The 72,089-nt window shown below is 41.9% G+C and overlaps 1 protein-coding gene across 1 annotated transcript; it reads left to right on the plus strand.

Moving 5' to 3' along the window:
• Nucleotides 1-12,570: 12,570 nt before the first annotated feature.
• Nucleotides 12,571-55,489, plus strand: LOC109894792 (FH2 domain-containing protein 1-like). Its single transcript, XM_031828515.1, has 11 exons — nt 12,571-13,484; nt 23,190-23,251; nt 28,270-28,372; nt 29,259-29,344; nt 30,147-30,247; nt 33,208-33,278; nt 33,534-33,641; nt 44,741-44,811; nt 48,135-48,252; nt 48,608-48,772; nt 49,065-55,489. The coding sequence occupies exons 1-11, from the start codon at nt 12,966-12,968 to the stop codon at nt 51,354-51,356; spliced, it is 3,696 nt and encodes a 1,231-aa protein (XP_031684375.1). The 5' UTR covers nt 12,571-12,965; the 3' UTR covers nt 51,357-55,489.
• Nucleotides 55,490-72,089: the final 16,600 nt, after the last annotated feature.

The following is a 72,089-nucleotide window of genomic DNA, read 5'->3' on the forward strand; positions in this document are numbered from 1 at the left end:
GGCGTCATTTCATATAATTTTCATTAAAAGAGATTATTTGGCTGAGAGTCTCTTTTGTCTGGGTTTCTGGGTAACTGTGTGTGTTTGTGTGCGTCTGTGTACGTAAATGCCTGCGTGTTTTTAATCTCACACAGTTGACATATCCACCTGCTCGTCCCATCGTTTACTCTGCAGAGATCTCTCCTCTCGCTCACACTCCCCCTCCCCTTACTGTCTGTGTGTATGCGTGCATGTGTGTCACTCACCTGCCCATCTGATGTGTAAACAGACTGAGTCAGGGAAGGGGTATGCCAGGAAGCCGGTATGCTGTACTAAGCTGAATAAACCCCGAACTGCCTTATTTTTCTAGCAAGTTTGGTTTGAAAGATAATATAAATAAACAGTGTAGACATGACTAGACAACCCAGGTAGAGGACTGTTTCTATGATATAATGTGCTGATTTTGCTATGGTATCTTGAAAAAGAGACTCAACAGAAAACACCGATCCTGGTATGAGGTATTCATACCATTCATTTTCATATATTCATTTTCATTTTTTTTTCCAAGATGGCGTAGCAGTCAGACGTCCTTTGTCCTCGTCTTGTCCCATGTATATATATTTTATATCTTTTTATCTTTTTCTTCGCATATCTTTTTATATATATTTTTTCTTCTAAAAACTCAACTTCAAAACACTCTCCTAAACCCGCCTTACCAAATGTGGTGCGGATCTGTGTTTTTTTTCAAAAGTATCATTCACCTCGTATCCGAAATCCACAACAGAAGTTAGCCAGCTCACTAGCTAACGTTAGTATTCAGCTAACCTGGTCTAGCGGTCATCAGCTATCCTTTAGTTCGGAAAGCTATCGCCAGTTTTGTACAACGCGACAAATATCCCCGGATTTCTACCTCAAGCTCTGGACATTCACACTTGGATCTTGCAGCTAACTAGCTGTTATCCGAGTGACTATTGGCAAACACCAATTATCCCGGAGCTAGCCAGCTGAAGCTAGCCAGCTGAAGAGCCAGCTGAAGAGTTCCATCATCCACTCCTGGGCTACAATCACTTATCCGGACCCGTTTTACTGCCGATGTGGAGCCCCACTGTGCCTTCACGACTGGAATACCGCTGTTATCGTTATCTGCCCGAAGGAGTTATTCAACCGGCCCCTCCATCGAGAAGTAACCTCCTTGGTATAAAACCTTGGTTTCATGCATGTTAACATTAGAAGCTTCCTCCCTAAGTTTGTTTTATTCATTGCTTCTGCAACCCGGATGTCTTAGCCGTGTCTGAATCCTGGCTTAGGAGACCACCAATAACTCTGAAATCTCCATCCCTAACTACAACATTTTCAGACAAGATAGAATGGCCAAAGGGGGTGGTGTTGCAATCTACTGCAGAGATAGCCTGCAGAGTTCTGTCCTACTATCCAGGTCTCTACTCAAACAATTTGAACTTCTACTTTTAAAAATCCACCTCTCTAATAACAAGTATCTCACAGTTTCCGCCTGCTATAGACCACCCTCTGCCCCCAGCTGTGCTCTGGATACCAATTGTGATTGCCCCCCACCTATCTTCAGAGCTCGTGCTGCTAGGTGACCTAAACTGTGACATGCTTAGCACCCCAGTCATCCTACAATGTAAGCTTGAAGCCCTCAATCTCACACAAATGATCAATGAACCTACCAGGTACAATCCCAAAGCCGTAAACACGCGCGCCCTCATAGATATCATCGTAACCAACTTCCCCTCTAAATTCAACTCTGCTGTTTTCAACCAAGATCTCAGCGATCACTGCCTCATTGCCTGCATCCGTAATGGGTCAGCGGTCAAATGACCCCCACTCATCACTGTCAAACGCTCCCTGAAACACTTCAGCGAGTAGGCCTTTCTAATCGACCTGGCCAGGGTATCCTGGAAGGATATTGACCTCATCCCATCAGTAGAAGATGCCTGGTTATTCTTTAAAAATGCCTTCCTCACCATCTTAAATAAGCATGCCCCATTCAAGAAATTTAGAACCAGGAACAGATACAGCCCTTGGTTCTCTCCAGACCTGACTGCCCTTAACCAACACAAAAACATCCTGTGGTGTTCTACATTAGGATCGAACAGCCCCTGTGAAATGCAATTTTTCAGTTAGAAACCAATATACACAGGCAGTTAGAAAAGCCAAGGATAGCTTTTTCAAGCAGAAATTTGCTTCCTGCAACAGAGGTTCTGGGACATTGTGAAGTCCATGGAGAATAAGAACACCTCCTCCCAGGAAACTCTGTCACCACCGATTAAACCCACTATAATTGAGAATTTCAATAAGCATTTTTCTACAGCTGGCCATGCTTTCCACCTGTCTAGCCCTACCCCGGTCAACAGCACTGCACCCCCCACAGCATCTCGCCTTTCCCCATTTCTCCTTCTCCCGAATCCAGTTAGCTGATGTTCTGAAAGAGCTACAAAATATGGACCCCCACAAATCAGCCGGGCAAGACAACCTGGACCCAAACTGACCCAAACTGTTACAGACCTATATCTATCCTACCCTGCCTTTCTAAGGTGTTCGAAAGCCAAGTTAACAAACAGATCACCGACCATTTTGAATCCCCCCGTACCTTCTTCGCTATGTTTCAGAGCTGGTCTTGGGTGCACCTCAGCCACGCTCAAGGTCCTAAACGATATCTTAACCGCCATCGATAAGAAACAATACTGTGCAGCCGTATTCATTGACTTGGCCAAGGCTTTCGACTCTGTCAATCACCACATCCTCATCGGGCAGATTCAACAGCCTTGGTTTCTCAAATGATTACCTCGCCTGGTTCACCAACTACTTCTCCGACAGAGTTCAGTGTGTCAAATCTGAGGGCCTGTTGTCTTGGCCTCTGGCAGTCTCTATGGGACTCCACAGGGTTCAATTCTTGTATACACCAATGAGGTCGCTCTTGCTGCTGGTGAGTCTCTGATCCACCTCTACGCAGACGACACCATTCTGTATACTTCTGGCCCTTCTTTGGACACTGCGTTAATTAACAACCCTCCAGATGAGCTTCAATGCCACACAACTCTCCTTCCGTGGCCTCCAACTGCTCTTAAATACAAGTAAAACTAAATGCATGCTCTTCAACCAATCACTGCCTGCACCTGCCCGCCCGTCCAGCATCACTACTCTGGACGGTTCTGACTTAGAATATGTGGACAACTACAAATACCTAGGTGTCTGGTTAGACTGTAAAATCTCCTCCCAGACTCACATAAAACATCTCCAATCCAAAAGTTAAATCTAGAATTGGCTTCCTATTTCGCAACAAAGCATCCTCCACCCATGCTGCCAAACATACCCTCTTAAAACGGACCATCTTACCGATCCTCGACTTCGGCTATGTCATTTACAAAATAGCCTCCAACACCCTACTCAACAAATTGGATGCATTCTATCACAGTGCCATTCATGTTGTCACCAAAGCCCCATATACTACCCACCACTGCGTCCTGTAGGCTCTCGTTGGCTTTCCCTCGCTTCATACTCGTCGCCAAACCTACTGGCTCCAGGTCATCTACAAGACCCTGCTAGGTAAAGTCCCGCCTTAAGTCCCGCTCGCTGGTCACCATAGCAGCACCCACCCGTAGCACGCATTCCAGCAGGTATATCTCACTTGTCACCCCCAAAGCCAATTCCTCTTTTGGCCGCCTCTCCTTCCAGTTCTCTGCTGCCATTGACTTGAACGAACTACAAAAATCTCTGAAACTGGACGGCATGATTTTAAAATTATTTTTAATTACAGGGGCACACTCCAACACTCAGACATAATTTACAAACACAGTATTTGTGTTTAGTGAGTCTACCAGATCAGAGGCAGTGTCACGACTCCGACCGAAGGTGGCTTCCCTTCCCGTTCGGGTGGCGCTCGGCGGTCGTCGTCGCCGGCCTACTAGCTGCCACTGATTATTTTCTCCCCCTCCTTATGTGTTTATTGATTACACCTGTTTTGAGTTTGTTGTAATTAGTTGGGCTTTATTAGTCAGCCGGCCCAACCGTTTCTTAATTATTGTATCCTTTGTGTTTGGTGTAGACGAACGTGTTGGTTTATGTTCGTGGAGTTTGCTGGACTGTTTTCGTCCCCCGTGTCTGCGGCATTTGTCTTGAGCACCCAGTGTTTCGTGGGGTGGCCGTTGTTCACCGTGTGTGCATTAAAAGAGCAGTATATTGAACTCTCTGTTTTCCTGCGCCTGACTTCACACTCCTGACACCCAGAACGTTACAGGCAGTAGGGATGACAAAGCATTATATTGAGAGGTGCCATAGTTCTGTCCTGTTTGAGCATTCTAAATGTAACAAGTACTTTGGGTGTCAGGGAAAATGTGACGGTTAAAATGTAAATATTTTTCTTTAGGAATGTAGTGGAGTAAAAGTAAAAGTAGTCAAAAATATAAATAGTAAAGTAAAGGAGAAATACCCCCAAAAACGACTTTAAAGTATTTTTACTTAAGTACTTTATACCACTGCCCTCAGGGCATTTTACAGAGTTACACATAGTTTAATGTCTCTTTCGAAAGGGAGCAGACTCTTTTGTCTCTAGATGCCCCAAACTACACTGCTGTTTTAAACTTTTGTTGACAGTTAACGTTATTTGAACATCTGTGGGAATGCTCTGACTTTAAAATTGTCAGAGGTATCTGTCATATACAGTAAGAACACCTTCCTAATATTGAATTCATGTCCTTAGCTGGATGCTTAGAGTTATGCATTGACATGGACTGTTTGGTTTTGTCAATTGGCTTACAATATACAGTACATGTCCTGTTGGAAGGTGAACTGTCGAGGCACATATCTGGCGAAGGGTACCAAAAAATGTCCCCAAGAACACAGTAGCCTCCATCATTCTTAAATGGAAGAAGTTTGGAACCACCAAGACGGTTCCTAGAGCTGGCCTCCCGGCCAAACTGAGCAATCGGGGGAGTAGGCCTTGGTCAGGGAGGTGACCAAAAACCACAGAGTTCCCCAGAGTTCCCCTGTGGAGATGGGATAACCTTCCAGAAGAACAACCATCTCTGCAGCACTCTACCAATCAGGCCTTTATTGTAGAGTGTCCAGACGGAAGCCACTCCTCAGTATACATTTATATGCAGATGATACAGTCTTGTACTCAGCTGGCCCCTTCACGGATTTTTTGTTAAATGTTCTACAACAAATCTTTCTTAGTGTCCAACAAGCTTTCTCTGACCTTAATCATGTTCTGAACACTTCCAACACAAAGGTCATGTGGTTTGGTAAGAAGAATGCCCCTCTCCCCACAGGTGTGATTACTACCACTGAGGGTTTAGAGTTTGAGGTAGTTACCTCATACAATTACTTGGGAGTATGGCTAGCCTGTACACTGTCCTTCTCTCAGTACATATCAAAACTGCAGGCTAAAGTTAAATCTAGACCTGGTTTCCTCTATCGTAATTGCCCCTCTTTCACCACAGCTGCCAAACTAACCCTGATTCAGAGGACCATCCTATAAATGACGGAGAATTTATAGATCGACAGGTAAGCGTGCTCACGAGCAGCTAGATGTACTTTACCCAGTGGTGTAAAGTACTTAAGTAAAGATACTTTTGAGTACTACTATACTGTTTATATTTTTGACCATTTTTACTTTTACTCCCACTACATTACTAAATGAATGCTCAAGCAGGACAGAAGTATAGCACCTATCAATATAACGCATTGTCATCCCTACTGCTTCTGATCTGGCAGACTCAGGAAACACAAATACTGTGTTTGTAAATTATGTCTGAGTGTTGGAGTGTGCCCCTGTAATTAAAAATTATTCTAAAATCGTTCATCCTTAATGTAAGGAATTTGATGTATAGCATTTACTTTGTACTTTTGCTGTGTATGACAATTGAGTACTTTCTACCACTGTACTTCAGTACAATTAAAACCAGATACTTTCAGACTTTTACTCAAGTAGTAACGTTCACTTTTACTTGAGTCAGTTTCTGTTAAGGTGTCTTTACTTTTACTCAAGTATGACAATTGAGTCCTTTATCCACCACTGTCTTTACCATTCAGCCATCAGATTTTCCACCAATGCTCCTTATATGACACATCACTGCACTCTATACTCCTCAGTAAACTGGTAATCTCTGTATACCTGTCGCAAGACCCACTTGTTGATGCTTATTTATAAAACCCTCTTAGTCCTCACTCCCCACTATCTGATATATCTACTGCAGCCCTCATCTTCCACATATAACATCCGTTCTGCCAGACACATTCTGTTAAAGGTCCCCAAAGCACACACATCCCTGGGTCGCTCCTCTTTTCAGTTCGCTGCAGCTAGTTACTGGAACGAGCTGCAACAAAAACTCAAACTGGATAGTTTTATCTCAATCTCTTCATTCAAAGACTCAAACATGGACACTCTTACTGAAAGTTTTTTTTTTTTTTTTTTTTTTTTTTTTTTAACCTTTATTTAACCAGGCAAGTCAGTTAAGAACACATTCTTATTTTCAATGACGGCCTGGGAACAGTGGGTTAACTGCCTGTTCAGGGGCAGAACGACAGATTTGTACCTTGTCAGCTCGGGGGTTTGAACTCACAACCTTCCGGTTACTAGTCCAACGCTCTAACCACTAGGCTACCCTGCCGCCCCAGGGCGGCAAGTTGTGGCTGCTTTGCGTGATGTATTGTTGTCTCTACCTTCTTGCCCTTAGTGCTGTTGTCTGTGCCCAATAATGTTTGTACCATGTTTTGTGCTGCTACCATGTTGTGCTGCTGCTATGTTATGTTGCTACCATGCTGTGTTGTCAGGTGTTGCTGTCTTGCTATGTTGTTGTCTTAGGTCTCTCTTTATGTAGTGTTGTCTGTCTTGTCGTGATGTGTGTTTTGTCCTATATATATTTGTATTTTATTTGATTTAATCCCAGCCCCCATCCCAGCAGCAGGCCTTTTGCCTTTTGGTAGGCCATCATTGTAAATAATAATTTGTTCTTAACTGACTTGCCTAGTTAAATAAAGGTTAAATAAATAAATAAAAACATTTAAACGGCACATGACAGCCTTCTTGTAGTTTGCCAAAAGGCATCTAAAGGACTCTCAGACCATGGGAAACAAGATGATCTTGTCTAATGAAACCAAGATTGAACTCTTTGGCTGAAATGCCAAGTCATGATCGAGGGAAAGATGAATGGAACAAAGTATAGAGAGATCTTGCTCCAGAGTGCTCAGGACCCTAAGCACACAGCCAAGACAATGCAGGAGTGGATTCTGGACAAGTCTCATTGACACCCCTCCCTTTGTTTTTACACTGATGCTACTCGCTGTTTATTGTCTATGCATAGTCACTTTAACCCTACCTACATGTACAAATTACTTTGACTAACCTGCACCCCGCACATTGACTCGGTAGTGGTACCCCCTGTATAATAGCCTTGTTATTTTATTATTTATTTTTTCTTTACTTTAATTTCTTTAGTAAATATTTTCTTAACTCTATTTCATAAACTGCTTTGTTGATTAAGGGCTTATAAGTAAGCATTTCACGTAATGTTGTATTCGGCACATGTGGCAAATAACATTTGATTTTGATTTGATTTTCAATATTCAAATTGTGGTGGCAGGGTAGCCTAGTGGTTAGAGTGTTGGGCTAGTAACCGGAAGGTTGCAAGTTCAAATCCCCAAGCTGACAAGGTACAAATCTGTCAATCTGCCCCTGAACAGAACGACAGGGTATGGATAAAGTGACTAGGCAACAGGATAGATAATACACAGTAACAGCAGCATCTGTGATGAGTCAAAAGAGAGTGCAAAAAGAGCAGCAGCATCTGTGATGAGTCAAAAGAGAGTGCAAAAAGGGTCAATGCAGATTGTCCAGGTAGCTATTTAGCAGTGTTATGGCTTGGGGGTAGAAGCTATTCAGTGTCCTCTTGGTTCCAGATTTGGTTCATCAGTACCACTTGGATGGCTGGTGTCTGACCATTTTCCTCTGACACCGCCTGGTATAGAGGTCCTGGGTGGCAGGGAGCTCAGCCCCAGTGAAACAAAGTCCAGGGAGATGTGAGACCAGGGACGGTGAGGGACAGGCAGAGGTTGGAGGAGACCAGCCAGAGCTTGCCAAGGAGTCTTGTTCTGTGCACAGACTGTGTAAGCGTTGACGAATGCGGAGATGTCAGAAACCATGGTAGGCCACCAAAAGCGTTGTTGCACAAAGGCCAGGGTCCGACGGGAGCCTGTGTGGCAGGCAAGCCTGGAGGAGTGGGTCAACTCCAGGACCGAGGAGCAAGCCACATCAGGAACCAACATCTGTTTATTTGCCCCCCCCCAGGTATGACCCAGTTGCAGACAGTGTAGAAGTAACAAAAGTTTATTTCTAGTACAGGGGCAGGCAAACGACAGGTCAAGGGCAGGCAGAGGTCAGTAATCCAGAAAGGGTGCAACACGTTCAGAACGGCAGGCAGTCTGCAGGGCAGGCAGGGGTCAATAATTCAGAGAGGTGTGGCAAAGTACAGAACGGCAGGCAATCTCAGGGTCAGGGCAGGCAGAAAGGTCAAAACCAGGAAAGACTAGAAAACAAGAATAAGAACAGACAGGAGCAAGGGGAAGAACGCTGATAGGTTTCATGAAACAAAACGAACTAGCAACAGAGAACACAGGTATAAATGCCCTGGGGATTATGGGGAAAATGGGCAACTCCTGGATGGGGGTGGAGACAAGCACAAAGACAGGTAAAACATGGTGTGGCACTTGGTGGACACCAAGGAACTTGAAGCTCTCAACCTGCTCCACTACAACTCCGTCGATGTAGCTATTTAGCAGTGTTATGGCTTGGGGGTAGAAGCTATTCAGTGTCCTCTTGGTTCCAGATTTGGTTCAAATGCTCGAACCTCCGTTTCCTGTAGTCCACGATCAGCTCCTTTGTCTTGCTGATGTTGAGGGAGAGGTTGTTGTCCTGTCACCACACTACCAGGTCTCTGACCTCCTCCCTTTATTACAGACTGGGAGAAGTTGAAAATGTCAGTGAAGACACTTGCCAGCTGGTCAGTGCTTGCTCTGAGTATGCATCCTAGTAATCCTTCTGGCCCTGCGGCCTTGTGAATGTTAACCTGTTTAAAGACCTTTGCACATCGGCTACGGAGATCGTGATCACACGGTTGTCCAAAACTATAGTGTTCATCCCGTTTATTCTCCAGTGATTGCGTGTTTGCCATTAGAACAAAGGGTATAGGCGATTTGTCCACCTTCCTTCATAGTCTTGTCCGGTATCCCACACACTGGCCTCTACAGAGCCGTCCCCTCCTTCTTCCAGTATTGGAGATTTGGGCCTGGTCTGACATAATCAATATACACTACCGTTCAAAAGTTTGGGGTCACTTAGAAATGTCCTTGTTTTTTAAAGAAAAGCAATTTTTTTGGCTATTAACAACGGCAGGGTAGCCTAGTGGTTAGAGTGTTGGACTAGTAACCGAAAGGTTGCAATTTCGAATCCCCGAGCTGACAAGGTACAAATCTGTCGTTCTGCCCCTGAACAGGCAGTTAACCCACTGTTCCTAGGCCGTCATTGAAAATAAGAATTTGTTCTTAACTGACTTGCCTAGTAAAATAGAGGTAAAATAAAATAAAAAAAACATCAAATTGATCAGAAATAGAGTGTAGAAATGGTTTAATGTTGTAAATGACTATTAAATTTCTGAGAACAAGAATAGACTGATGAGTGTCAGTGGCCATTTTGAGCCTGTAATCCAACCCACAAATGCTGATGCTCCAGATAATCAACTAGCCTAAAGAAGGCCAGTTTTATTGCTTATTTAATCAGAACAACAGTTTTCAGCTGTGCTAACATAATTGCAAAAGGTTTTCTAATGATCAATTAGCCTTTTAAAATGATCAGCTTGGATTAGCTACCACAAAGTGCCATTGGAACACAGGAGTGATGGTTGCTGATAATGGGCCTCTTTACGCCTATGTAGATATTCCCTAAAAAATCTGCCGTTTCCAGCTACAATAGTCATTTACAACGTTAACAATTAAATGGACCAAAAAAATGCATTTCTTTCAAAAACAAGGACATTTCTAAGTGACCCCAAACATTTGAACGCTAGTGTATATTTCACTTCCGACTCATTGAAGTACAAGTCCTCATCCAAATCGAGGTTAGTGATAGCTGTTCTGATGTCCAGAAGCTATTGTCTGTCATAGGAAACGATAGTGGAAACATTATGTACAAAAACAGATCATCGCAAAAAAATACACAAAATAGCACAATTGGTCAGGAACCGGTCAAACCGCCACTATTCCCTCCAGTGTGTGTGTGTGTGCGTGCATGTGTCTGCGTGTGTGACATTGCAGGAAATACGGTATGACAACCACCGGATAGGCGAGTTTGCCAGAGAAGGCGGCTGTAGCAGCTTTCACCTCCCACTCCTAGCATAACCTAGCCTACCTAATCACCACATATCCTTTTAGAAGATGACTCACCATGGGGTCAAGTGCTCCTCACAGACCCCATGAATAAGACATGAGTGACGCGGTGGCCCAGCCAGGGACAGAGGACAGGACAGTTGACGTTGCACTGTGAGCAGGCAACACGAGGCCGGCCGTGACGTCAGCCATATGAATTAGTAAAGGACCCGTGGGATCCGGTGGACAGGGCGCTAACGGATGCAGCGACGTTGCCATGACATGGCAAGATCCAGGAAACAGCAGGCCTTTGGTTAAAATAGACTTTAGGGTTTGTCACGTTCTGACTTTAGTTCCTTTGTTTTGTCTTTGTTTCATTATGGTCAGGGCGTGAGTTGGATGGGCAGTCTATGTTTGTTTTTCTATGTTTTTTTTTGTGTTCGGCCTAGTATGGTTCTCAATCAGAGCCAGGTGTCGTTAGTTGTCTCTGATTGAGAATCATACTTAGGTAGTCTGGGTTTCACTTTTGGTTTGTGGGTGTTTGTTTCCGTGTGAGTGTTTGGGCCACACGGTACTGTTTCGGTTTTCGTTTTGTTCACATTGTTTATTGTTTCGTATTTCAGTGTTCAGTTCGTTTCAATTAAAAATCATCATGAACACTTACCACGCTGCGCTTTGGTCCGATCCTTCTTCCACCTCTGAATGTCGTTACAGGGTTAGCATAAACTCCTTAAATCCCTGACCCAGGGTCAGTTTGAGTTTGTTTCAGCTCAAATGGTTAATATTAGGGTTGGAGTAGGAACATCTGTTCTTAAATCAATGCTTAGGGGCAGACTGGAGCACCTCTTCCCTTTTACCAATGTTTCCACTGTACCATTATTATGCCTCATATCCAGTTCCTTGTTTTGTCAGGTCAGCTATCCATTTACTTGTTTGGACATGAGTGGCTATCACATGACCAAGGCCATGTCAGCTTAGGTTGTGAGTGATGTGTTCTGAAAGAGAGTTAGTCACCATCACAGAACTATGGACAAAACCTGAAAGTACTGTACAACAGAAGGAATTGTTAAAGCGGAACTTAAAGAGATGGCTCACCCAAATTACAAAATTATATATTGATTTTCTTACCCTGCAATCAGAAAAGAGAGCAATCAATGCTTTGGTTTAGTTAACCTTGCCACTTTCTCCAAACTATTTAGCATGTTTCTCCAAAAACCAATGTAAGTCAATATCCCCGATATTAACATGCTTTCCATTTAATGTACCATTTTCTCCATACTATTTAGCATGTTTCTCCAAGAACCAATGCATCCTGAATTGAAATTGACTGTGTAGCTCAATAAAGTAACTTTAAGATGATTTAGGTATGAAACACAAAACAACATTTAAGCAATCAAGCATTGCATTGAATATGATCATGGTGCCAGGACTGGTTCAATTACTTCCTTTCAGGAATAATGCATCATATTCAGGTTTGGTAGAAACTAAGGCCCTATAAGGGGATTTGTTCAGGTTTGAGGTAACTTTCTCTCAAAGTTGCCCTTTATGTTTTATGCTGCTCTTCTGGCAACAGCTGTCTTTGTGATATCAGGTGCTTTGTATTTAGAAATGTGGGTTAATATGCGAACGTCGATGGAATATTACTCATTTCATACAAAGGTGTAAGATGATGTCACTTATGAAGTAGATTCGTAGTCCACTCCCACTCAAAGGTAGGTCAGTAGAACTACCTATCATCCAATCTATGATATTTAATTCCTACATGAGAAAACTTCCACAGATAAATGGACTGGAAACTTTTGTACAAATGAAAATAAATCAAATTCAATGGTTTTATACTATACTATAACTATATTCAAATCCACAAAGGGAAAATGTAAAGAAATGGCATATTCGCTAAACTGTGGAAAACGAAATACACTCCTGGCAAATCCATGTTGTCTGCACTTGTGCTTTGGAAAATCTTCCAGTAACCACTGGCGTAAGCATGTGTAGACTAGTGTCACTGGACATTTTGACTTCAAGGACTTCAAAAGAACAATGGAGTCTGTCATAGCCCTATTGTGGTTTCCCCTCGACCCCCTTCTCTCTTTTGATGTGTCGCACCCCTCAATTTCCCCAAATTTAGATTGTCCTGGGGACAACACGCATGACTGCCCCCAAATAATCCTCTCTTGTGTTGTTTTTGTACCTCCCTATAGCTCCATGGCGGTTCCCCCAACTACGACCTCCACAGAATGCTCCAGAACCCTATCAAGGCCCAGTTTGGAGTGATGGTATACGGGCAGCAAGATGGAGACAGACGGAATCAGAGAGCATGCTAACATCGCCGTGACTAGACAGACAGAAGGACACCTCATCTCATTCGCCTCAGGAAAAAACTATTGTGCTCTTGCTATTTTGCCATCTAATCCTTGACTTGTGATTTTATCAGTGTATCATTTCTTCAACATACCTGAATAACTTGAGTAACTTGAGTTGAAGTGCATGAAAGGTTGTTAGTTGATTGGGCTACTTCAAACTCTTGAGAGCGAAATTGAGGGCATAGAGAATTTGACGCAGTGGCCTCTCAGGACTAGGCCCCACCCCAGCCCCACGCTAGTCTGATGCATGTTATGAGCAGCCCGTCGCTGACCAATGAGACAGAGAACTGCAGCAGCGAGTGCAGCAGCAGCGCCGCCAGCACCACCTCCGACCTCTCCCCAATGTTGGGCCACATCCCCTCCGCTTCTACTCTCCCCTCTCCCTTCCCCAATGAACACCCCCTGCACCCTACCACACTACCCCACCACTACACCCCACCGCTACCACCACCCCTGCCCCCGAACACACCTCCTCCTCCTCCCCCACCACCAACCTCCCTCTCCAGCCACGGTGTGTGGAAGAAGCGGCAGGTGCGGAGCTTTTTCTGGAAGCCCATCCCAGAGGAGAAGGTGCGGGGGCAGCCCAATATCTGGACCATGGCGGTGCGCTGCCAGCAGCAGTACCAGATCGATGTGCGCTCCGTGGAGGAGCTGTTCGGCCAGCCAGAGGAAGTGCAGGGCCGGGGGTGTGTGCCCGCCACCAGTGGATCCTCCTCAGCCCGCATCACCCGGTCCAGGTCCTTCAAGGAGAACAAGGACAAGGTGAGTCTGACTGGGTGGATTGTGAATGGTGGATTAGAATACGCCCTGACCTGTTTTTGTTTTACTGGTGGAAATACAGGACAGAAGAGTGCTGGTAGGTCCCCTTCACTAGAAAAAGATGTTAGCAGTATACTGTGCTTAACAAAGAGTTTTTGGTTTGCGCTAACATGACTAAGATTGACTGGTTGGTATGGCAGTTTACTCTGTAGTAAAAACAATAAAACGAAACAGAAATTGACAACAACAAGAACAGTATTGACAGACAGTATATACTGTACCTGAACCTGAACTCAAAGGTTATTCTTGGAAGTCACTGTAATCACAGAACACAAGCTAACACAACCACTTCACAGCACAGCACAATCAGCCTCGTCTCGAGGGATGGAAATAACACTACCAAAAGTACTACCAATACAAAAGTATGGCATGCGTATCTGGAAACAGGAAACACGTCGATGGTGAGCGTATGGTAAATTATTGTAAAACCCTTGAAAAAGGCTTCGGACAAACTGTAAATCTATGCCCACATGAGGCTTAGTGAAGCTTATGTTACAGTTTGACAGTCTGAGCAACCTGGAGGGAATACTGGCTGTTATTTCACAACCCCTATTCCTCAAGGGACTCCAAATTTGTCCAAATTTGGACTCCAAACGCACTACTCCTGAGAGCCCTGTGATTGTACGTAGGATATACAGTGCCTTCAGAAAGTAATCACACCCCTTGACTTTTTCCACATTTTGTTGTTACAGCCTGAATGTATTAAATTGAGGTTGTCACTGGCCTACACACAATACCCCATAATGTCCAAGTGGAATTACATTTTTAGAAATGTTTAAAAATTAATAAAAAATGACAAGCTGAAATATCTTGAGTCAATAAGTATTCAACCCCTTTGTTATGGCAAGCCTAAATAAATTCAGGAGTAGAAATGTGCTTAACAAGTCACGTAATAAGTTGTATGGACTGTATGCAATATTAGTGTTTCACATGATTTTTGAATGACTACCTCATCTCTGTACCCCATACATGTAATTATCTGTAAGGTCCCTTAGTCAAGTATTGCATTTCAAACGCAGATTCAACCACAAAGATCATGGAGGGTTTCCAAATGCCTCGCAAAAAAATACACCTATTGGTAGATGGATAAAAATGGTGTATCAATACACCCAGTCACTACAAAGATACAGACGTCCTTCCTGACTCAGTTGCCAGAGAGGAAGCAAACCGCTCTGGGATTTCACCACGAGGCCATTGGTGACTTTAAAACAGCTAAAGAGTTTAATGGCTGAGATAGAAGAAAACTGAGGATGGATCATCAACATTGTAGTTACTCCACAATTGTCAGCGATTGGGTGCAGAGATGTAGCGGAGTCAGGCGCAGAACACAGGTTTGAGCAACACAACGGAGTTTACTCAAAAAAGTAAAGCAAAAATTCCAAATAGGAACATACATACACACTAGCACATACAACAACCACTTAGACACCAACAATTACGGACAGAACAGAAATGTATGCCAGAGGGTTAAATAAGGAACATGATATGGGAATTGAAACCAGGTGTGTGTAATACAGACAAAACACAACGAAACTGAAACATGGATCAGTGGTGACTAGAAAGCCGGTGACGTCGACCGCCGAGCACCATCCGAACAAGGAGAAGGGGTGACTTCGGCGGAAGTCGTGACAACAATACTACATCAAATCATGCTTTATTTATACAGCACATTTCAGACGTGGAATGCAACGCAATGTGCTTTACAGGAAAAAAACTAATAACAAACAATGAAATTAAATGCTGAAATATTTACTACACAATATCATAAAAAACTAAAGAATTACAGAAGCCGAACAACTAAAAAGCACCCTAAGGAAAAGCAAAGCTAAAAAGATGTGTTTTAAGATCTGTGTTTTAAATATGTGTACAGTTTCGGCCCCCTTAAGGTGCTCTGGCAGGCTATTCCAGAGGATGGGGGCATAATAACTAAAGGCTGCCTCTACATACTTGTTGGTCCTAGGCTTCGGATAGTTATAATACCAATACCAAAGTACATGAGGAACCTAATTGACAGAGTGAAAGGAAGGAAACCTGTACATAATAACAAATATTCAAATATTCTAAAACATGTTGTTTGCAACAAGGCACTAAAGTAATGCTGCAAAAAATCTGGAAAAGCAATTAACTTTCTGATTTCCATCAGACACTGGGAGACGAATTCCCCTTTCAGCAGGATAATAACCTAAAACAAAAGACCAAATCTACACTGGAGTTGCTTACCAAGAAGACAGTGCATGTTCCTGAGTTTTGACTAAAATCTACTTGAAAATCTATGGCAAGACCTGAAAAAGGTTGTCTAGCAATGATCAACAACCAATTTGACAGAGCTTGAAGAATTTTGAAAAGAATAATGGACAAATGTTGCAAAATCCAGGTGTGGAAAGCTCTTAGAGACCAACCTAGAAAGATTCACTACAAAGATTCACAGCTGTAATCGCTGCCAAAGGTGCTTCTACAAAGTATTGATGCAGAGGGTGTGAATAAATTAGATATTTATGTATTTAATTTCCAATCCATTTGCAAAAATATTTTAAAACATGTTTTCACTTTTTTTATGGGGTATTGTGTGTAGATGGCTGAGAGATTATTATAATTGTTTTTATTTTTTATAAATGTTGAATTCAGGCTGTAACACAATTTTCTGGGGATTAAGTCAAGGGGTATGAATGCGTTCTGAAGGCACTGTGGATACAGAAACAATAGCATCACAAATGCCAGCATTTGTACCTGGGCAGGTGTACAATAAAAAACATTCATCGGGAATTCTTCTGGCTGGCATCTATGTCACCATCTGTGGCACCAGTTACTAACCAAACCTCAATGTTGCACAACCGTCCGTGATTGGGAGTCCCATAGGACGGTGCACAATTGGCCCAGCGCCATCTGGGTTTGGCCGGTGTAGGCCGTCATTGTAAATAAGAATTTGTTCTTAACTGACTTGCATAGTTAAATAACAAAAATGTTAATACAAAATCAATTCCAAAAGGAAGTATGCCCTATTTTGCTTTTAACACAATCGCTCTGCCGTATGCTAGTGTAAATAGTGATGATGGCTTGATAAAAAACACATTTTGATTTGTTTTTCACCTTTTTTTCAACTTTTCTTCCCAATGCACTTTTTCGGCATCATGATGTCCCAATAAATCATCTCTATTTTTGCATTTAAACCTCAGTTTTGGATTTGTCCACTTTTTCGACAGTGTGTGGGTCTCTATCTCTCCTATTCTTATTTTGAAACCTTTTCAAATACTTGAGGCAGTCGAATGTAGCTCTTATAGAGTTTCAACTAAAAGGCCTCAGAAAAACAGGCCTCAGAAAAACAATACAAGGCCTCAGAAAAACAAATAATATTTGAAAAATATATATTTATTTGAAGGCTGTCAAATATTTGATGAAGAACCGAAAACGCTCACCTCATTGCTATGCAATTAAAATGCAATGACCAAAGTATTAAGTCACATGCTAATAAAATGTTTCTCCAAAAGTAACTACAGTTTTATTACACAGGTACAAGAACAGTTTAATGTTAAGTGTTACTGAGAATGCTAACAGTAACAAAATATGGCTATTAAGCGTCGAAAGGAAACTAAATATCCAAAAAGCTGCCGTCTTGAATCAACTACAGCCAAGGTAAGTCTAAAATCATGTTATATTCCCCAATAGGGGAACCCTGCACTATATTTTATTTGCCCCCCCCACACATTTTTTTTGTTTTGGACATAAAATGCTGTAAAATCACCCGGAAATCAGATCATAATCATAATGTAGGAAATCGGTTCCCAATATTTCCCACGCATAAATTTAGAGGCATACGTGATCGTATCTCAATGTAATCAAGGTTTGGAATGATTCTATTTTTGTCAAATACTACAGTTGAAGTCGGAAGTTTACATACACTAAGGTTGGAGTCATTAAAACTAGTTTTTCAACCACTCCACAAATTTTTGTTCACAAACTATAGTTGTGGCAAGTCGGTTCGGACATCTACTTTGTGCATGACGCAACTAATTTTTCCAACAATTGTTTACAGACAGATTATTTCACTTATAATTCACTGGATCACAAATCCAGTGGGTCAGAATACATACACTAAATTGACTGTGCCTTTAAGCAGCTTGGAAAGTTCCAGAAAATGAGGTCATGGCTTTAGAAGCTTCTGATAGGCTAATTGACTATTTGAGTCAATTGGAGGTGTACCTGTGGATGTATTTCAAGGTCTACCTTCAAACTCAGTGCCTCTTTGCTTGACATCATGGGAAAATCAAAAGAAATCAGCCCAAATATTGTAGACCTCCGCAAGTCTGGTTCATCCTTGGAAGCAATTTCCAAATGCCTGAAGGTACCACGTTCATCTGTACAAACAATAGTACGCAAGTATAAACACCATGGGACCACGCAGCCATCATACCACTCAGGAAGGAGACACGTTCTGTCTCCTAGAGATGAACGTACTTTGGTGCGAAAAGTGCAAATCAATCCCAGAACAACAGCAAAGGACCCTGTGAAGATGCTGGAGGATAACAGGTACAAAGGTATCTATATCCACAGTAAAACGAGTCCTATATCGACATAACCTGAAAGGCCACTCAGCAAGGAAGAAGCCACTGCTCAAAAACCACCATTAAAAGCCAGACTACAGTTTAAACATGGGGACAAAGATCATGCACCAGGAGGGACTGATGCACTTCACAAAATAGATGGCATCATGAGAAGGGAAAATGATGTGGATATATTGAAGCAACATCTCAAGACATCAGTCAGGAAGTTAAAGCTTGGATGCAAATGGGTCTTCCAAATGGACAATGACCCCAAGCATACTTCCAAATTTGTGGCAAAATAGCTCAAGGACAATAAGGTCAAGGTTTTGGAGTGGCCATCACATAGCCCTCAACCCTATAGAAAATTTGTTGGCAGAACTGAAAAAGCATGTGCGAGCAAGGAGGCTTACAAACCTGACTCCATTACACCAGCTCTGTCCGGAGGAATGGGCCAAAATTCACCCAACTTATTGTGGGAAGCTTGTGGAAGGCTACCCGAAACGTTTGACCCAAGTTAAACAATTTATAGGCAATGCTATCAAATACTAATAGCGTGTATGTAAACTTCTGACCCACTAGAAATGTGATGAAAGAAATAATAATTTCACATTCTTAAAATAATGTGGTGATCCTAAATGACCTAAGACAGGGAATTTTTACTAGGATTACATGTCAGGGATTGTGAAAAACTGAGTTTAAATTGATTTGGCTAAGGTGTATGTAAACTTCCTACTTCAGCTTTATATCAGTTTGGGATTCGTGCAGTCAAAATGTGCAGTGTACAAATTATTTATAATTATGTTCTGGTCTCACGACCGTCTGCTCAAGGAAAAATCGTCTCAAGGCTGAATGTAATTGGGGAACCCTGGAATAGTATGTTTGAAACAAGAACACTTCCCCTCCGATGGAAAAATAGTTTTGAAGTTGCTTTTGCCTATCATCCAAATTGCTGTTTGCAATGATTGCAATGGCTTTTAATTTTTCTGTTGTATTTTCAGGTATCATACAATTTATTGCAGCTTTCAACTGTTTCAGTGGCACCTATTGTTCACCTAATACCTTTTTTGCACTATTGGTTAGAGCCTGTAAGAAGCATTTCACTGTAAGGTCTACTACACCTGTTGTATTCGGCACACGTGACAAATAAACTTTGATTTGATGTTGAAAGAGTCATACTTATCTGTACAAAATATAATTGTTTTTTGTTTGACTTGATTATGTACACCTGAGGCAATGGACATTCAGGAGAACGGACATTTACAGAATGCTCAGATATACATCTATTGTGTAGATCAAATATGACTGTCAGATAAATTGGAAGGGAATAGGAAATTGTGTTCTATTCATTCTATTTTTTATCTTCAAAATGTTCCAGATACAACCCAGATAAAAGGCGAGCCAATCTTGTCACACCTTGGTCTTAGTATTTTGTGTTTTCTTTAATTATTTGTTCAGGCCAGGGTGTGACATGGGGTTATTGTATTGTCTTTTGTGGTTTTTGTAGGCATTGGGATTGTGGTTGATTAGGGGTGTGTCTAGTATAGGCTTGGCTGCCTGAGGCGGTTCTCAATCAGTGTCAGGTGATTCTCGTTGTCTCGGATTGGGAACCGTATTTAGGTAGCCTGAGTTTCACTTTGTATTTCGTGGGTGATTGTTCCTGTCTCTGTGTAGTGTTCACCAGATAGGCTGTATTAGGTTTCACGTTCCGTTTGTTGTTTTTTGTATTTATTAGTTATTTCATGTATCGTTCTGTTTTTCATTCATTAAAGACATGAGTAACCACCACGCTGCATTTCGGTCCGACTCTCTTTCTACAAACGAAGAACGCCGTTACAGAATCACCCGCCACACACGGACCGAGCGGCGTGGTAACAGGCAGCGACAGCAGGAAAAGCGAAAGGAGGAATGGACATGGGAAGACGTATTGGATGGCAAAGGTTGTTACACTTGGGAGGAGATACTGGCTGGAAGAGATCGCCTCCCATGGGAACAGGTGGAGGCACTTAGGAGAGCAGAGGCAGCCGGAGATAAGAGCCGACGATACGAGGGAACACGGTTGGCAAGGAAACCCGAAAAGCAGCCCCAAAAATGTATTGGGGGGGGGCTCAGGGAGAGAGTGGCAGAGTCAGGAGTCAGACCTGAGCCAACTCTCCCTGTTAATCGTGAGGAGCAGCGATATAAGGACTTCTGGTCTTGGGAGATGATATTAGACGGAAGAGGACCCTGGGCTCAGCCTGGTGAATATCGCCGCCCCAAGGAGGAACTGGAGGCTAAAGCGGAGAGGCGCTGGTATGAGGAGGCAGCACGGCGACGCAGATGGAAGCCCGAAAAGCAGCCCCAAAAAATTATTGGGGGGGGGGCTTAAAGGGAGTATGGCTATGCCAGGTAGGAGACCTGCGCAAACTCCCTGTGCTTACCGGTGGGCTAGAGAGACCGGGCAGACACCGTGTTATGCTATGGAGCGCACGGTGTTTCCAGTGCGGGTGCATAGCCCGGAGCGGTTCATACCAGCCCTTCGTATTGGCCGGGCTAGAGTGGGCATCGAGCCAGGTAAGCTTGGGCAGGCTCGGTGCTCAAGAGCTCCAGTGCGCCTGCACGGTCCGGTCTATCCAGAGCTACCTCCACACACCAGTCCTCCGGTAGCAGCTCCCCGCACCAGGCTTCCTGTGCGTGTCCTCGCTCCAGTATCACCAGTGCCAGCACCACGCATCAGGCCTACAGTGCGCCTCGGAGTCTCCCGCCTCTCCAGCGCTGTCGGAGCCTTTCTCCTCTCCTGCGCTACCGGAGTCTCCTGTCTGTTCAGCGCTATCAGAGCCTTCCTTCCCTCCTGCGCTGTCGGAGTCTCCCGCCTGTACAGCGCTATCAGAGCCTTCCTCCTCTACAGCGCTGCCGGAGCCTCCTGCCTGTTCGGACCAGCCTGTGCTGCCAGTCTGCAAGGAGCTGCCAGTCTGCAAGGAGCTGCCAGTCTGCAAGGAGCTGCTAGTCTGCAAGGAGCTGCCAGTCTGCAAGGTGCTGCCAGCCTGCATAGAGCAGTCAGAGCTGTCAGTCTGCATGAAGCAGCCTGAGCTGCCAGTCTGCAGGGAGCTGTCAGTATGCATGAAGCAGCCAGAGCTGTCAGTCTGCAAGGAGCTGCCAGTCTGCAGGGAGCTGTCAGTCTGCAAGGAGCTGTCAGTCTGCAAGGAGCTGCCAGTCTGCAGGTTGCTGTCAGCCTGCATGGAGCAGTCAGAGCTGTCAGTCTGCATAGAGCAGCTGGATCCGCCAGTCAGCCATGATCTTCTAGATCTGCCAGTCAACCAGATTCTTCCAGATCAGCCTGTCAACCAGAATCTTCCAGATCTGCTAGTCAACCAGAATCTTCCAGATCTGCTAGTCAACCAGAATCTTCCAGATCTGCTAGTCAACCTGAATCTTCCAGATCCGCCAGCCAGCCAGGATCTACCGGAGCCTACTACCTACCTGAGCTTCATCTCAGTACTGGGCTTCCTCTCAGTACTGGGCTTCCTCTCAGTACTGGGCTTCCCCTCAGTTCCGGGTTGCCCCTCAGTTCCGGGCTGCCCCTCAGTTCCGGGCTGCCCCTCAGTTCCGGGCTGCCCCTCAGTTCCGGGCTGCCCCTCAGTTCCGGGCTGCCCCTCAGTTCCGGGCTGCCCCTCAGTTCCGGGCTGCACCTCAGTCCCGAGCTGCCCCTCAGTCCCGAGCTGCCTTAGTCCCGAGCTGTCCCTCAGTCCCGAGATGCCCCTCAGTCACGAGCTGCTCCTCAGTTCTGTGGGGTTCTGGGTGAGGACTATTAGGCCATGGTCGGCGGCGAGGGTGGATTATCCCAGGACGCGAAGGGGAGGAACTAGGACATTAATGAAGTGGGGTCCACGTCCCGAGCCGGAGCCGCCACCATGGACAGACGCCCACCCGGACCCTCCCTATGGTTTTGAGGTGCGTCCGGGAGTCCGCACCTTAGGGGGGGGTTCTGTCACGCCTTGGTCTTAGTATTTTGTGTTTTCTTTAATTATTTGTTCAGGCCAGGGTGTGACATGGGGTTATTGTATTGTCTTTTGGGGTTTTTGTAGGCATTGGGATTGTGGTTGATTAGGGGTGTGTCTAGTATAGGCTTGGCTGCCTGAGGCGGTTCTCAATCAGTGTCAGGTGATTCTCGTTGTCTCGGATTGGGAACCGTATTTAGGTAGCCTGAGTTTCACTTTGTATTTCGTGGGTGATTGTTCCTGTCTCTGTGTAGTGTTCACCAGATAGGCTGTATTAGGTTTCACGTTCCGTTTGTTGTTTTTTGTATTTATTAGTTATTTCATGTATCGTTCCGTTTTTCATTCATTAAAGACATGAGTAACCACCACGCTGCATTTCGGTCCGACTCTCTTTCTATAAACGAAGAACTCCGTTACAAATCTAATAGTTTCGGAAAAGTAGTCACTTCCTGAGATCTATATAAAAAAACGTACCGGTAGCTTAAAAAATAGTACTTTTTTATAATCTTCACCCCCTATTGTTTTAACCATAGTTAAACATATAGTTATCCCAGGTCTGGAAGAGTTACAGAGTTAATTGAAAATAATACCATTGTTGGTTAGTTGTTATTTTTTTCATTAACTAGGCAATTTGCTCTTGATCCATATGGTCTATCCACTTGAAACTTGTGGACAATATGGACACAGATATAAACCATTAATACTATACATAAATACAGTTTTTAAAAGTTATTCAAGTGCAAAATTACTACCGTACACCGTTCAAAGGTGCTTATGTTTTGTGTCTTGCCCATTCACCCTCTGAATGGCATACATACCCAATCCATGTCTCAATTGTCTCAAGGCTTAAAAATCTTTCAATAACTTTTCTCCTTTTCTTCATCTACACTGATTTAACAAGTGACATCAATAAGGGATCATATCGTTCACCTGGAATCACCTGGTCAGTCTATGTAATGGAAAGAGCATGTGTTTTGTGTACTCATTGTAGATAGTCACCTGTTATGTACCAACATTATTGATCCCGGTAACGTTGGTAAATTACCTGTAGCTTTGCAACCCTAATCTCGCATCACAATCATTTCCACACGATCCTCCTGTACCGAATCGTGTTCTTCTCTTTCTACTGTTCTCAGATCAGCATTCTGGACTCCAAGCGGGGCATGAACGTGGGCATTTTCCTCAGGCAGTTCAAGAAGTAAGTCTTCCTCTGGTTTTGTTAGATTAGCTTACATAAAGCGGGGATAAAATTCACTGATCGGCCTGAGGGAGAGAAACGAGACGCCTTGTGTGAAACACGACACCGTTGTGTAACTTGTTTTAAGTGGTAGCCTCCTTAGTCCGGCACGCTAGAGCATAAGGTCACGTGTGTGTGCATGTCGTAATTATGGTGTTTGCTGTATTTACATTTTAGTCATTTAGCAGAGGCTCTTATCCAGAGCAACTTGGGTTAAGTGGGTTAATTTGGGTTAAGTGCCTTGCTCAAGGCACATCAGCAGATTTTTCACCTAGTCGGCATGGGGATTCAAACCAGCAACGTTTTGATTACTGGCCTATCTCTCTAACCGCTAGGCTACCTGCCGCCCCTGTAGAATTGTCAATCTGTTAGGGTAGTGGTTCTTAACCCTGGTCCTGAGGATCCAAAGGCGTGCACTTTTTTTTGCCACAGCACTACACACCTGATTCAAATCATCAAAGCTTGATGGTGAGTTGATTTTGCTTAGGCAAAAAAAAAATTTGCACCCCTTTGGGTCCCCAGGACCACAACAAACCTGCGAAGAGAGGGCCGCCCACCAAAACTCACAGACCAGGCAAGGAGGGCATTAATCAGAGAGGCAACAAAGAGACCAAAGATAACCCTGAAGGAGCTGCCAGCTCCACAGCGGAGATTGGAGTATCTGTCCATAGGACCACTTTAAGCCGTACACTCCACAGAGCTGGGCTTTACGGAAGAGTGGCCAGAAAAAAGCCATTGCTTAAAGAAAACAATAAGCAATCATGTTTGGTGTTCGCCAAAAGGCGTGTGAGAGACTCCCCAAACATATGGAAGAAGGTACTCTGGTCAGATGAGACTAAAATAAATAAAAAATGGCCATCAAGGAAAACGCATCACCCCGAGAATACCATCTCAACAGTGAAGCATGGTGGTGGCAGCATCATGCTGTGGGGATGTTTTTCCATGCTTTTTCCATTCTTTATGCAGTAGTAGTTTTAATGAAAAACCCCTAGAATTGGTTTTCTAATCAAAGTATTTCTCTATCCAGCCCGACTGGGCATATACTGTATTATTCAGTGTGTGTGTGACTGGCAGTGCTCTCCTCAGCTCAGACACACAGTTAATAAGTATGGCGTGGAAACATGACGGCCTGCAGAAGAAGTACAGTCTGGTCTTACCGCATCGCTGTCTGTGCATGTCCTTCCAAGGCTCCTGCAAAGTTGTTTTATGTAAAAAAATATATAATTTCTTTGGACAAATTCCTACATTTACAGAGGAATATTAGTATTGGCACGGAAGATATCTGCGCAGAAAGAGCAATGAACAGCATACAATACACACTCACATATACACACGGACACATACATACATGCAGGCGAGCGCACACACACACACACAAAGTACAGAGAGGGTTTTAGGAACATCACAAAACTGACCCTCAGATTATCTGGGTTGATAATCCAGGAGAAAACGTCCACATTGTTCAAATCAAATCACCAATCAAATTTTATTGGTCACATACACATGGTTAGCAGATGTGATTGTGTGTGTAGTGAAATGCTTGTGCTTCTAGATCCGACCGTGCAGCAGTATCTAACAGGTAATATCTAACAATTCCACAACAAAACCTAATACACACAATCTAGTAAAGGAATGGGATGAGAATATATAAGTATAAAATATATGGATGAGCAGTGACAGAGCTGCTAAAATGCAATAGATAGTAAAGAATAGATAGTGAAGGACACAGTATACAGTATATACAGTGGGGCAAAAAAGTATTTAGTAGGTATTTAGTAGGGTCAAAATAATCACAAGAACGGTGAGCAAAAATCCCAGAACCACACGGGGGGACCTAGTGAATGACCTGCAGAGAGCTGGGACTGAAGTAACAAAGCCTACCATCAGTAACACACTATGCCGCCAGGGACTCAAATCCTGCAGTGCCAGACGTGTCCCCCTGCTTAAATCCAGTACATGTCCAGGCCCATCTGAAGTTTGCTAGAGAGCATTTGGATGATCAAGAAGAAGATTGGGAGAATGTCATATGGTCAGATGAATCCAAAATATAACTTTTTGGTAAAAACTCAACTCGTCGTGTTTGGAGGACAAAGAATGCTGAGTTGCATCCAAAGAACACCATACCTACTGTGAAGCATGGGGGTGGAAACATCATGCTTTGGGGCTGTTTTTCTGCAAAGGGACCAGGACGACTGATCCGTGTAAAGGAAAGAATGAATGGGCCATGTATCGTGAGATTTTGAGTGAAAACCTCCTTCCATCAGCAAGGGCATTGAAGATGAAACGTGGCTGGGTCTTTCAGCATGACAATGATCCCAAACACACCACCCGGGCAACGAAGGAGTGGCTTCGTAAGAAGCATTTCAAGGTCCTGGAGTGGCCTAGCCAGTCTCTAGATCTTAACCCCATAGAAAATCTTTGGAGGGAGTTGAAAGTCAGTGTTGCCCAGCAACAGCCCCAAAACATCATTGCTCTAGAGGAGATCTGCATGGAGGAATGGGCCAAAATACCAGCAACAGTGTGTGAAAACCTTGTGAAGACTTACAGAAAACGTTTGACCTCTGTCATTGCCAACAAAGGGTATATAACAAAGTATTGAGAAACTTTTGTTATTGACCAAATACTAATTTTCCAACATAATTTGCAAATAAATTCATTAGAAATCCTATAATGTGATTTTCTGGATTTTTTTTCTTCTCATTTTGTCTGTCATAGTTGCAGTGGGAGAACTTACACAATTGGTGGGTGACTAAATACTTTTTTGCCCCACTGTACATATGAGATAAGTAATGCAAGATATGTAAACATTCTTAAAGTGGCATTATTAAAGTGACTAGTTTTCCATTTATTAAAGTAGCCAATGATATCAAGTCTGTAGGCAGGCAGCCGCCTCTCTGTGCTAGTGGTGGCTGTTTAACAATCTGATGGCCTTGAGATAGAAGCTGTTCTTCAATCTCTCTGTCCCAGCTTTGATGCACCTGTACTGACCTCGCCTTCTGGATCGAAGCAGGGTTAACACGCAGTGGCTCGGGTGGTTATTGTCCTTGATGATCTTTTTTGCCTTCCTGTGACATCGGGTGTTGTAGGTGTCCTGGAGGGCAGGTAGTTTGCCCCCGGTGATGTGTTGTGCAGGCTGCACCACCCTATGAAGAGCCCTGTGGTTGTGGGCGGTGCATTTAAAAATATATATATTTCACCTTTATTTAACCAGGTAGGCCAGTTGAGAACAAGTTCTCATTTACAACTGCGACCTGGCCAAGATAAAGCAAAGCAGTGCGACACAAACAACAACACAGAGTTTTACACATGGAATAAACAAACATACAGTCAATAACAATAGAAAAAAAAGTCCATATACAGTGTGTGCAAATGGCGTGAGGAGGTAAGTCAATAAATAAGCCATAGCAGCGAAGTAATTACAATTTAGCAAATTAACACTGGAGTGATAGATGTGCAGATGATGATGTGCAAGTAGAGATACTGGTGTACAAAAGAGCAAAAAAGTAAATTAAAACAATATGGGGATGAGGTAGGTATATTCGCTGTAGCTGTACACAGCCCATCCATCGGTTAGCTTCTCAGATAGCTGATGTTTAAAGTTAGTGATGGAGATATAAGTCTCCAACTTCAGCGATTTGTGTCATTAGAGAACTGGAAGGAAAGGCGACCAAAGCAGATGTTGGCTTTGGGGATGACCAGTGAGATATACCTGTGTGCTACCGTACTAGGCGGTGATACAGCCCGACAGGATGGCGATAGCTTTGGCTAGCAATATGTCCTACTGTATCTATTACACACTGTGGAGTGGTAGACTGGGAGAGTTGTAGCTCGGGATTTGCATGCCAGCACAGAGCAGGTGCTGTATACACTCAGCTTGTACAACACATTTGACACAATGGGTATGATTGAACTGATATTTTTGTGATACTAATGGAGAGTTTGTCTGCACACCTTATATCACAACGGTTTTACATCAGTTTACATCAGAGTGTGTACGGGGCCAGAGGGCTGATCTCATAGGACATTTTGCATGGCTCCCCCTGTAATTTTCATAGCATTTGACTCTTATCACAAGAGCACCTATCAACACTACCTTGTCCACATTGGATTTGGACACTTTCGCTTATGTAACACAGTCACTAGTGCAGGACAGTATATCAACATTTTTTTTGCAAGTGGCTAGCATTGCCTCCAGCCATTCTCAGCTAGCATGTTGCTAACAGTAATTCTAACTACTTACAGTAGTTACTTACTTGAATGCAGAAAAGAGGCAGATTGATAATGCTAACTAAGCTAACTAGACATTTGAAACATACATTCTCCCCCTTTCAGTTGATCTCTAATGAGAATATCATATTTTAAGTGATTCTCCCGAATTTGATATGACACAAATTTCCACATAATTCATTTTTACTGAATTAGCGGCATGTTGTTGCAGTTGCACGGGCTCCCACCGCATCTCCCTGAACCCCTTTCAATTAATGGATTATCCAGTCCCATGGCTCATAAATCCATATCAGGCCTGGGCAATAGGCTCACTCATCGGAGTGTCTGTGTGAGGAATGGCTGGATTTACTGCTATGTACAAACAGAGAGTGAGAGCCTGTGTGGTTTACCAATGAACTGAACTGACTGTTTCGGTACCACTTAAGCCATTGGGTATAAGGCTTTATAACTTGTTTAGTATGAGCCTTTAGGATGTTCTATTATAAGGTGTATAATATGTTATGTTTCTTTGACCAACGGTATAATGCTTATAACTTGTTATGAGCACGTAAGAGCCTCTTAGAACAAGGCTTATAGTGTGTTAAGACTCATTGCACCAAATTGTCAACTGGCTCAAATGGGCTTTTATTCAGTCAGTCAGGAGATGTTCATAAGATACTATAATACTGTACATGCTTATAACAAATCTTGCCATGCATTATAACCACATCATAATGCACTATAACGGTTATCACTGTGTCCATCTCATCCAGGTCCAATCACTCCATCGTCGAGGACATTCGCCAGGGAGATGGCAAGCTGTACGGAGCTGAACTCCTCAAAGACCTGCTCAAACTCCTGCCCGAGTCTGAAGAGGTGTGTGTGTGTGTGTGTGTGTGTGTGTGTGTGTGTGTGTGTGTGTGTGTGTGTGTGTGTGTGTGTGTGTGTGTGTGTGTGTGTGTGTGTGTGTGTGTGTGTGTGTGTGTGTGTGTGTGTGTGTGTGTGTGAGAGGGAGAGGGACAAACACACACACACACACACAATGTACCAGCCAAGCAAGGCACCAATGCACCACAGTTTTTGAATAGGATACTAAGCACAGCCCAGCTTGCATAGGCTTCCTCTATGTCTATGATATAATTAAGCAATAAGGCACGAGGGGGGTGTGGTATATGGCCAATATATCATGGCTACGGGCTGTTCTTAGGCAAGACGCATCGCGGAGTGCCTGGACACAGCCCTTAGCCGTGGTATATTGGCCATATACCACAAACCCCCATGGTGCCTTATTACTGATCTAAACTGGTTACCAATGTAATTATAGCAGTAAAAACACATGTTTTGGTATACCCGTGGTATACGGTCTGATATACCACGGTTATCAGTCAATCAGCATTCAGGGCTCTAACCACCCAGTTTATAAATACCTTTAAATCATTCTCAAATGGATGGAGCACGATCATTCAATGATTTAATTCAATGACAGACATCTTCTAAGTTACTTTGTACATCACATTTTTAAGGTAAATTTGTGTTGTTGAGGTTAGTTTCTTATGGATTACACTTATTGGAGCACAAAATAATATTAATAATATTATTACACTTTCATCAAAAGTGACTTAGAGTTAGTCATGTGTGCATACATTTGTACATGGGTGGCCCCAGTGGAAATCGAAACCCATGATCCCGACTTAGCAAGCGCCATGCTTTACCAACTGAGCCACACAGGAACATGTTTGTATGTTTATTGTCGTATCCACAGGTAAAGAAACTGAGGGCGTTCAAAGGGGACTCCAGCAAACTGACCCTGGCAGACTCCTTCATGTACCTGTTGATCCAGGTGCCTCGGTAAGCTGCACTCATTGGTATTACAGCTCAGAAACGGATTGGCAATAGGACAGGTTGGACAAATGCTGGTACATCTTTAGCCTTTTTTTGATGCAGAAGGATCCTTATTTACCTAATAAAGAGGGCCTCAACTAAATAAATGGGCCGGTGTGTGGGGGCCTCGAGGAAAAATTTCTGAACTCACTCCGTCCCTGTTACTGCATGAATCAATCAAATCTTGATTCACTTATCAATCAACGGTAGGGTAGGCAGGGTAGCCTAGTGGTTAGAGCATTGGACTAGTAACCGAAAGGTTGCAAGTTCAAATCCCAGAGCTGACAAGGTACAAAATCTGTCCTTCTGCCCCTGAACCGGCAGTTAACCTAATGTTCCTAGGCTGTCATTGAAAATAAGAATTTGTTCTTAACTGACTTGCCTAATTAAATAAAGGTAAAATAAAAAAATCTGCTATGAGTCTACCTACCTTGCTAGTATTTTTCAGGTACCCACAACTGTTCATTCTGCAATTGAATTTGCTCAAAGGAAAATGCATGGTTATATACTATAGCATAAAATTGACTGAGTACTTACTTCAATTAATAAGGTCTATTCTATTTTGCTTCTAGGGCTAAGCTACTGCTGTTTTTCTCCCTCGTAGTTAATTGATCAAGGCCAAGTGTAAATCAGTACCAGATTAGAAGAATCAAAACCAGCAGTGCTTTGGCCCACGAGACTGAGGGCCTGGAGTTGTATAGCAAATTGCACTATTCTGTGCCCTGTGCCAGTGAATCTGACACCCCCTGTTCTCTGTTGCCCCTGCCAGGTTTGAGTTGCGCATCGAGGCCATGGTCCTGCGTGAGGAGTTCTTTCAGTCCTGCGCTGTGATGAGCCATGAGATCGATGTCATCCGCGTGGCCACCAAAGGTAATGATGATGACACACCACTGCCCCACCATCGGCCACTGGCGCTGCCACACATCGTCGACTGGTGACCCAGATTCACTTCTCTGAGGTGTGACAAGGACCCAGTGTGTATGTGCGGGTGCGTGCGTGCGTGTTATATGAGCTGGTGCTGTATTTGGACAGATTAAAAAAGTAGATGAGTGATAGCAGCAGGTAAGGGTTGGAACTGGTTCAGGGAACAGAACAGAAAACCGGAAAATAACTAAATTATTTGAGGAAAAGAACCCAAACCAACAAAAAAAGTGCTCTATACTGTTCCTGTCACGTTTGTCATAAGGAGTAGACCAAGATGCAGCATGGTCTGTTTCCATCCTTTATTTTGGAAATGAAAACGTCAAAGAACAAAACGAACAAACGAAACGTGAAGCTAGACTAATGCTCACAGGCAACAATACATAGACAAGATCCCACAAAGCACAATGGGAAATGGCTACCTAAAAATGATCCCCAATCAGAGAGAACGATAAACAGCTGCCTGGGAACCATATCAGGCCAACATAGATATACAATTCCCCTAGATAACCCACCCTAAATCACACCCCGACCCAACCAACATAGAGAATAAACAGCTTTCTATGGTCAGGGTGTGACAGTTCCGTAACAGAACTGTTATTTTGAAAGCATATGGGAACAGGTTAATAATATTATCTTACGTTCTGGGCATTTTCTTCCAGTCCGACAAAAATCGCAACAAAGCTCCTATGCAAAGCCCTCATTCTGTCACTCAGAAACGTATTCCAGAGTCTGCCTGCCAGCTGGAAATCTTTGCCAGTGGGTGTGCGTGTGTGTGTAGGCTACATGCCCCTCCCCTCTGAAGCATAGGTTACTGTAGCCTACTGACGACATTACAATGGATACATTCTTCTCTAATTTAACATCTCTGCCTAATTTCTGACAATGCTTGTTAAGGATACTATAGTTATCAGGTTTCACATTGGATTGATTAGATACAAAAAGTAAGACGCATTTTTTATTCTAGCTAACGTTTGCTCTGGTCCAACTTTAAACCAACTTGGAAGTACAAAGACATTCAAAGTTCCTCCATATATCCGTAGGTATAATTCTGTGGACCTAATACAGATAATGCATAACATAAGATGCCCAGCGCTTCAAGGCAAGCTTCCGCCATCCTCTCTCGTTCTCTCCTCTCCCTCAAAATGTCAGTTGCGTCTCGCACCCTACACTGTGACTGGCAGCACAGTATGTGTGTTTGGCTTTCATTATGATTAAACCATGCTATTATGACAAAATTCAATTGGCTCTTTTAACAACTTTCTTATACAGATTAAACTGCTTACCTGCTCCACAGCAAGTTTCTCTATCTGCACTGATTGGTGAAGTAATTTAATGTCGAGCTAAATGTAAAGAAAAATATTTCAGAGTTTTACAAAGGAACGGAAAGAAATGATATAAACCAGTACTTTTTTGGGGTTCATAACGGTTCATAACTTTATTTTTCTGGTCAGAACAGTGGAACGGAACAAAATAAATAATGGTTCTGTTCAGAAGTAATCGTCTGAAAATTTATTTTGATCCCAAACCCTGGTTCATGCAGAGGATGTTTTCAGGTTAATGACATAAATGGGGGTTCATGTCTGCAATGAACAGACATGTAAATACAGAGATAGAAAGATACTGAGCTACATACTGTATTTACAGATATATAGAGACATGGATGGATGGACCTAGAGAATCTTTCAGGGGTAGGGATAGTAAACCAAATCTGGTAATGGTTAATGATTGCAAAGGACAAAACAGACTGTGCTGATGGTGTGTCAGTGTTATTATGCTGTAGGGTTTCCATTAAGCTCAGCGTCTGAAACCATTCATATGATCCACAGTCAACTTGTTTTTATAATTTGGGCTCTGAAATATGCAAGTCGTTGACATTTATTGCAGTACAGTGGGCCTATGCATGATTTGTTGGTATGCAGCTACTGTAGCTAATACATTCAAATGAGCTTGGTAGTGCCTAAAGAGCAGCACCAATTTAGCAAATTATTTGCCCTGATACATTTAGTAAGCTAAACATGTCTTGAGAGTGCAGGCTGCTGTATCATTTGCATTGTGAGGCCTTTTAGGGCATGACGCAGGGTTTTTGAATGATTCATAAAACGGCTTGACACAGATTTTCACCTCTCAGTGAATTTGGGGCTTTTACAACACAGGTAGAAGGGACTGAGCCCTGATCTCCAATGCAGAGCCTTATGTGACACGTGTCGGGAGTGTTATCCTCTCGACCACAGCTCTGCACATTGATGCAACGTTGGAAAAGTTGGTATGAGCCGTTGTTATTTTGTGGGTGTTTTTTGTGTTTACTCCATCTCATCATGAATAGCTTTTGATCTAGGATGTGCATATACATATATGATGCATTTTGTTATGCTGTTGTCCATTCGCTATTTAAACAAAGGTCAAGTCACAGACAAGTTACTTCCTGATTGTGATTACTCGTGAAACCAGACTCTTGGTGTGGGCTGACGTTACGTCTAATGAGTAGCTAGCTGTATTGTACAGTATTTGAAATATCAATAGGCCTACAGTCATGCTGGAATTATGACATCATCTCCATACAGTTGTATACCTCAGTTGAAAACTAGCTTGAGTTGTAGTGGAAGTGTATGGTGGAAGTTAATTCCAAACAGAGATGGTGTTTGATGGGGGGCAGACCTGGGTTGAAATACTTGAAAAGTATTTCCAAATACTTTGAGCATTTGCTTGAGTCTGCCTGGAGTGCCAGATGGGCGGGGTTTGCAGTTTTGGAACTTTTTTATTAGTTAGTCAGGCAAGGTCAACTAGGCACAGGTAAAGTATTTGAATCGATTTTTGAAGTATTTGAAACACAGATCTGATGGAGGTTGCTGCTGAATGCTCTGTGAGCTATGGGTTTGTATTGACCCCTCTCTCCTCTCTCTCTGTAGAGCTGATGACTTGTGAGGAACTACACGCCATCCTCCACCTGGTCCTGCAGGCTGGAAACATCATGAATGCTGTAAATCAACGATGCCATTATCTCTCACTCCCTCCCCCCACCCCACCCCTTTCTATTTATCTATCCTCACTCTCTCTTCCTCTCTTTCTCCTCAATCACTCACTCTCTCACTCACTCAGTCGGTCTCTCTCTCTCTCTGTCCATCAATCTGTGACATCTGTCTCGTTCTTTCCCCCCCATCTCTTCTCTCTCCCTCACTCCTTATCTGTCTGATATGACGATGGCTAAATGTTTATCCTCCTCCCTGTCCCGCAGGGTGGCTACGCGGGCAATGCCGTGGGCTTCAAACTGTCATCGCTCCTCTCGCTGGCCGACACCAAGGCCAACAAACCTGGCATGAACCTGCTACATTTTGTGGCTTTGGTAAGTCTGACAGAGAGAGATGGGAAGAGACACTGAAGGAGACACACTGGAGGAAACACACAGACTTGCACACACACCACAGGATATTGATGGCACCTTAATTGGGTAGGACGAGCTCATAGTAATGGCTGGAATGGAATAAATGAAACGGTATCGAACTCATCAAACATGATAAACATGGTTTCCATGTGTTTGATACCATTCCATTCACTCCATTCCAGCCATTATTATAAGCCGTCCTCCCCTCAGCAGCCTCCTGTAAAACACACACACACTGGAGGAGACAGACACACTAGAGGAGACAGACACTGGAGAAGACAGACACACTGGAGAAGACAGACACACTGGAGGAGACAAACTGACATGCACACACACACACACACACACACAGTAGGGGAGACCCTGGAGGAGACACATAGAGAGGCAGATTAGTGGAAAATCCCTTTGTAAAGCAAGCAGTGTGCAGGAATATCTTCAGGTTTCTTCTGCTCGTCATGCTCACTTTAAAATGAAATTTCACCGATCGGGACTATGAGTCAGTGTGCTGACCCGTGGATCCTTTTGGCATTCTCACAGACACTCCCCACTGGGCACAAACTGGTTGAATCAATGTTGTTTCAACGTAATTTGTCCACATATTTAGACATGGAATCTAGGTGGAAAATACATTGGATTTGCAAAAAGTAATCAACTGTTGATTTGAGGGTAAAATTTAAACCACAGGATTTTCAACACAGTCATAACTTTTATCAAATTCAACCTTGTTCAATTTGTACATTTGAAACAACATCAGATCTTCAACGTTATATCCACTATCAGAAAAAAAACGACAAACTGATCTATCTACAGCTATGCATTTGGTCTCTCGTCCAGGATTTTAACCTCTTAGTGATCCCTTCACGAGCCAATCCCTTTAGCGGGATCGATTTGACAACATCCAGTGAAATTGCAGAGCGCCAAATTCAAATTACAGGAATATCAATATTCAACATTCACGGAAATATAAGTGTAATACATCAAAATAAAGCTTAACTTCTTGTTAATCCAGCCGCTGTGTCAGATTTCAAAAGATTTTACGGCGAAAGCAGACCATGCGATTATCACATGAAAATCATTTTTCAACCAGGCAGGTGCGACACAAAAGTCAGAAATAACGATATAATAAATGCCTTACCTTTGAAGATCTTCTTCCTTTTGCAATTCCAAATGTCTCAGAGACACAACAAATGATCGTTTTGTTTGATAAATTCCTTCTTTATATCCCCAAAATGTCAATTTATTTGGCTCGTTTGATTCAGAAATACACCGGTTCCAACTCGTCCAACATGACTACAAAGTATCTAATAAGTTACCTGTAAGCTTGGTCCAACACATTTCAAACAATGTTCCTAATCCAACTTCAGGTATCCTAAAATGTAAATAATCGATAAAATTTAAGATGGGATAAACTGTTTCTAATACCGGATAAAAACAACATGAAGCGAGTTCCTGTTCACAAGCACCTAAATAGTAGGGGACTTCAGAGTGACACATGGAATGAATAGCACTACTTCTTCATTTCTCAAAAGAAAAACATCAACCAATTTCTAAAGACTATTGACATCTAGTGGAAGCCATATAGGAACTGCAACCAGGTTCCTCATAAATAGGGTTTCCCATTGTAAACTTTTTGGGAAATCCTATGACCGCAATTTGTTTTCTTCCCTGGATAGTTTGTCCTCGGGGTTTAGCCTGCCAAATCATTTCTGTTATATTCAGATATTATTCTAACAGTTTTAGAAACTTTAGAGTTTTCTATCCAAATGTACCAATTATATGCATATCCTAGCTTCTGGGTCTGAGTAAGAGGCAGTTTACTTTGGCACGATTTTCATCCGGAAAAGTTCAGCTCTACTTAGCTTTAGAATATGTCACTGACTAATACCAATTTGTTCTCGTGAGAATAATTATTGAGCGATCTCTTAATAACTAAATAGATTCACTGTTGTTATCGAAGTAATTTCAAGAGATGGGTTTAACAGAACAAATTTAAGCATACTTTATATGCCATATATCATCAAATGATACTATTTAGGCCTATATTTAGCCTTTTATTATTAATATTATAAATATTATTATTGTTATAGAATTTGCAAACTCATCTACAAAAACTTTATTTAAAGTGTGTTTAAAGTTTGATTTGATTCACATCTCCATTTCAGCCAAACATTTAACTTAAAAGAATAGAACTAAATTAAATTAAATAAAACAGTAAATGCATTTTAAATATAGTTTGATTTGATTTTGTCATGATCTTTAACTTATATTTTTGATTGAGATGGAACAGTTATTTCAACATATAAATTATTAACTTGTTGATAAACTGGAATTAAAGTCAGACGAAGTCAATGGTACAAAATATACAATTCCTTCAAATGTTGATATTTGGTTGTGGGGACAACAAAACACAATTCAATATCACTTTTGCAATGCACTTTTGCCTATTAACTTGTCCACAAGTTAACAAATTATATGTTGGATTCATGTCTCCAACTAAACCAAAAATATAATTTCAAGAATAGGATTAAGATTGTGCCTCAGATTAAACTATCGAAGCATTAGATACAGCTCCTTTAAATGTTGATATTTGTATTACAAATATAACTTTTGTAATACAGTTAATAGCCTAAAGTTAGGCTATTTTACAAACTAATGTGACAGTATTTATTCAACCTTAAAATTAGTAACGCATCCAGAGCCACTTATTGAGGTTCCTGTAACTATAAAGATCTTCTTGTGTAATCATAGAAAGCGTGCATGTTCAAGATAGTATGCAAAGGTTGCAGGTCTGTGGAGATCTTCACAGTTGTTATAATAATATGTGCAGAATATTAAACAGCATTGATTACTTGTACTTTTAATGTAATCTCAACTACAATACAGGTAATTCAGGGTTCACAGTGAAGCACACAGAAACTAGAGGCCATGAGTAAAGAATGGCTGAGTTATTGATAAATCAGATTTATGTGTCCATTTAAATCATTTGTATATCCACTCCACAATGGCCTATCAACTTGAAACCGTTTAAGTTTGTCAGAGACATTACCATGATGTCTGGCATTGATATCCTAAAAAATAAGGAAACTATTAACAATTTTATTTTGTTACGCTAATGCTTAAAATAAGTATAAAGAATCTTCTCATGGACTAAAAGTGAGATTCACTGCAAATTTGGTTTTTGGTCATAATAGTCCCTACGTTGATGCATTCAAAGATGTCCACACTATACCAGTGTAGGTGCATATTAGCACATGCACTAATATGCTACAATTTGCTGAATGTACACACCAAATGTGGAATGTAGGCCTATTGTACATGTCTCAATTTAGGGATTGGCCAAAACATGGCTAAGTTATTGACAAATAAAAAATCTAATTTCCCTTGTCCATTTAAAACATTGTAAATCGACTCCACAGTGGCTTATCAACTTGAAACGTATCATTGCTATCATGGCCATCCCTAAAATGAACCATACTGAATTTGGTATTGATATTTCAAAAAACAAGGAAACTATTAAAACTTCTTAGGGCTAGGCCCCTTTTTTTCTCAATTTCCGCCTGAATGACGTGCCCAAAGTAAACTGTCTGCTGCTCAGGCCCTGAAGCCAGGATATGCATATAATTGGTACCATTGGAAATAAAACACTTTGAAGTTTGTGGAAATGTTCTAATAATGTAGGAAAATATAACACACTAATAATGTAGGAGAAAATCCAAAGAAAAACCAACCAGAATTTTTTGTTATTGTTGAGAGACCATCCTCTTAGAATGGCAAGTATAAGTTAATATTGAAAATTAGCTCCCTGGATGCAATTCCTATGGCTTCCACGGGAATGTCAGCAGTCTATGTCAGCAGTCTATGTTCAAGGTTTTAGGCTTGTAACTTCAAAAACGAATAAGAAATATCAGTTTTAGTACAGGGATACAGTCTTGGAAATTTGTGTTTGTGCGCCATGAAGACAGGACGCACCTGCTAAAATCAGTTTCCTATTGAACATACGTCTTTCCGTAAGCAATATTATAGTTTGATTACATTTTAGGGTATCTGATGAATGTAAATAGAAACGTATTTTGACTTGTTGAAACAAAGTTTAGGGGTAGATTTTCGGATTCCTTTCTCTGCATGTTGAACAAGTGGATTACTCAAATCGATGGCACCAACTAAACAGACTTTTTGGGATATAAAAAATGATTTTATCTAACAAAATGACAATACATGTTATAGCTGGGACCCTTTGGATGAAAAATCAGAGGAAGATTTTCAAAAAGTAAGTGAATATTTAATCACTATTTGTGAATTTATGAAACCTGTGCCGGTGGAAATATATTTTGATGTGGGGCGCCGTCCTCAAACGATCGTATGGCATGTTTTTGCTGTAAATCGGACAATGCAGTTAGATTAACAAGAATTTTAATTTTCAACCGATATAAGACTTATATGTACCTAAATGTTTCAAATCCATACTTTTTATGATTATTTATTAGAATTGCGCGCCCTCCAGTTTCACCGGAAGTTGTCCCGCTAGCTGGATGCCTAGCCCTAAAAGATTTTAACAACTCATTCTTTGCATGTGTAACACTAATGCTCAAAATCATCTGCATTTACCTTATCCTCATGAAAAATGTCAGAATCACTTCAGATGTTGTATTTAGACCCATTACATCAGTCTTTAATGGTTTTTGAGACGTTTGTGCCTATAGATGCATGTTAGCACATATGCTAATGCTACAAATATGCTAATGCTACAAATACTTTTGAAAAATGTTATTGAAAAAAATATTTTTAGCATTATCCTATTTGCTATAGTACACCTATAGGTACAATGGAGCCATATTTGAATGCAGCAATACGTTTTTAAGTCAGATTGACTCAAGATTTGGTATATAGACTCCATGAATTAGCCTCTAATTAATTTTAGAATTATAACCACTAAACCACTAGATTGCACCATATCACACCAGGGCTATAAGAACTGAACCGATGGACATGGGGCCATGAAATGTGTCATGTAGATCTTATATGAATATAAAGTCACTGCAACCTTAGATGGGTGCACCAGATGAATTGGTGGCACTATAGATGTCATTGGCACTAGTGGCACCATAGGGATACTAGAGTAATTACTATTGATCAAATGGACTTTGTCTCATGCAAATGAGTGTTAGGTTTAAATTATGCAGCCGAACAATGTGATGTAATTGTGATAAGTATATCTGTATAATCACACAGTTACCCTTTTATGTAGTCTGAACTTGAAAAGTGGCTATTTTATTTGGGTCCTGCCGCTTGCGCAGTCAGCGTATTACATCCAAAGTATTTTGGAATGCTAATGTGGAGTGTACCAACTGAGATTTAAATAATTTACAAAAACAGATTGAATTTTTAAAATTTGTCCTTTATTTAACTAGGCAAGTCAGTTAATAACAAATTCTTATTTACAATCACGGCCTACCCCGGACGACACTGGGCCAATTGTGCACCACCCTTATGGGGCTCCCAATCACGTCTGGACATCCTGGAATCAAACCAGGGACTGTAGTGACACCTCTTGCACTGAGATGCAGCCTTAGACTGCTGCTCCCCTCTGGAGCCCCAGAATTCAAAGATGACCACAATATACCAATAAACACAAATCTAAACCATTAGTCAAATTGACCCCAGAATTGGTTTATCAACTCAATACATTAAGTAAGGGAACACCCTCCTGAAATGTACAAAAATGAATGGGAACATATTGGCACCGTACGAAACATATACACGGTGTCCAATACCAATTGGACGTCGTTTCATTCAAAGTTGATTGCAAATGCCATATGGCAAATGCCAAGTGTAACTCTGCAAAAATCCAATAGATGGCGAGTGCCCTCCACCGTAATTTTTCATATTGCAAATGTAACACAAGGCAAGACCCAGGAGTAAAAATTTGAACATTTTGTCAAAAACTTAGCACCCCCTTAAAAAAGTGCTTTCATGACCGTTTTACGAAATTCTTTCGATTTTTTTTGTCAATTACACATGCACAGTATAAGAACTGTATGAACATACTTTTGTCAAAGTTTATATTCGTAATTTCTTTTTTTTATTTGTCCATAAGGTATACAGTGGGGAGAACAAGTATTTGATAACCTGCAAAATCGGCAGTGTTTCCTACTTACAAAGCATGTAGAGGTCTGTAGTTTTTATCATAGGTGCACTTCAACTGTGAGAGACAGAATCTAAAACAAAAATCCAGAAAATCACATTGTATGATTTTTAAGTAATTAATTTGCATTTTATTGCATGACATAAGTATTTGATCACCTTGCCCAAGTAAGAATTCCGGCTCTCACAGACCTGTTAGTTTTTCTTTAAGAAGCCCTCCTGTTCTCCACTCATTACCTGTATTAACTGCACCTGTTTGAACTCATTACCTGTATAAAAGACACCTGTCCACACACTCAATCAAACAGACTCCAACCTCTCCACAATGGCCAAGACCAGAGAGCTGTGTAAGGACATCAGGAATAAAATTGTAGACCTGCACAAGGCTGGGATACAGGACAATAGGCAAGCAACTTGGTGAGAAGGCAACAACTGTTGGCGCAATTATTAGAAAATGGAAGAAGTTCAAGATGACGGTCAATCACCCTCGGTCTGGGGCTCCATGCAAGATCTCACCTCGTGGGGCATCAATGATCATGAGGAAGGTGAGGGATCAGCCCAGAACTACAAGGCAGGACCTGGTCAATGACCTGAAGAGAGCTGGGACCACAGTCTCAAAGAACCATTAGTAACACACTACGCCGTCATGGATTAAAATCCTGCAGCGCATGCAAGGTCCCCCTGCTCAAGCCAGCGCATGTCCAGGCCCGTCTGAAGTTTGCCAATGACCATCTGGATGATCCAGAGGAGGAATGGGAGAAAGTCATGTGGTCTGATGAGACAAAAATATAGCTTTTTGGTCTAAACTCCACTCGCCGTGTTTGGAGGAAGAAGAAGGATGAGTACAATCCCAAGAACACCATCCCAACCGTGAAGCATGGAGGTGGAAACATCATTCTTTGGGGATGCTTTTCTGCAAAGGGGACAGGACGACTGCACCGTATTGAGGGGAGGATGGATGGGGCCATGTATCGCGAGATCTTGGCCAACAACCTCCTTCCCTCAGTAAGAGCATTGTAGATGGGTCGTGGCTGGGTCTTCCAGCATGACAACGACCCGAAACACACAGCCAGGGCAAGAAGCAAGAAGCATCTCAAGGTCTGGAGTGGCCTAGCTAGTCTCCAGACCTGAACCCAATAGAAAATCATTGGAGGGAGCTGAAAGTCCGTATTGCCCAGCGACAGCCCCGAAACCTGATGGATCTGGAGAAGGTCTGTATGGAGGAGTGGGCCAAAATCCCTGCTGCAGTGTGTGCAAACCTGGTCAAGAACTACAGGAAACGTATGATCTCTGTAATTGCAAACAAAGGTTTCTGTACCAAATATTAAGTTCTGCTTTTCTGATGTATCAAATACTTATGTCATGCAATAAAATGCAAATGAATTACTTAAAAATCATACGATGTGATTTTCTGTATTTTTGTTTTAGATTCCGTCTCTCACAGTTGAAGTATACCTATGATAAAAATTACAGACCTCTACCTGTTTTGTAAGTAGAAAAACCTGCAAATACTTGTTCTCCCCACTGTATGTTTTGTCCATTTGCAATATGATTTCATAGGAAGTCAAAGTCAAAAGTCACTTAAAAAAATTTGGGGGGGCCAAATGCCATAAGAAATGTCCAAATGCAATATGAAAGATTTGAAAGTGCCAAATCAGGATGTTATGTCCATTTGCCATGTACGATCAATGGCAGTCGGTTTACAAACCCAAAAGTCAGTGAACCATGTCCAAAAGGCATTTATACTGCCAAAATTATATATAGCACTATGTTAAGCCATGAATCAACGTAGATGGTCTATTTGTCATGTATGATGAGGGAGAAGTGGGACTGTTGTTTTTTAAAGATTTTTTGAAAAATTTCCAAAATGACAAGGGGCACGGGTGGGGAGTGCTCCCTACCCAACCGTGGACCCCTTGCTACCCCTTAATGGCCTAAAAAAATGTGCGCCTGGTAACCCGTTCCAATCACCAGGCTGTGCATTTGCAATATGTTTCAATGTGCATTTACCATCACAAATTTGACATGCTCAAAAATTCTGCGGAAATGCAAAATTGACTGGCCTGATGAACTCGGGATGGTCGGGCAGTGATAGTGGTTCCTCTCCATCGCTCGTTGGTGTTGATTTCAGAGTGGCATTTTGGTGATGGTACCTCACTGTTTAAACATATTGCAAATGGACAAAAGTCAGCCAGCAAGTCACCGTCCATCAGTCAATTAGATATCATTCTGACACCAAACTGATACAAACTGACCCCACACCCACTTTTTCCAACTTGTTTAGAAGCCAACTATCACATATTCAGAGCTGGCCCAAAATTCACAGCGCCTTCTGTTCAAACCATAATAAAAACATAAAATACGTAGTAATGTTCTAGCTGCGGGTTGAGTTCTCACATAATATGTAGGCCTAGCTGAATCCCAAGTTTCGGCTCGACAGGTCATTCGGTGCCCAGGCAACGACCTTAATTGGTGTTGAAACTCCACATTTTACGGGCATTGCTATGGGGTCCCTGAATAAGCTATCGGACAGAAACATTGGGGTCCGTCTCTATGGGCCGAGCCGGTTTCAATGCACCTAGTCTTGAGACTCTGGGACTTTTCTAAATGTCGTCATTTTCTGATGTCAAAATGAATTGAAGTTATTGCAAATGTACGAGGCTGTTTCTCTTTCCGAGAACCTTCTAGAGCCATGTAACTCAACACGCACTATCGACCGGAGAACAGGTTTCTAAAGTTTCAGAACTCTAGGTCAAACGGTTCTTTTTTAGTTAGAACAAAGGTAACTATTGCAGGCACTGTCTGTCTATCTCTGCGCACCACACTGTGTCCCTCTGTCGTAGCTGTGTGTGATTTTTTTCTTAGATTGTTTTTATGGGAGACATGACTGATTTACAGTTCATGGGGGTTGCCTAATCACACATGAAGTTTTGGAAAGATTTGACCTTTTTAACCCTTCGAAACAGCTCCTATGACACCATTTAAGGCACTTCCGGTTGGCACAGGAAGCTATAAGTAAACACATATCCTGAATGGGGTATGCCTTTACAGAATCCTGAGTTTTAAGTGTTTACGTTAAGAACTGACCGATTTACACAGGGTTGAATGCACTATTTACAAACTGCTGGTTGGGTATGGAAAAACACTTTTAGGATGATATTAACCACTTTCGGTTGCTCCAGGAAGCTTAGAATCAACACAGGTAGACCTCATAGTGGCCTGATGGATTGTCATTGAAGACAGGTTCATAAGACATTCATAACCCACATAGTCATTGAAAACTGTTTGATGTAAACACTTTATTTTAACTGTTAAGGGTTAATGCCACATGGTCAAGATTAGGCTTGCACAGATCGGGAGGACTTTAAGCACCGCACTTTGTCACTCCATCCTTGCGGTGTGTGTGTGTCTGTGTGTGTGTGTGTGTGTGTGTGTGAGAGAGAGAGAGCTTTTCTTTGACATCTGTTGGGCGAAATGACTGACTTACAGTTCATGAGGGTTGCCTAATCACACATATGAAGTTTTGAAAATATTTTACTTTTTTAACCCTTCGAAACAGCACTTATGACACCATTTTAAGGCACTTCCGGTTTACACAGGAAGCTGAAAGTGAACACATACCCTCCTTGGGGTAGGCACTTATAGAATTTTGAGTTTTAAGTATTTATGTTTAGAACTGACTTATTTACAGAGGGTTGAATGAGTGTGTGTTATTTCAGAAAATCACAGAAAATCACAGAAATCTCACAGAGCCCCGAAACACACTTCAAAAAGATTTGTCTGAACACGCTGCAACTGGATCTGTAACTTAAAAAAAAATAAAAAATAATTTGAAATTCACCAATTGTACATTGTATGATTTCTCTTAAATTACAATAGATAAATGGCTGGTTATTTTTTTCCTGACACCGTAGGTTCAATCACTTTGACGTGAAGCAATGAAATTATTGCTCTATTTTCGTTTTTGACATTTAATCCCAGAAAATGGCCAAGTTTCGTCTACGAAGTCTTTTCCGTTTGGGAGAAAAGGCCACGTCGTGATTGGTGATGTTTTGTACATTTGCAATATGATTCCATTCGTACTCTTGTGGGATTTACCGGGACAGCGGAAAAATGACAAAATGTTTAACATTTTACAAAACGGAAACCGAATGTCCGAGAGACTTCCTTTGATGACTTCCTGGAAGACCCGGCCCTGCTGCACGGCCCGCCGCAGTCCACAAATTTTAGAAACGTTAGTAAGGGACTGTACATTTGCAATGTGGACTTTCTCACTAACCATATGGCGAATGTCAAAATGTTCCATTAAGGTATGTTATACTCAGTGTATGGACACAAAATATCTGACATTGTATTCCCATTTGATAACACATTTAGATGACAACTAAACCAAACATCAGACATTGTTTTTGGTTTTGCTTTTAGAAGGTTGAAAGCATAGTGACACATTGGGAATTCAACAAACTTCTGGCTGTCTTTTGAGTGGGTCAATAAAGGTTTCTCATTGATCAACGTCTCAACCAAATGTTACCAACATTTCCACGTGTAAATGATGTGGTGTGCCCAGTGGGTCAGAATTCAGTAGTTTATTTGAATTAGGTTAGAATTTGAAATGTGTGAATACGTCTTTTTTGACACAGAAAAAGGAGAGGCTTTCCACAGATGCCTTTTAGACGGCAGAGAAGTTGTCACCCGTAAATATTCCATGACATCGATGTTTGAGTAAACAGAGACTAAATGAAAAAAATGTTGAATATTGCAGGATGGCAGATGTTAAGGAGTTGAGTTCCACCATCTGTATGTATTTTCAAGCTTTTTTCAAGCTTTCAGATTGGAAATTACGAGCGGGATATGGATGTACATAAAACATAATAAAGCATTATACAAGGCTAATCATAATTCCTTTTCTATCTACTCAGGAGGCACAGAAGAAGGACGAGAAGCTGCTGAAGTTCCCTGAGAAACTTCAGGACATCCAGAGCGCTTCCAGGTAAATAGTCCTTCATTATGCGGTCTTCATGATGTCGGAAACAAATTGGGAATAAGTCTTTTGAACAGTCCTCCAACTCATAATTTCCGTAAAATAGGACACTCAGGTGTCAAATATGTGCCGCAACTACAACGTCACCTATTCAGCAAATTATTTAGAAGACAGCATTTTCAGCAGTTAAATGCAACAACAATACATTATTTATCAAAATCAATCAAAAAAAGAAAAGTCCTCTCACTGTCAAGTGCGTTTATTTTCAGCAAACTTAACATGTGTAAATATTTGTATGAACATAACAAGATTCAGCAACTGAGACATAAACTGAACAAGTTCCACAGACATGTGACTAACAGAACTGGAATAATGTGTCCTTGAACAAAGGGGAGGTGTCAAAATCAAAGTAACAGTCAGTTGCTGGTGTGGCCACCGGCTGCATTAAGTACTGCTCCTCATGGACTGCACCAGATTTGACAGTTCTTGCTGTGAGATGTTACCCCACTCTTCCACCAAGGCACCTGCAAGTTCCCGGATATTTCTTGGGGGAATGGCCCTAGCCCTCACCCTCCGATCCAACAGGTCCCAGACGTGCTCAATGGGATTGAGATCCGGGCCCTTCGCTGGCCATGGCAGAACACTGACATTCCTGTCTTGCAGGAAATCAAACACAGAATGAGCAGTATGGCTGGTGGCATTGTCATGCTGGAGGGTCATGTCAGGATGAGCCTGCAGGAAGGGTACCACATGAGGTAGGAGGATGTCATCCCTGTAACGCACAGCGTTGAGATTGCCTGCAATGACAACAAGTTCAGCCCGATGATGCTGTGACACACCACCCCAGACCATGAACAACACTCCACCTCCAAAACGATCCCGCTCCAGATTACAGGCCTCAGTGTAACACTCATTCCTTCGAAGATAAACGCAAATCCGACCATCACCCCTGGTGAGACGAAACCGTGACTCGTCAGTGAAGAGCACTTTTTGCCAGTCCTGTCCTGTCTGTTCCAGCGACGGTGGGTTTGTGCCCATAGGCGACGTTGTTGCCGGTGATGTCTGATGAGGACCTGCCTTACAACAAGCCGCCAAACCCTCGGTCCAGCCCTTCTCTCACCTGCTGTAACTCGGGCAGTTGTTGTTCCCATCCTGTACCTGTCCCGCAGGTGTGATGTTCCGATGTACCGATCCTGTGCAGGTGTTGTTACATGTGGTATGCCACTGCGAGGACAATCAGCTGTCCGTCTCCCTGTAGCGCTGTCTTAGGCTGTCACAGTACGGACATTACAATGTATTGCCCTGGCCACATCTGCAGTCCTCATGCCTCCTTGCAGCATGCCTAAGGCACATTCACACAGGTGACACGGGCATCTTTCTTTTGGTGTTTTTCAGAGTCAGTAGAAAGGCCTTTTTAGTGTCCTAAGTTTTTATAACTGTGACCTTAATTGCCTACCGTCTGTAAGCTGTTAGTGTCTTAATGACTGTTCCACAGGTGCATGTTCATTAATTATTTATAGTTCATTGAACAAGCATGGGAAACAGTGTTTAAACCCTTTTGATTTTAACAATTCTTTTTGAAAGACATGGTCCTGAAAAATGAATTTATTTATACCGTTTATGAAGACTAATTTGATTTTGACCATAATAACTGTAGTTTATGGTTAACATACCTAGTTAGTCGTTAGCCAATTGGATTTTTCAATGACTTCAAAGCACGTGAATACATACAACTTAATGCTCAGAGTTTGTAAGTTTTGTTTCAAAACACTGACGTCAAGGACACAGCATTTGCACTGCTTTCCTTTGACAGGAGTTTTAGAACTAGTTCACCTAGAAGACGCCCAGTCAATTTCACACCCATTATCTATGAATGCCCTATACTGTATAAGGACTTTTACTGGGCTCTTTTCACAATCAATATCACTACCTCAGTTCCTGGAATGCTATGTGTAGCCTATAGGTTCTAGCTTCAGCCACTGTTCTTAGAGAGCATTAGCATGATTATTTCCCTCCATTAGCCCTATCTGTATATGTTGCCTTTATATGACTACTACTGGAGGATGGTTTGTGCTTAAAGCTGCAGTCTGGTAACATTTTCTGCTGCCCCACCCACAACATTTCTGCTGCCCCACCCACATGCTGCAGTCTTGGTAACATTTCTGCTGCCCCAGCCACATCCCTTAGCTGTTTACCTGCAGAGAGCTGGGACCAAAGTAACAAAGCCTACCATCAGTAACATACACCGCCAGGGACTCAAATCCTGCAGTGCCAGACGTGTCCCCCTGCTTAAGCCAGTACATGTCCAGGCCCGTCTGAAGTTTGCTGGAGAGCATTTGGATGATCCACAAGAAGATTGGGAGAATGTCATATGGTCAGATGAAACCAAAATATAACATTTGGTAAAAACTCAACTCGTCGTGTTTGGAGGACAAAGAATGCTGAGTTGCATCCAAAGAACACCATACTGTGAAGCATGGGGGTGGAAACATCATGCTTTGGGTCTGTTTTTCTGCAAAGGGACCTGGCTGACTGATCCGTGTAAAGGAAAGAATGAATAGGGCCATGTATCATGAGATTTTGAGTGAAAACCTCCTTCCATCAGCAAGGGCATTGAAGATTAAATGTGGCTGGGTCTTTCAGCATGACAATGATCCCAAACACACCGCCCGGGCAACGAAGGAGTGTCTTCGTAAGAAGCATTTCAAGGTCCTGGAGAGGCCTAGCCAGTCTCCAGATCTCAACCCCATAGAAAATCTTTTGGAGGGAGTTGAAAGTCCGTGTTGCCCAGCAACAGCCCCAAAACATCACTGCTCTAGAGGAGATCTGCATGGAGGAATGGGCCAAAATACCAGCAACAGTGTGTGAAAACCTTGTGAAGACTTACAGAAAACATTTCACCTCTGTCATTGCCAACAAAGGGTATATAACAAAGTATTGAGATAAACTTTTGTTATTGACCAAATACTTATTTTCCACCATAATTTGCAAATAAATTCAAAAATCCTACAATGTGATTTTCTTTCTCATTTTGTCTGACATAGTTGAAGTGTACCTATGATGAAAATTACAGGCCTCTCATCTTTTTAAGTGGGAGAACTTGCACAATTCGTGGCTGACTAAATACTTTTTTGCCCCACTGTGTGTGTGTGTGTGTATATATACACACACACACAGTGTATATATGTATATATATATATATATAATATGCGCCATTTAAAATCTATTTTATGGGTGGTCACAGCAGGAATCAAACACACAACCCTGATGTCTACCAACTGAGCCACACAATGTATTTTAACAGCCTTTGGATGATTTGCATATTCCCGCAGAATATCAGTGGAAAACATTGAGTTGGAGTTCTCGTCTCTCTACGTCAGGACCAGATCCCTGGAAGAGAAGGTCCAGAGTGACCCAGAGCTCCTGGAGCAGCTGAACCCCTTCCTGCAGGTGGCAGCACATTTTAGTCAGAATTTAATTTAGGATTTCTGCCCTGTGAATGCTGATTACGGTGCATGAGGGCGGCACACAGTGAATGCATCCTTAGCCAGTTGTGGTATATAAGGGGATCCTAGGGTGACTGTAACAAAGAAATGTATATCAGATAACTTACCACTATGGTCTCAATTGGAAGAACACCCTATAAGCATAAGAAAATATTGGCCAATATGGGCCAATATCCTAAATCCCTGATATACGGTATCACCAAACCCCCTGTTTTTGGTATATTTTGATGGTAATAATATGTTATAATTATTTTATATCTTATCTGTGTCTGTCATCCATTGTCTGCCATCCCCAACAGTGCTCCACAAGGACACTCCAGGACCTGAAGAGGTGTAGGCTGGACCTGCGGAAGGAGGGTAAATCGCTTATTGACTTCTTCTGTGAAGACAAGGACACCTTCATGCTGGATGAGTGCTTCCGCATCTTCCAGGACTTCTGTCTCAAGTTCAAAAAGGCTGTCAAGGTGAGGTCTTTTCTTTAAATATTTCAATTTAAAATCTTAAGTCTCTACTATGTAGTTTCAGATAAGTAATGTAACTCACATTCTCTATCTAACCTACAAATGCACACTCACATTAACCTGCACTGCATTTCCTGAAGTAAGAAAACTAATAAACTCTTCAAAAGGACATACTGATGTAGATGTATGTAAACATATAACAAAATGTGGAAAAAGTCAAGGAGTCTGAATACTTTCCGAAGACACTGTACACAATATGTTATTTATTAGCCCGTCCTTTCGCTGTCTCCGTCAGGATAACCGGGAGCGGGAACATAAAGAGGCGGCCAGGCAGCGGCGTCTCAGAGAGCTGGAGGAGAAGCGCTTTGCCTGGAATGCCGACCAGCAGCAGGCTGCTGGGGCAGGTAATGGCGGCTTCGGCCGCAGCAGCAGCGAGAACGACATGGATATGCTCACCAAGGAGGGCCTCCTGGACTTCCTCCAGCAGCGTCCCGCCAGCCCCCACAGCCCCCTGGGTCGTTCAGCCAGCGCCCGTCGCCACCGCCACACCGTGGCCGCCATGGCCGACCGCGAGCTTAACGAATACCTGGAGCTGTTCGGCAGTGACACGGCACTACCAGCTGACTATGCCAACAAGTTCAACAGCCTGCCGCGCTCCGGCCGCACCCTCCATCGGAGAACCGCCCCCTGTCTTGTGTCCCAGGATGACAACCACAAGCTGGGGAATGGGCAGCAGGTGCTGGCCACGTCACACCGGGCTGAGACGGAGCCTATCAGCCCCTTGGCAATGTACTCTTTCACAGGCATTAATGTCAACGAGGAACCGTATAACAATAATAACAATTACACGACCGTGTCCGAGGGGAGCTATCTGCCTCGCTCATGTCAGAACCGTAACGTCTTTCAGAAGACGCCCAACCCCGGAGCGAGCGTCACGGCACACATGAACGTCAGCGTGGAGAGGCACACTCTAGTCCTGGGAATTCAACAGTTTGACCTCCACAGTCCGAACAATAACACAAATCAAATGCACTTCGTTGACCACAAAGACTTGGTGGTAACGGACTTGGAAATGAAGACGGAATCTCCAAAGACACTCATTTTGGACACCCCTCCTCCTTGTCCAAAGAGTTTGGAAAGAGGACCAGAGCCCATGGCGTGGGAAGGTAAAATGCCGTCCTCTCAGTTTGTGGTTGGCTCGCTTCAGAAGGAGGAAGAGGAGGAAAGCAGCACCGTCTCCTCAACCACCTGTGATATGCCCCTCCCTCTTGACCCCTCCGTATCCAATAAGAAACCGGTGTTCTACATCTTAGACTGCACAGAAACGGACTGCTCCGTAGCGCTTGACTACTCTGAGATCGAAAGCTCGCCTCTAATGAGGGAAGGATTGGTCCCCGATGTAAAAAACACTGACTGCAACAACATCCAGGGGAACCTTCGAGACCCCAGCTCACTATCCTCCAACTCCAACTTTGATTCCCCATCCAAAAACAATCAGTCCGTCTCTGCCTCCACAAATGAGCTGTCGGTGTCAAAGTCCACAGACGAACGTGCCCCATCCGTTGGCTCACTCGTCACCACGGAAGAGGGGGACACAGATAGCTGGGACACGGCGGAGGCTAGGCAGGTGGGCAAGAAAGTTGTACAGACATATAGCCATAAACCAACACACGCCAAGACCAAGAATGTGTCAAAAGTTTCCAAAAACAGCAAAGTGGGTTGCGGCGTCAGGATATTGACCACCACTGAGAACCAGGGCATGCAGAAGGTGGTGCCCATCACCAAGCTAAGTCGGACTGGCCGTAACGCCAGGCGGGTGGAGAGACCCGCCGGGGGCCATGGGGGTGCCAGGCAGCCGCTCATCGACAAGAGCACCCCAGCCAGGGAGAGGGGTGAGAAGAACGGTTGTCCCGCCCGCCACTCCAGCTTGCCCCCAGAAGCCAAATCCCAGGGGAACGCTGGCCTCTCTGGCTGGACACATGAACTCAACCTGCGAAAGCCCTCCTTCCGCAAGCCCAGCGCCAAGCCGCTGAGGAACCTGCCCAAGGCACCGCCGGAGGAGAAGATGTGCCGCTCCACCATGAGAGCCCTGGCTGCTCAGGCCCAAGGTCAGGTTAGGACACCCTCTGAGGCTAGCGCTCCCGAGACACCTACTCACAGCTCCAAAACCCCATCAGCCACCCTGCCTGGCTGGGCACGCAACACTGTGGCCTCCTCCTCTCGGACCACCAAGAAGGAACTCGCTCCAACCCTCTCCAACCCCCCGACCCCCTCCAGGAGCCCCTCTCTCCTGTCCCGGAGCAGCTCCCAGAGTCAAGCACCCGCTCGGCCTCAAGCCGCTGCCACAACCACACCTCCTGCCAAAGGGGGGCAGCATTCACCCCGGGGGGAGGAGAAGGAAAAGGGCCAAGGGGGTGGTCAGCAGAGGGTGCAGAGCATCAGGGCATCAAGCCGGGCGAGCACTCAGCGTAGCGACACTCCCCCATCGCCGCCCACCCGTGAGCGCTCACGCAAGAGCAGCAGCTTCTCCGAAAAATCTGTCCAATCCACTACGTCATGTAGGACCATCAAGCCCACCTGGAAGTAGAACTCAAATATGGTGGAACTTGATTGGAGCAAGAGAGGAAGAAATGGTACTATGGTTTTCCCCACATACTGTAGACTGACATTTTGTGTCCTCTTTCATTAGCTACTCTAAGACATCCCATCTCATCCATATCAAGTCATTATACAGGGCTCCGTCAACACGTATTGTATGAACTGCAAAAATATATAATGCACTGTATAAGATTATTTCTTCATGAGCCCCCATTTGTTTTTGAGCATTCTTCACGATGAGACAGAACTGACAAATGGCAAAATCCCCCTTTTTTCCTTCTTTGCCTGCGTTGTGGTCTTAAACTCTATTTAATAAGGTATAATAACATGTCAAAAAAGAAGAAAAATTATGATGCTTTTTTTTACAACCCATTTTAAGATGGTGTTTACATGGTATTTACTTAAAAACGATGTGGTAGTAACAATGGATATTTTCTGGTATTCACCTCAAAGAATTCAACACTATTGGTAATTTACTGTTACCAAATGGCACATAGCGACACGTGTGTCCACGCATCTCGTGTGATTACTATGCAATTATTAGATAATTACCATTTAAACAAGTACTTTCTAGGTAACTACCTGGTAAACAATGACTGTAAAATGAAGTGTTACTGAAAACCCACTACTGAACATGCTTGAATGCTGCTAATTAGCTTTGACAATTTGGGGACTGTGTTAGTGTCTTCATTCAGGGTATGAGCTTTGTAAGACACTGTCTTGCTGCTGTTGTGATTGTGACTTTGATTTCCGTGGTTCTCTACTTTCCTTGGCACAGCCGTACTATACAGTAGCCTGGAGTCCACACTGAATATTTTTTCACTTTACTGATTTAGTCTGAGTCTGATTCAATAGGGTTCGTTTGGAATTGGCAAAAAAGAGCTGGTCCAATCAGTGTCTTCTCAGATACTATGTGCGGGACAATAATGAAAATAACTATTCAGGGCCTTATTCACTAGAAACCAAACGGGGGGGACGGAATAAGAAACAAAGAAACAACTGTTTTTGTTTTCCGTTTGCACTAATGAATATGACCCTCATTGTACTTCTCAGCAGCTGGCCACTGAGTTCCTTTCCCGCTCCACTGAAGTTATACCGCGGTTATACTTGACATTGCAAAAATAGTATATAGTAAAAAAAATCCAAAATAAAAGGCCACAGAAGAAATGCCTATAGGCCCCATTTAATCCAACCGGGTATCCGGGGTTAAGATAAATAGACATTATTGTTGATGTGCTGCATCGTCTTGGACAAAATTATATGTGTAGTCAAACATTAGGAAACTGAACTATATTTGAATTCTAATGTCAATGAAGTTGAAGAATTTTGTTTTTCACTTGTTTTGGATACCTGGTTGTCAGTGTTTGATTGAATCAGGTATCCTATTGTGTACTGAGTCAAGTACATTAACTATTACTATTAGCAAGTACAGAAAGTTATTGAGTCATTATCCTCTGTTTATGATACTCCAGTTAGTCCTTTGGTATGATTCCACTGTAAAGTTTTACCTTTACCTCTTAGAATACAGTACATGCTAGGGTGTACTTTGTCATGCAATGCATTTTCATGTACTTGTGGTACTTTTGATATTTGTATGTATGTATCAATAACGAGCAAGGTTTCTAAATGCTCTTGATAAAACGCCTCCATTCAAGCATGGAGTAGAAGTGCACACAAAGGAAATATTTTTCCTGCTTTATGCCATAGCTAGACCAACACTAACGCTATGAAAAACAACATTGAATAGCTCTTCAGACTGAAGTAACACCCAACATGGTGTTGTTTGTCTCTGCGTTTTGTCACAATAATCGTCTTTGTAATCCTCAACTTTTCTACTGTGAATGTTGTCATCTCCTGATTTTTGTATTACCTGACATTGTGTAATTGTGTTCCTTGACCGCCATCGGTCGTGATCAAAGTAATACTGTAGATTCTTCAGCCCTGCAATTGCTCCTCACTACACTGGTCCCAGATCAGTTTGTGCTGTCTTGTTGACTCCTATGGTCATATTGGCAAGCCAGCACAAACAGATCTGGACCAGGCCAGCTTGTCACACCAGTTGCCTTTCAAACAGCATTGTGCCATTGACATAAACAACAACAACTAGAGTGCATTAACTTGAAGCTTGATGTTGCTGTCCCATAATCAGTGTCTCCTAAATTGTAAATAAGAGTAGAAATCCTCCCTACCTTCCATTGCACCTACCAAAATAGCTATTAGACTGGATACTACAAATCACGGGCTTAGCCAATTAGCTGTCCACTCTGTGTACATAGTGTAAAGACATACTATTTTTGATTATACGTAGAGCTCGCAATATGTTTACACGTAGCAAACTGTATATGGAGGCTTGGAAGTAGTGAAGGTGAAAGGATTCTGTTGACAAGAGGAAATGGTTAACCAGACTTTTTCCTTTCTGGAAATTGTCACAATGAACAGCATCGTTGTTCACAGACCATACATTGAGGCACTCAATTCAACTTGTCTTGAATCAACCATGTCAATCTACTGTACTCTAAGTCTGAGGATATCTCAAGCATATCTATACAGTTGTTGTACCATGTCTGTCTGCAATATTGAAAACCCACTACTGAAAATGTTTGAATGCTGCTAATTAGCTTTGACAATTTGAGGACTGTGTTAGTGTCTTCATTAGGGTATGAGCTTTGTAAGACGCTACCTTTTGTTGTAATTGTTGTACCATTTCTGTCTGCAACTCTCAGAGTAGGCTTAAGAGAGCCCATTTTAAATTGATCCTACAGGCCACAACCCTGCAGTAGGCCATGATATGTGTATCTCCCTGCTCTCTGCAATGCAAATGAAGTGAGGCAGCGAATGTCACAAAAGACCCAGAGGCCATACGTCAGCCCAGATGGTGTCTCTCAAATGGCACCCTATTCCCTATATAGTGCACTGCCTTTGACCAGGGCCCATAGGGCTCTGATCAAAAGTAGTGCACTATATAGAAATAGGGTGCCATTTGGGACGCTGACCTACGACATGGCTAATGACTAAAGAGCGAGACACAATGCTCCTCTCTCTTCCTCTCTTTTCCCATCAACAGTCACAGTCAAACTGTATGATAGATCTCTTGTCCACCAGACTTAACACAATGTCCAGTCTTTTACAAGGATGGTCTTTTACAAGAGCGGCCTCCCACATCTTATCGCACAATGCCTCCTGCTGCTGGGCTCATTTTAAGAGGGGCATGTCGACAATGGGTGGTCTTGCGTCAGAGCCACTAAATACGGTGGGACTTCAATACGGAATGTCTACCCTTGCATCCACCCACCACTCTGCCGCCACTTCCTTGTTATGTAATGGTAACCATGACATCCCGGTCCAGCAGCTCAGTCAGGACGCTGTGAGACTGAACACTAGAAGTGGTCCGTCTGACTAATAGCCTTAGCCTTTCTAAACTTAGGCCCGACTCCTAATCATGACAGAGCAGGCGCCTGGCAACCCAAAACGGTGTTGAAACATTTGTCCAATGTTGCCCAACCCAAACCGAATGGTGGCGATTAAGATTTTCCCTTTGATTGATTGATTGATGTTGGTGGTTTTTCAAGCCAACTCGAGAAGTTGCACGCACACAATACAGTGACTTCATCCACAGTAGGCTACAGTTCATGTTCACCTTCAAATGTTGACCTTAAATCACAGTGTGAGCTATTGGCATGGATTCCTAGGTGATGGTGCTTGTGTGTTGGAACTGAAAGCAAAGAGGAATGTTTTCTAGCCTGATCCCAGATCTGTTTGTGCTTTATAGCCAACAATATGATTGTTGTCATGGCCTGACAGCACAAACCATTCCGGGACCAGGCTTTGTGTTTTTTTACTGTTTTAATGTGATTCTTTATGGGGATCAGACTACGCATATCTTAGCTGGAGTTCACACCACTTTATATAGCTGCTCCACTTAATTGCCTTGGTTCTGCTTTGCCGCCTTCTTCTCCAAGTAACTGTCTTCGATGTTAATAAACTCAAACTTTTACCTGGAGAAAATGACTGTAATCACTAGAATACACAGGGCTGAATATTATAATGTTATTCTACAGCACTGATCATTTTTTAAAGTTATGATGTGAAATAAAATCAATAAAATCACCTGATGCTGTGTCACTTTGAAGCCGTGAAGCTTTTTTCTCTGTCCTTCTCAGCCTTTTTCCACCAGGAATGGACATCGTTGTGAATCTGAAACTCTACATGGATCATATTGTTTTTTTGTATGCATTCTACAAGGGGCTGTTCTAAGCAGACATACTGAGGACTGTGCTACAGTGTGCTAGACATTTAACCTCCTTTCGCTCATCTGTTTTATTAATTAAAGGGAGAGTAACCAATCATGACGTGGAACATGGCCAGCTGGACCATGTTCAGTTGCCAAATATTCTCGAATGTTGCAGATAGAAATGCCATGAATACGTGATTCCTTATTCTACATGTTAGAGAGGCATGTTTGTTCTACATAGCCTATTTCTATCTGAAATGCTGGCAAACGTTTTGGGAGAACTATCCCTTTAAGTAGTCTATTAACACCTCCTGAATTCACAGCTCTGTAACATATCAGTGGCTATAAAAAAAACTATAGATTTTTGTAAAAAATGATTATGGAAAAGCAACAAAACAATGATATATAAGGGTACGGATAGGGTACAAATTGTTCCCTGGGGTAAAAAATATCCAAATACACATAATGTACATTTAGAGGTACACATAATCTCACATGGTACTGTTCAGTACCTTTTAGGGTACATGTGCAGATAACCTTGTTGGTACATTTTGGTACCCTATATTTTGAATATAAAATATACAAATCAAATGTATTTATATAGCCCTTCGTACATCAGCTGATATCTCAAAGTGCTGTACAGATACCCAGCCTAAAACCCCAAACAGCAATCATCCCACTCTACTGTGAGGCTATTTTTCTGTTGTTTTTAAAAATACAAATGTACTGTATTTTGTGCTTTGTTTTTTGGCTACAAAGAGAGACAGCTTTCCCTTCCTGGTTATTCCCATCAACTGAGTGATCAATGGGTCTGGGGCGATAACTCTATCAAAGGCTTTAGATAAGTAATCAAAAATGAGAGCCCAGTAAGCATGTAACTTAGGACATGTCCAAAATAAGTGGGCCAATGTCCCCTCATTCTGATTGCACCTCTCACACAGTGGTGAGGTGTCCAGGAATATTTTATGCAGTTTCAGTTTTGAGTAACGTAACCTGTGTATTACCTTAAACTGAACAGGGTTGTGTCTGGCATTTACGGAACTGTGGTTTATATTCCTGAGAGCTTCTACCCAGTCCTCATCTGAGATTTCTGAACCAAGTTCCTGCTCCCAACAGTGTCTGTAGATACCTCTAATGTGGGCCTGTAGCACATCATAAAGTCTAGAGACCGACCCTTTTGAATGAGGTTTGACAAGGATAAAGGATAAATGTAGGATTATTTGGCTTAATGCCATACTGTGGGATACAGTGGGGCAAAAAAGTATTTAGTTAGTCACCAATTGTGCAAGTTTCACGCCCTGGTCGAAGTATTTTGTGTTTATCTTCATTTATTTGGTCAGGCCAGGGTGTGGCATGGGTTTTTGTATGTGGTGTGTATGTATTGGGATTGTGGCTTAGTGGGGTGTTCTAGTTAAGTCTATGGCTGTCTGAAGTGGTTCTCAATCAGAGGCAGGTGTTTATCGTTGTCTCTGATTGGGAACCATATTTAGGCAGCCATATTCTTTGAGTGTTTTGTGGGTGATTGTCCTTAGTGTCCTTGTTCCTGTGTTAGTTTACACAAGTATAGGCTGTTTCGGTTTTCGTTACGTTTTGTAGTGTTTATATATGATTTGTGTTTTACGTTTGTTTATTAAACATGGATCGCAATCTACACGCTGCATTTTGGTCCGACTCTCCTTCACCACAAGAGAACCGTTACAGCAAGTTCTCCCACTTAAAAAGATGAGAGAGGCCTGTAATTTTCATCATATGTACACTTCAACTATGACACACAAAATGAGAAAAAAAATCCAGGAAATCACATTGTAGGATTTTTAATGCATTTATTTGCAAATTATGGTGGAAAATAAGTATTTGGTCAATAACAAAAGTTTCTCAATACTTTGTTATATACCCTTTGTTGGCAATGACAGAGGTCAAACGTTTTCTGTAAGTCTTCACAAGGTTTTCACACACTTGCTGGTATTTTGGCCCATTCCTCAATGCAGATCTCCTCTAGAGCAGTGATGTTTTGGGGCTGTTGCTGGGCAACACAGACTTTCAACTCCCTTCAAAGATTTTCTATGGGGTTGAGATCTGGAGACTGGCTAGGCCACTCCAGGACCTTGAAATGCTTCTTACGAAGCCACTCCTTCGTTGCCCGGGTGGTGTGTTTGGGATCATTGTCATGCTGAAAGACCCAGCCATGTTTCATCTTCAATGCCCTTGCTTGATGGAAGGAGGTTTTCACTCAAAATCTCACGATACATGGCCCCATTCATTCTTTCCTTTACACGAATCAGTCGTCCTGGTCCCTTTGCAGAAAAACAGCCCCAAAGCATGATGTTTCCACCCCCATGCTTCACAGTAGGTATGGTGTTCTTTGGATGCAACTCAGCATTCTTTGTCTTCCAAACACGACGAGTTGAGTTTTTACCAAATGTTATATTTTGGTTTCATCTGACCATATGACATTCTCCCAATCTTCTTGTGGATCATCCAAATGCTCTCTAGCAAACTTCAGACGGGCCTGGACATGTACTGGCTTAAGCAGGGGGACACGTCTGGCACTGCAGGATTTGAGTCCCTGGCGGCGTAGTGTAGGCTTTGTTACTTTGGTCCCAGCTCTCTGCAGGTCATTCACTGTGGTTCTGGGATTTTTGCTCACCGTTCTTGTGATTATTTTGACCCCACGGGATGAGATCTTGTGTGGAGCCCCAGATCGAGGGAGATTATCAGTGGTCTTGTATGTCTTCTTGTATGTCTTACCTATTGCAGATTCAGGCTTCCCAGCCTGGTGCAGGTCTACAATTTGGTTTCTGGTGTCCGTTGACAGCTCTTTGGTCTTGGCCATAGTGGAGTTTGGAGTGTGACTGTTTGAGGTTGTGGACAGGTGTCTTTTATACTGATAACAAGTTCAAACAGGTGCCATTAATACAGGTAACAAGTGGAGGACAAGAGGAGACTCTTGAAGAAGTTTCCGGTCTGTGAGAGCCAGAAATCTTGCTTGTTTGTAGGTGACCAAATACTTATTTTCCACCATAATTTGCAAATAAATGAATTAAAAATCCTACAATGTGATTTTCTGGATTTTTTTCTCATTTTTTCTGTCATAGTTGAAGTGTACCTATGATGAAAATTACAGGCCTCTCTCATCTTTTTAAGTGGGAGAACTTTCACAATTGGTAGCTGACTAAATACTTTTTTGCCCCACTGTATGCGTCCTTAAGAAATTCCTGATTTGGAGGTATCTGAAAAAATGTTGTTGGCATGTTAAACTTATTACACTGTAATTGTTGAAATGAAGCTAACTGACCATCAATGTATAATTGTTGTGAGCCACTTCTCCCTCCACTGTGAAAACACACCAGGTCTACTCTGTGCCCGGCCACTATGTGGCATTTCTTATTTCAGAGCAAATTGTTGCTGTCATACCAAACTCAAAAGAAAACCGTCCCTCCGTGCAGGAGCTATTCATGCCACCTGTTTTAAAAGTGATCATAAAACAGACCGTCCCCGTCCCCGTCCCATTACTGAGTCCCATTACTGAGTGTACCCTCAAGGCATAATGATGTATTTTTTGCCACTTTAAAGGAACTTTAATGTAGATTGAGCGAGTAATCTTATGCTACACAAAGATAAATAACATATTTTTCTAAACTAATTCAATCAGTTGCATTTTTTGCATCATTTACTGAAATGCTTGTTCCAGTTTCAATGGTTTAGGTAGTCTCCCCATAATGTTCTCATTCTGAATGCAGGCTGCGGGTGAATAAAAATAGTTGGATATATGACTGGATTCTGATAGGAATTACACAGCACTTTCCAAGCCAGCATAATGTGACTTGCAGGTAGGGTTGCAAAATGTTGGTAACTTTCCCAAAATTACCAGGTTTTCCAGGAATCCCGGTTGGAAGATTCTTGGAAACAGGAGGGAATAAGCAGGAAATCTGTTACCAGAATGTTGTAACCCTACTTGCAGGCCTGATGTGGCCTGTAAACCATGAGCTAAGGTGACTACTCTATTACGGTAAAACTAGGCCGCAAAATAAGGCCTTATGAGATATGTAATTTCATGTCATAAATAATTACATTTTTATGATAACATTAGCCTAGGAACTCACTTGGAGAAGACCACACTGTGAAATTATATTGGAGGCGTGGCTTAGTGTAGACCTGGCTTTTTAGTTAATTTCTTTGGGCCACCAGTGAGTGGAAGTGTTGTACCATGTACCTTATCTAAAGTCACCTTTGTACCTGTTGACTATACATTTTGTTACGTTACAGCCTTATTCTCAAATAGATTAAATAAAACATTTTCAGCATCAATCTACACACAATACCCCATAATGACAAAGCGAAAACACATTTTTAGAAATATTTGCAAATTTATACAAATAAAATACAAAATATACCTTAATTACATAAGTATTCCGACGCTTTGCTATGAGACTCAAAATTGAGCTCAGGAGCATCCTGTTTCCATTGATTATCCTTGAGATGTTTCTACAACTTGTTTGGAATCAAATTCAATTGATTGGACATGATTTGGAAAAGCACACACACCTGTCTATATACAGTGCCTTGCGAAAGTATTCGGCCCCCTTGAACTTTGCGACCTTTTGCCACATTTCAGGCTTCAAACATAAAGATATAAAACTGTATTTTTTTGTGAAGAATCAACAACAAGTGGGACACAATCATGAAGTGGAACGACATTTATTGGATATTTCAAACTTTTTTAACAAATCAAAAACTGAAAAATTGGGCGTGCAAAATTATTCAGCCCCCTTAAGTTAATACTTTGTAGAGCCACCTTTTGCTGCGATTACAGCTGTAAGTCGCTTGGGGTATGTCTCTATCAGTTTTGCACATCGAGAGGCTGAAATTTTTTCCCATTCCTCCTTGCAAAACAGCTCGAGCTCAGTGAGGTTGGATGGAGAGCATTTGTGAACAGCAGTTTTCAGTTCTTTCCACAGATTCTCGATTGGATTCAGGTCTGGACTTTGACTTGGCCATTCTAACACCTGGATATGTTTATTTTTGAACCATTCCATTGTAGATTTTGCTTTATGTTTTGGATCATTGTCTTGTTGGAAGACAAATCTCCATCCCAGTCTCAGGTCTTTTGCAGACTCCATCAGGTTTTCTTCCAGAATGGTCCTGTATTTGGCTCCATTCATCTTCCCATCAATTTTAACCATCTTCCCTGTCCCTGCTGAAGAAAAGCAGGCCCAAACCATGATGCTGCCACCACCATGTTTGACAGTGGGGATAGTGTGTTCAGGGTGATGAGCTGTGTTGCTTTTACGCCAAACATAACGTTTTGCATTGTTGCCAAAAAGTTCAATTTTGGTTTCATCTGACCAGAGCACCTTCTTCCACATGTTTGGTGTGTCTCCCAGGTGGCTTGTGGCAAACTTTAAACAACACTTTTTATGGATATCTTTAAGAAATGGCTTTCTTCTTGCCACTCTTCCATAAAGGCCAGATTTGTGCAATATACGACTGATTGTTGTCCTATGGACAGAGTCTCCCACCTCAGCTGTAGATCTCTGCAGTTAATCCAGAGTGATCATGGGCCTCTTGGCTGCATCTCTGATCAGTCTTCTCCTTGTATGAGCTGAAAGTTTAGAGGGACGGCCAGGTCTTGGTAGATTTGCAGTGGTCTGATACTCCTTCCATTTCAATATTATCGCTTGCACAGTGCTCCTTGGGATGTTTAAAGCTTGGGAAATCTTTTTGTATCCAAATCCGGCTTTAAACTTCTTCACAACAGTATCTCGGACCTGCCTGGTGTGTTCCTTGTTCTTCATGATGCTCTCTGCGCTTTTAACAGACCTCTGAGACTATCACAGTGCAGGTGCATTTATACGGAGACTTGATTACACACAGGTGGATTGTATTTATCATCATTAGTCATTTAGGTCAACATTGGATCATTCAGAGATCCTCACTGAACTTCTGGAGAGAGTTTGCTGCACTGAAAGTAAAGGGGCTGAATAATTTTGCTCGCCCAATTTTTCAGTTTTTGATTTGTTAAAAAAGTTTGAAATATCCAATAAATGTCGTTCCACTTCATGATTGTGTCCCACTTGTTGTTGATTCTTCACAAAAAAATACTTTATGTTTGAAGCCTGAAATGTGGCAAAAGGTCGCAAAGTTCAAGGGGGCCGAATACTTTCGCAAGGCACTGTAAGGTTGACTGTTGACAGTGAATGTCAGAGCAAAAATCAAGGCATGAGGTCGAAGGAATTGTCCGTAGTGCTCAGAGAAAGGATTGTGTACCAAGTTTGGAATCACCAAGACTTTTCCTAGAGCTGGCCGCCCAGCTAAACTGAGCAATCGGGGAAGAAGGGTCTTGGTCAGGGAGGTGACCAAGAACCCGATGGTCACTCTGATAGCACTCCAGAGTTCCTATGTGGAGATGGGAGAACCATCCAGAAGGATAACCACCTCTACAGCACTCCACCAATCATGCCTTTATGGTAGTGTGACCAGACTTTTACTCCTCAGTAAAAGGCACATGACAGCTCACTTGGAGTTTGCCAATTTGTTTTATTTAACTTTTATTTAACTAGGCAATTCAATTAAGAACAAATTCTTCCAAACGGCACCTAAAGAATCTCAAACCACGAATAACAAGATTCTCTGGTTTGAAGAAAACAAGATTGAACTCTTTGGCCTGAATGACAAACGTCATGCCTGGAGGAAACCTGCCACCATCCCCACGGTGAAGATTGGTGCTGACAGCTTCATGCTGTGGGGAAGTTTTTCAGCGGCAGGGACTGGGAGACTAGTCAGGATCGAGGGAAAGATGAACGGAGCAAAGTACAGAGAGCTCTTTGATGAAAACCTGCTCCAGAGCGCTCAGGACCTCAGACTGGGGCGAAGGTTCACCTTCCAACATCGAGCATCTCTGGAGAGACCTGGAAATAGCTGTGCACTGACGCTCCCCAACCAACATGACAGAGCTTGAGAGGATCATGCAGAGAATAATGGGAGAAACTCCCCAAATACAGGTGTGCCAAGCTTGTAGTGTCATACCCAAGAAAACTCGAGGCTGTAATTGATGCCAAAGGTGCTTCAACAAAGTACTGAGTAAAGTGTCTGAATACTTATGTAAATATGATATTTCCGGGGGGGTTTTTTGTTTCTAAAAACCTGTTTTTTTGTTGTTTTTTTGCTTCTAAAAACCTGTTTTTGCTTTGTCATTATGGGATATTGTGTGTAGATTGATGAGGGGGAAAAAATATTTAATCCATTTGAGAATAAGGCTGTAAATGTAACAAAATGTGGAAAAAGTCAAGGGGTCTGAATACTTTCCGAAGGCATTGTATATAATGAAGAAACTGAGGTATGAACTGGGGTACAATTATGGGGTACAATCAAATCGAAACCTTTGTTTCTAGGAGTGTAGATCAGTCAACTCCAGACTGTGATTGTGTCTATAGATCACTTTTACTACCTTGAGGTGTATGGCAGGGTATTCTGTTGATATCTAACGGTTTTCTGGCAATCTTTAGAGCTACCCAATGATCACGTTCGTGTTCAGTAGGGAGAAAACGTTTTGAAATGGGGAGGTACTATCTAATTTGTCCAATATTTAATAAGTAAGTAATATGTTTATTTTTTTCATTTTGCTACTGAACACAACCCAGGGTTCATAAGTGAGATTGATGATATTACAAAATATTGATAATTCTGTTGAAGAATGATTTTATCAGAGTGAGTTTAGGATAAGCTACTAGAGGGCAGAAGAGTACCGTGTATGATTTCTCTCAAAACCCTTTACTACAGGGTTCTCTAACGCCGGTCCCAGAGAACTACTGCCTGTGCACACTTTTGTTCCCGCTCTTTGGTAAACTAAGTTGTTCTAAAGATGATACATAGCCTACCATTTTACATAGGCCTTAAAAGAAATGAAAATATCCAGAACACTGCTGGCACAGTAGGGTTCTTGGAAACAGGCTATTACCATTGTGTGTGAACTATCTTGATGATCTTGAGTTATCATGTGCTTCTTTTAACTGCCTTCCTACAGCAGCCTAGGTCAGTGTGGTCTAATTAAGGGTAGCTGTGCAGATCTGGCCACACTTCTGAACTCACCCAACTCAGAACTGAAACAGCTGGAGCTGAGAGACAAGAGCCTGTATGACTCAGGAGTTAGCAGTGGTGTAGTGGGGGTTGTAAACTAGTGTACACTGTATTCCCACTTTTTTTCAGTGGGTATTATCTGGGCGTTTCTAGGATGTGAAGACATTGGGGGCTTAGCCCAAAGCTAGAAGGGGGTTCCAGGGACATAATCCCCCTGCAAATAAAACAATAATTTCAACAGCTAAATGCATGAATTTGGTGCACTTTGAAATGAACATTGAAAGATTATAATATTGAGAGATTAGATATTATTCAGGTAACTTGCCCCTTTCACAACAGACACTGCCAGTACTCAATTCCAGTTGCTATTGTGCACCTCTCTACTCTGGAACATTCATCTACATACATCTACAGTCTATGATCAAAAATCACTCAACAACTTTAAACAGACCCTGTCCTGTGCAATGAGCCAAACTGACCACTTTCCTTCAGTCAAATGACCAAATCGCCTTCTAGTGGCCTCATGCGTGGAATGTTATTAATATTTTTCAGAATTTCAGAATTAATCAACATTTATAAAAGAAAAATGCCAAAAATCAGCTGTTTCTATGTCAAACGGTTTTGTTATATTTCAGTCTTCTGTGATGTATATAAAGTGTAGTATTGGGATGCAAACTCAAAATGTAATACATTTGAACTGTGACATGGTACATGTCTTCTTTTTTTAAGCCCATAACCATGTGTGTAATAAGGTGTATACTTTTGTTTCAAAGTAGATTTGTTTAAGACAACCAAGAAACACTGTGTGACCCTGATTTAACCCACTGCAGTAAAAAGTTAAATAACTCTGATTGACACACAATAGCTTTAGGATGTTGAGCGCTAATGCTAGCTTATTAGCATTAGCCAACCCTTATGCTGAGGGTGACTAGCTACTTAGCTACCACTAACACTGCACAAACCTGTGGCTAACTCTGCTGCTGCTACACTTTGATTTTCTGGCTGTTCTGCTCTCACAGCAGGCACCGCATCACCCAGGGGCTTCTTGCAGTGCCTGCTACTGCCTAGCGCAGTATATTGTATTATTTATTATTGTCCTAAAAAAAATGTTTACTGAATAGCACAAGTGATGTGTGGTTGTGGAAACTCATATCAGACTGCTTATTTTTTTGTGGGGGGCTGGATCAAAAGCATCATGGCGGAAGTGGATGTTGAGAGTGAAACGAGAAGTGAGTTGAGTTGGAGAAGAAGATTGGAGAACAGTAGTATAAAATCAAGGAATTTGCACTTTTCGCATCAAACTACGTTCATCTATAAGAGACAACACGTCACCTTCGTGAGCCGAATGATGGCTGTGTGGTCCCATGGTGTTTATACTTGCGTACTATTGTTTGTACAGATGAACGTTGTACCTTCAGGCGTTTGGAAATTGCTTCCAAGGATGTACCAGACTTGTGGAGGTCTGCAATTTTTTTCTGAGTTCTTGGCTGATTTATTTTTATTTTCCCATGATGTCAAGCAAAGGGCCACTGAGTTTGAAGGTCGGCCTTGAAATACATCCACAGGTACACCTCCAATAGACTCAAATGAGGTCAATTAGCCTATCATAAGCTTCTAAAGCCATTACACAATTTTCTGGAATTTTCCAAGCTGTTTAAAGGCACAGTCAACTTAGTGTATGTATAAACTTCTGACCGACTGGAATTTTTATACAGTGAATTATTAGTGAAATAATCTGTCTGTAAACAATTGTTGGAAACATTACGTGTGTCATGCACAAAGTAGATGTACTACTGACTTGCCAAAACTATAGTTAAACTATAGTTAAACAAGACATTTGTGGAGTGTTTGAAAACAAGTTTTAATGACTCCAACCTAAGTGTATGTAAACTTCCGACTCCAACTGTAGATACTCATAGCTATTTGCACACCTCTCCGTATAGTAAAAAGATACACCATAATCTGTGTACAGCGCATTCGGAAATCATTCAGAACCGTTTACTTTTCCCACATTTTGTTACGTTACAGCCTTATTCTAAAATGGATTAAATAAAACATTTTCCTTATCACACACAATACCCCATAATGACAAAGCGAAATCACAGCAAAAAGCAAAGCAAAAACCAAGCCATGAGGTCAAGGTAATGTTAGTGTAATTTCATTATTCCAATATGTTTTCATTAATTGAATTCACTTAGTCTATTTTATGAGAATTTGTAAGATTCTTATTTGCATAAAATAGACAGAGACCAGTCTTATCAATAATAGATAATAGTATTTATTCTCGGAGTGCGCTGACATGTAACCACGAACAACAGTTTATATACAGAATATGACGTCATAGGTTATAAAATATTATTTCTCCCAACAGTTATTCCCACCCCTTTCTTCATCCATCACCATTCAGCAGACAGTTCCAGCTCATGGAAAACCTAAGAAAACACACACATCTAAACATCCCAGAGCTAAGTTGAGTCGGTTCAACCAAAGGTTAACGATCCTTTCTGCTTACCTAAAAAAAAACACTTCCAGCCTTCTCCAACCTGGCTGGAATGGTATTTATTTAATGTAATTACCCCCTGTTACATGCTCCACAATCCCTCACTTATGAATTCATATTGTTAATCAGATATAATAAAACAGAGTATAAGTTTCATTAGTTATAGTTCTATCTAAAATGTAGATATTGTTTAGTCATTATTCATAAAATTCCTAACAGGTAATTGTCCGTAGAGCTCCGAGAGAGATATGCGGAAGGGTACCAAAAGATGTCTGCAGCATTGAAGGTCCCCAAGAACATAGAACTTTGGAAGTTTGGAACCACCAAGCCTCTTCCTAGACCTGGCCTCCAGGCCAGACTGAGCAATCAGGGAAGAAGGTCCTTGGTCAGGGAGGTGACCAAGAGCCCGATGGTCACTCTGAAGGAGCCCCAGAGTTCATCTGTGGAGATGGGACAATCTTCCAGAAGGACAACCATCTCTGCAGCACTCCACCAATTAAGCCTTTAGGTTAGAGGGGCCAGACAGAAGCCACTCCTCAGTAAAAGGCACATGACAGCCCCCTTGGAGTTTTCCAAAAGGCATCTAAAGACTCTTAGACCATGAGAAACAAGATTCTCTGGTCTGATGAACCCAAGATTGAACTCTTTGGTCTGAATGCCAAGCGTCACGTCTGGAGGAAACCTGCTACCATAAGGTGAAGCATGGTGGTGGCAGCATAGATAGAACATCTCTTGAAAGACCTGCAAATAGCTATGCATCGACACTCCCCGTCCAACCTGACAGAGCTTGAGAGGATCTGCAGAGAAGAATGGGAGAAACTCCCCAAATACAGGTGTGCCAAGCTTGTAGCGTCATACCCAAGAAGACTCAATGCTGTAATCACTGCCAAAAGGTTCTTCAACAAAGTACTGAGTAAAGGGTCTGAATACTTATGTAAATGTTATATTTCCGTTTTTTTTTTTTTTTATATACATTTGCAAACATTTGTAAAAACCTATTTTTGCTTTCTCACTATAGGTTATTGTGTTTAGAATGATGACGAAAAATAACAAGTGAATCAATTTTAGAATAAGTCTGTAATGCAACAAAATGTGGAAAAAGTCAAGGGGTCTTTCCTAATGCATTGCATATCTTCATGAATGTTTTTTTTAATGCCTCAATTTTAGGTATCAAAAGAGGAACTTGCTTGTACATCACTCGTACTAACTGCTACAATGGTAGGCCTACATGTACACGCTAATAGTTTCAAATGAAGAGTGGGTTAAATGTTTTTTTGTTGCAATTGAGTAGGAAAGGTTGAGGCTGGTCTTGAACAAGCAACCCTGGGGTTTCAGGGTAAGTATTCAACCTCCTGCACCATTACATCTAGACTACTTAGACAAGTATTTTGAGCCAGATACACTTCAACCCCTGCAAGTGAGAGACACTTACACTCTGTAAGTAAACATTTTTGCAGTTCTGTTTAAACTAGATGATAGGAACACTGTGGACAAATTTCAGCAAGTTGCAACCATGAAATACAGTTATAAACAGTTTTCCATAAGGGGTATGAACACTTTCTGAAGGCACTGTATATCTGCAAGAAAGTGATAAATGAGCGACTCTTTGAAAGGGGGTCATATACACATTGCCTTATTTAAAAATATATATATATATTTTTTTTAAATAGCTATCATGCTATAATCGGCATAGTTTCTCAGACCAAATCTTCATTCTGGTATTAAGCAAAGCAATCTGATCATACTCCAGTAAAATACACGCTACAGGGAATGCAAAAAAAATGGCTTCTGCAAAGCACAAAAACATTGTCCAATCAACATCCACGAATTGATTTCATTCTTCGGGTCTTTATTCAAACACAAACACACTTGGTATAAAATGCTCTTTCAGTGTCTTGTTGCAGGTTGTGCAATGTTCAGAAGTGTGTGAGAGATTAGCATCAATGTGTGTGGGGTCAAGTTTGGACGGTGGTACATAATGCAAATAGCCAAGATTGTATATTTCAGGACCATGGACAGAGGCGATATCGGCATAGCGATATCTGTCATTCAGCACCACATGACAGTAGACAGTGGCCATCTTATGTGAAGTTGGCACTGGGGAAATTCCATGTAACGAGAAATGAGGCCTAGGAGGCAAAAAGACTGAAGGAGAAGACTCCCACAGGAACTCTATGCTAAACTGTTCTGCCACATTAATTTCAAATGTTACATCTTTCGATTTGTAAATAATAGGCAATACATCTGCAAATAATTTAAACTGACTTGTATAATTTAAACTACACTGTACAGCTTTAGTGTGTCTGTGCAGTATTTATTTTATTTAACCTTTATTTAACCATGAAGGGCTCATTGAGATTTAAAATCTATTTTTCAAGAGCGTCCTGGCCAAGATAGGCAGCACCAAGTCATTACATGAAAAACTACAAGTAATCTAGTAAAAACCATAGAATTCACAAGAGTATAACAAAATCAAAAACAGCAAATTAAAACATTGACAGGTCAGGTAATCCGTCTCAAGATCATTCATCAGTGATTTAAAAATACCAATCGGGACAAGTTCTTCCAGTTTAAAAGTATTTTGTAAGGCGTTCCAAGACGATGGCGCAGAGTACATAAAAGCCCTTTTACCAAATTCCGTTTGGACATTTGGAACAGTTAGCAGGATAAAGTCCAGCGAACGACGAGAGTACCCACCAAATTTCTGAACAATAAAAATGCCCAAATAAAAAGGTTGTAAACCCAAAATGGCTATGTAAATAAAGGTATACCAGTGACTGAGCCTACGAGTGACTAGAGAAGGCCAGCCAAACCTGGTTAAAATACATCTCAAAGTGCCATGGTAAAGGGTGTCAATTGATCTCAAACACTGAGCGGAAGCATTCATGTATAAAATATCCCCATAGTCTAGTAAAGGCATAAATGTAGCTGGTACTAGCTTCCTTCTGGCTTCAAAAGAAAAACAGGCCTTATTCCTAAAATAAAATCCCAATTTCAACTTCAATTTCAATTTTTTTTGTAAGTTGTTGAATATGCAATTCAAAAGAGAGGCCGTCATCAATTAAAATTCCAAGGTATTTATATGAGGTTACAACCTCAATCTCCTTGTCCTGACAGGTAGTTCAGAGGTCTATTTCTTGCATTAGAAAACACCATTAGTTTAGTTTTGTCAGCATTGAGGATAAGCTTCAATTGACACAATTGACACTGTTGAACAGTATAAAAAGCAGTTTGCAAGTTCTGGAAAGCTTTTGTAAGAGACGAGGCACAACAGTAAATAACAGTATCATCAGCATAATTTGTGCATCAGTTGTGCATTTTGGACATTTTTGTCTAAATCATTTATATAAATAGTGAATAAGAGAGGACCAAGTACAGAGCCTTGGACAGACAATTTAACAGACATAAGCCCATCAAATTGAGTGCACTGAGTTCTATCAGACAGATAGTTAGCAAAGACCGAAAGACCTACACTCGACAATCTCTGCCTCAGTATAGCATGATCAACTGTATCAAAAGCCTTAGAGAGATCAATAAAAAGTGAGACACAGTGCTGTTTTTTGTCAAGGGCTTCAGTGATATAATTTAAAACCTTCATGGCTGCTGTAATTGTGCTGTAATTGAGTTAGTAAATAAAAACTATTCTAGCTGTTCACTCACAAGGGGTGACAGCTTTGAGATTGGCCTATAATTATTTAAAAGAGTTGGATCTCTCCATTTTAAAAGTGGTAGGACAAATGCTGATTTCCAGATCTTTGGAATTTCACTACATTCCAGGGTTAGATTGGACAGATATGAAAGTGGTTCAGCTATGAAATATGCTGCCAGATTTAAAAAGCAGGGATCCAAAAGATCAGGACCTGCAGGCTTTCTCTGATCTAAGGATTTCGGGGCTTTATGTACCACCTGCACTGAGAATGGCAAAAAGCTAAAAGTTTGACCAGCTCTCACTGGTTCATCCACACAGGGTTGTACAGAGACAGAGGTCACTGAATCAAACAGACTACCAGATGATACAAAGTGCTCATTGAAACAATTCAGCATTTCAGTTTTGTCATATAGAGCAACAGAGTCCTTCAAAACACATGACGGTAATTCATTAACATTACTGTTACCAGACATAGACTTAATAGCCTTTCAAAACTTTCTAGGGTCATTCAGGTTATCAGTGGTAACAGACATAAAATATTCAGACTTGGTCTTCCTGAGAAGAAAAGAAAACTTGTTTCGTAACTGCCTAAAAATAAGCCAATCAGCATCAGAATGATTTCCTTGCTTTAGCCCAGGCTAGATTACGGTCGTGAATAATACAAGACAGCTCAGAAGAAAACAATGGATTAACCCGCCCTTTAACCCTGAACCTGCGGAATGGGGCATGTTTGTTTACTATTTGGAAAAAAACATCATGAAAGAATTTCCAGGCAGTTTTCACATCAGGGATAAACTCAATCTGCTCCAGTCAAAATAAAACAAATCATGAAAGAAAGCCTGCTCATTAAAACACTTCAAACTTAAACTAGGAACCTTAGTATTTCTAACAGCAACAACAGCACAATGGTCACTTAAATCATTACAAAAAACACCAACCGTAGAATATTTATGTAGAACATTTGTCAATATCAAATTAATCAGGGTAGATTGATCTGGGCAATTAAGATTTGGGCGAGTGGGTGAGTTAATCAACTGGGTAAGATTCATAGAATTACAAAACATTTTTAACTCATCAGACACGGGCTTTAAACAACACCAGTTGAGATCACCAATCAAGATCATTTCACTGTAAAGAAGTTTAGACATAAGGTGGTCAAAGAAGAAAATGCATCACCGAGAGCACAGGGGGGTCTATAACAACCAATCACAGTTATAGAGAGACCCTTTGAAACCTCAATATTCAAAGCAAGAAATTCCAACTGTTTACATATAGCTTCAGACTTTGCCACACTTACAGGGAATTTAGTTTTTACATATATAGCCACAACTCCCACCTTTCTTAACCCGATCAGTGCGATAAACATTGTAACCACTTATACATTTATCAAAAACAGACTTGCTGAGCCAGGTTTCAGAAAACACAATTACATCAGCATCAGTTGATTTAGCCCAAATCCTAACCCCATCAATTTTTGACAACAGGCTGTGTACATTTAAATGCAAAATACCAAAACCAGATCTTGATTTAAAATCAGAGGGGGTTTGGAGACATTGCATATCAGGGCCAGGGTTAGGTTGCACGTTACCTGATATCAACAAAAGAAGAATAACTAGGCACCTCGGTTTAATAACCTTGTAAGGCTTCTCTTTTTTAAGAGACCTACTGCAAGCGAATTCTACAAGTGAGTTTCCAGACAATACAAAACAGTCATTTAAAACCATTAGACTTTGGTAGTGACACAAATTCGTTCTGTTCACATCATGCCACAAATACATCGGCACTTGGACGAGTGGACCGAGTGAAAAAGAGCGAGTTCCTGCAGACAAAATGTCTAATGGACGGGAGGAGCACATTGTCAGATGTACTCACCCAGAGTTCAGTAAAGTCAGTGCACAAAGCAATACCACGAAAATGTTAATTTTCTCTGACAAATGTTTTAAAAAATAGAGGACAACGAAGGTAAGGGGAGAGAAGGACAGCTGTATGTTTGAGTCTGAATGTGAGTATTTGCGCGTGTGAGTAGATTGGGTGTTGAGATAGGGTACAACTGTAAGCAATTCCGTTCTCAAATGTCTGTTTAATGTGAGAAACAAAATGAAAAACACCTGTTAGACCATTACAATGAAGACTGTCATGAATTTTTACTATTACCAACAAGACAACAAAGTGACACGTGCCAAACACCAAAAATTCCCACGCTGAGTGATATTGTTTACCATATTGCTGCCATCAATCCACGGTTTCTGGTTGGGGAAGGTTTTAA

The sequence above is a fragment of the Oncorhynchus kisutch genome, linkage group LG7 (assembly GCF_002021735.2).
Source record: "Oncorhynchus kisutch isolate 150728-3 linkage group LG7, Okis_V2, whole genome shotgun sequence".
In the NCBI taxonomy this organism is placed as follows: Eukaryota; Metazoa; Chordata; class Actinopteri; order Salmoniformes; family Salmonidae; genus Oncorhynchus; species Oncorhynchus kisutch.

What these genes read in the sequence shown, in the direction of transcription:
- LOC109894792 (XM_031828515.1), top strand. Translation starts at nt 12,966, where the DNA reads ATGCATGTTATGAGCAGCCCGTCGCTGACCAATGAGACAGAGAACTGC. An exon ending in TCAAGGAGAACAAGGACAAG is followed by an intron (nt 13,485 to 23,189) that starts GTGAGTCTGACT and finishes TACTGTTCTCAG; the next exon opens with ATCAGCATTCTGGACTCCAA. An exon ending in CATCCGCGTGGCCACCAAAG is followed by an intron (nt 30,248 to 33,207) that starts GTAATGATGATG and finishes CTCTCTCTGTAG; the next exon opens with AGCTGATGACTTGTGAGGAA.